Source organism: Arvicanthis niloticus, chromosome 8 (assembly GCF_011762505.2).
Source record: "Arvicanthis niloticus isolate mArvNil1 chromosome 8, mArvNil1.pat.X, whole genome shotgun sequence".
NCBI lineage: Eukaryota > Metazoa > Chordata > Mammalia > Rodentia > Muridae > Arvicanthis > Arvicanthis niloticus.
The window spans coordinates 19645956-19718044 of NC_047665.1; the positions used below are offsets into that span (position 1 = coordinate 19645956).

At 44.4% G+C, this 72089-nt stretch overlaps 1 protein-coding gene, 2 long non-coding RNA genes and 1 pseudogene across 3 annotated transcripts in view; 2 read left to right on the forward strand and 2 right to left on the reverse strand.

Moving 5' to 3' along the window:
- The first annotated feature begins 12573 nt into the window (after positions 1-12573).
- On the forward strand, positions 12574-31980 carry LOC143443294 (uncharacterized). Its single transcript, XR_013112138.1, has 3 exons — positions 12574-12850; positions 29423-29606; positions 31455-31980. It is a non-coding gene; the product is annotated as an uncharacterized LOC143443294 (long non-coding RNA).
- A 3493-nt stretch (positions 31981-35473) lies between these two features.
- LOC117714240 (large ribosomal subunit protein eL31 pseudogene) lies at positions 35474-36949 on the forward strand (annotated as a pseudogene).
- Positions 36950-51188: 14239 nt separating this feature from the next.
- LOC143443295 (uncharacterized) lies at positions 51189-53515 on the reverse strand. Its single transcript, XR_013112139.1, has 3 exons — positions 53000-53515; positions 52542-52704; positions 51189-51819 (listed from the first exon to the last, which is right to left on the reverse strand). It is a non-coding gene; the product is annotated as an uncharacterized LOC143443295 (long non-coding RNA).
- A 17176-nt stretch (positions 53516-70691) lies between these two features.
- Rnf182 (ring finger protein 182) overlaps positions 70692-72089 on the reverse strand; it is a 2919-nt gene continuing 1521 nt past the window's right edge. Inside the window, exon 1 of the mRNA XM_034509641.2 lies at positions 70692-72089. This exon is cut by the window's right edge and continues 1521 nt beyond it. The gene's annotated coding sequence lies outside the window, so the exon portion shown is untranslated.

Sequence of the window (72089 nt, forward strand, 5' to 3'; positions counted from 1 at the left end):
TGCTGCGATAATAAAGCAGCGGTGCTGGGATAGTCAACAAGAGAATGACTTTCCTCTTATAGTTTGGAGGCTTGCAAGTCCATGTGAAGGTGTGAGGCAGCCATTGGGGGACTTTCTGTTGTGTTCTCGTTCTCGAAGGGGCCGGAGTGAGACAGAAAGCAGGACAAAGAGGAAGAGTAGGAGGGAAATAGCCCCAGAGTATTCCTTAAGCCCACCCTCCTCTAGGATCTTGCTATCCAACCCACCATCCCACTTCAGCCTTGCAAATACGAGACTGCTGGCACAGGCTGCCACACCCAGCCTTCTCTACTTTTCATATGAACATTAATCTATTATCGAGGCAAGTCTACAAAGTAATTGCCTGGCAGGGGCCCCACCCCTTGATGCCATCATATTGGTGACTAAGGTTCAATATAGGAATTTTTGGAGGCCATATTTAAACCAGAGCAATGCCCAGTATCACTTATAAACTATTTTAAAGATCAAATTCATATGAATATCACCAGCTTGAGCCTTAAATATTCTTGCTGCATTCTTATGGCATGTAACACAAGACTGTTCCTTAAGGAATATAGTTGATTAAGTCAACCAACACACCATGATTCCCAAAGTTATAAAAATAAAGGAAAATTAATCAGATTTTCATCTTGACCTTTAAACAATAGAAATATCTTTAAACCAAATTTGAAGCTAACCTGCCGTATTCTGAGAATAACAGGTGCTGTGTGCTAGAATACAGGAGAGTTCAAAAATCATCAAGCCAATAGAATTAGCAGAAATAGCTCTGCTTGGTGATGCATTGTCTGCGTGCTGACCTGGAAATCACTCAGCTCTAACTAGAGATTCACTGTCAAGGTCACTAGCTTTGTCTTCTACTACAGAAAATAACACCTAGTCACGACAACAAGCTCCTGCTTTGTAAGTTGTGGCTAGCCATCTCAGGGGCTTAGGCTCACATCGGAACATGCTTTAGGGCTAGGGCCACAGCTTAGTGGTAAAGCACTTGTCTAGCACATGTGAGGCCTTGAGTTCAGTTCCTGCTATTGCAAGGGAAAAAAATGTACTTTAAAATAGATGTGCATGTTTCAAAGGTAGAGAGAAGATCGTTTTTAAGTGTTGATCTTCAAATGTAAGTCTGCTCTTGGATTCTAAAATTGTGTGTTTTACATATACAATACTACATGTATGTTTCTGGAGGAAGAAGAAGAAGAAGAAGAGGAGGAGGAGGAAGAGGAGGAGGAGGAAGAGGAGGAAGAGGAAGAGGAGGAAGAGGAAGAAAGAGGGGGAGGACAAGGGGGAGGAGGAGGAGGAGGAAGAGGAGGAAGAGGAAGAAAGAGGGGGAGGACAATGGGGAGGAGGAGGGGGAGGACGAGGGGGAAGAAGACAGTACCATTGGCCAAACACTAACAGGACATGCATGTGTCTTTTAGTTATGCCCTTAAGATCTGTGGGTGAACCAAAGGGGGAGAGGCACAGCAGTTGAGCGTAATATCCAGCTCCTATATCATCCGTTGGACTTCTTAACTGATGAGGATGATTTTAGGAAACTCTACAACTAGTTACTCACCTAGTGAGTCTAGATATAAAGGAACTGTATTAATTTCTCACCCAAGTTCCATTGGGTCCCAAACTCAGGAAACAATGCACAGATTTCTTATTTAAGTAGTGTGTAACTTTAATTTTTTTATCTTATTTTTAATGATGGTTCTTAAGTGCTGTAACCTTCCTTGTAACCTATCACCCACCAGAGGTAGTGTAAAAGAAAGAATAAGGGGGAAGTGGACCTGTTTAAAAAGATTCTTTGGAGCAGCCCAGTCTGTGTTGCCTGGAAATCGGCAGTTCAGTTCACAGGTTAGCAGGCAGCGGCAGCTCAATCCACTCGCAAACACTTCATGGATACACCAGCAATCCGGTTTGGTAGAGTCAGGTTGGCAACAATGGTGACAGGACCTAGCAGAGACAGCCAGGCCTCAGCCTTGGGACACCAGCAGGTCCCAAGGACAGTCAGCAGGAGGGACCTGGAGGGACACCAGGAGAAGCTCTCAGCTATGCTGTCTCGGGGAAGCAAAGATCAGTGAAGATGGGAGACCCACAGCTAGCTGTACCAGCCAGCCGAGCTCTGAGTCCCATTTGTACCCTCCAAACATCACGTGTCCTCCATGTGTTTTGCCTCAGCACGTGCATCCAATCAGCCCGAGTTCTTGGAAGCAGCGACAAACTGCAGCACACCACTAGAAGTTTTTGGTGCACTGCTCTCTATGGAGTAGTGCAGCTCAACTATGCAATGTAAGGCCAGCCAATACATGCCTGCCATTAGCAAAGAATCCTTTATCATGTGTCCTTTCACGTGCTTGCTTTAGCAGAACATCCTCTCTCCTGTATCTCCTTCAGTGAAACGTTCGTTACCTTTTCACACCTGTGTCCACTTTAATGTTCCTTCATGTGTTTGCCCCAGCAAAACACCATCCAAACAACTTTGCAAAGAACCCTCAAGTTTCCACTTCAGTAGTGTTATGGTTTGAATGTGCCCCCCCCCCTGCCCCCCGGACCACCAAAGTTAAAACTTGAATCCCCAGTATAACAGTGTTGGGTAAGGGCTGAAGGTCTAGAAAACAAGGCCCCCGCTTCATGAATACACAAGTATCCGTAGTAAAAAGGCTTCAGAGTTGGGAAGACGACTCAGTTGGGGAAATGCTTGCTGTGTACACAATAAGGACCTGAGTTCAGATCTTCAGAACTTAGGAAGGAAGGGAGGGAGGGAGGGAGGGAGGGAGGGAGGGAGGGAGGGAGGGAGGGAGGGAGGAAGCTAGCTGAGCCCACTTGTGATCCCAGAGGTGGATGTGGAGACAGAAGTTTCCCTGGAGCTTTCTGGCCAGCCAATCTAACCAACCAGTGACTCTAGATTGCATGAGAGACATTCCTTGTGTGTAGAAAAGCATGGTAGAAAACCAACTAAGGAAGACACCTGTCTTAGTCAGTGTTCCATTGCTATAAAGAGATTCCTTAACCATAGCAGCTCTTATAAAGAAGAGCATTTAAGAAGGGCCGGCCTACAGTTCATAACTTTAGTCCATTGTTGCCATGGTGGGGAGAATAGCAGCACACAGGCAGAGATGGTGCTGGTGAAGTAGCTGAGAGTTCTACATCTGGACCAGCAGGCAGCAGGCAGAGACAGACAATGGGGCTGGCTTTGACTTTTGAAACCTCTGAGTCCACCTCCAGTGACACACTTGCTCCAACAAGGCCACACCTCCCAATTCCTCCCAAGCATTGCCACTCTGTAATGACCAAGAATTCAAATATGGGAGCCATTGTTATTCAAACCACCACAAAATCTGATGTCAATCTCTGGCCTCCAGGTACAAACACACACACAGAGAGAGAGAGAGAGAGAGAGAGAGAGAGAGAGAGAGAGAGAGAGAGAGAGAGAGAGAGAGAGAGGTTTAAGGCTGAGGGTTTTATCATGGGATGAAAGATACAAAGTCAGAGTCCTCAAATCTGAGGCCCAAGACCTTAAGACTCCCCAGTATGCTGAACAGAATAAAATACCTTCTGTCTACACATTTCCAAGCCTATGGTATCCTGCTTGACTAACACAGAAGAGCTTAGCATGTGGGGGAGGGGGGCAATGAAAGCCTGAGATCCAGTCTCTGGGGTCTGGAAGATGCAGTCTGCACAGGTTAAGTGTTCATAGTTGCCAGGAAGCCCCAGTTGACAAGGCATGGTCTGATGGTTACAGTATTTCTCTCTAAACTTGTCTTCGTTTTTCTATGATGGTTAATTTAAAACGACACTTTAACACTTGTGCCAAATAATGGGGAAATGAGATTTAAAATGTGAGCAGCTGGCTTTTCAACCTTCCCAGCACATCATGATCAGAAGCGAAGTGCCCTTTGGCAACCATCCTCAATGCTGGACACGCCTTGGCAGGTCTCCAAAGGCAACCAGCATGGAATCCCGAGCAGTCAGATGGTATTCCTGCCGCCGGGGCTGAGCTAGCTCTGCCAACACTCTGTACGTGTAGGCTGACTGACCTTCTGAGAGGTTTCTGCAGCCCAGTTATCGATTAGAGAGAGAAACATTTCCATGGATCCTCAGCAGCCCCCTTGCTTCCTCTCTGTAGTCTATTCCCCCATGCAGGTGCTGGAGAGGTCCTTGTAAAACTCGGGATGGGTTATAGTCCTCTTCTGCATCAATCCTTGCTTGGCTTCTGACTTTCTGAAACTTTCCAAGCACGTGGTTTCTTCTTGGCATTTGTGCATTCTGTTCCACCCGTCTGGTATATTCTTTTTCCAATGATATCCTCCTTTCCTTTATTCAAGTCTCTGGTCACATGATACTTAATTAGTGGAACTGTCAGCATCCCACCATCCTCTCTCCTTCCCACCTCTCTCTTTCTCTCTTTCCTATCACTTCTCTTTGTTGTTTGAAAGAATCTCGAAGTTAATGAAAAGTTGTTGGGGGGTGGGGGGCAGAGTCACAACAGACTTTTTTTTCCTGAACTATTGGGCAGGAAGCTGCCAATATAATGCCCTCATTATTCCTAGATATCTAAGGTTGAAAGACGTTCAAACAAGAACATTCTCCTGTACAACCAGTATGTACCCACGAAGGTGAAAAAAATTAATGATCAACACTGACTTATTATTGCCACCTAGTCGCTGGAACCCACCCAAGGCTCACTGAGTGTCATATCGATGCCTTTTGTAGCCAAGACTATTTACCTTGTTACTGGCCATGAGTTTTTGCTCTCTTTCAACACAAAATCGTTCCTGGGCCTCCTGTTGATTTTTGTGACATTGACTGTTAAAAAAAAAGTGTTGTCAGATAGAGCTGAAGAAATGGCTCAGTGATTAAGAGCACTGGCTGCTCTTCCAGAGGACCCGAGGTCAATTCTCAGCATCCACATGGTGGCTCACAACCACCTGTAAGTCTAGCTCTAGCTTCAGGAGGTCTCATGCTTTCTTCCTACCTCCATGGGCTCTGTATCCAGTGAAGCACACACACACATACATATATACACATATGCAAGCAAAATACCCATACACATAAAATTTAAGAAAGAAAATGACATAGCCAGCTAATACTGTCGAATACCCGGCCATTAAATTGGTCTGATGATCAAATTCAGCATGTACAACTTAGATGACAGTCACCGAAGTCACGCCAAGACCACCCAAGTCATAGGCAAGAACTGCTGCAAAAGGAAATGTACACTTTCAGGTCGATGCCTTGCTTTAAAAAGAACTGAGAATTTCAGAGATGTGGCAGCAGAGCATGACACCAGCCACGGGGCTTTCAGGCCTGGAACCCTGAGGGTATGTTACTGTCACTGGCCTGTGAAGATGGCCATCTGTGATCTCTCTGCACCTTGGCAGATGGAAAGGGATTCCGCTTGGGACATTACTGATGATGTTAGGGGTAATCACTTCATTAAAGTGGATGCATTAGTTACACTGTCCATGGCCATGATCAAAATACTTGTGGAGAAGCATCAGAAGGGAGGAAGGCTTCATTACAGCTTATAGTTAGGGGACAGGGAAGGCATGGCAGCGGGAGCATGAGGCAGTTGGTCATATAACACAGTCAGGAAGGAAAAAAAGGGACAGGGGCAGAGCTATAAAACCTCAAGGCCTGTCCCCAGTGACCCACTTCTTCCAGAAAAGCTATAATGCCAGAAGATTCTCCAACTTTCCACAACAGTGCCACTATCTAGGAATCACGATGTTCAAGAGCACGAGCCTGTGAGGGACATTTGACACTTCAGCCACCACAATGGTCTTCCAGGCTAGACTGTTCTTGTCTGCTGCCCTGTGCACATTAGTGTTTGAAGGAAGACTGTTTATATTTGCATACTTGTTATTAATAGGAATGTATAGTTCTGGCTTTTAAGCAGTGTTTTGTGCCTTGTGATGTGTGAGTGTGTGCGCGCGTGTGAGTGCGTGCGTGCATGCCCTATTTGGCCTTCTGGATGTGTAATTCTTTGAGTTTAGCATATGTATAAAAGTGTGTCAGTCCTAATAAGGAAGACATAGGATACCTTCAATTCACTCAGAATTCTCTTATATTGTCCCTTTGTCTGCAAATCCTTTTCCTCTTTCTCCTTCTCCTCCTCCTGAGCACCCAACAGCCAATGAAATCTGTCCCTATGGCTTTGTCCCCTCCCAGACATCATACTCATGCAGCTGAACTGTGTGTAGCTGGTTGTTTGAGACCTCCCTATATTTCTTAGCAAAATGGCTTTGTGAGCCACTCCTGATGTTCCCTGGATAGCTTTCCATTGCATGACTGGATACAATTTCTCTCTCTAGTCACCCATTTGTCATATTCAATTTTCTTTACTCAAACTAATGAGGCTTCCCATCTTCAGGCTAGACCCTGACTGCTAGTGGACAAGGGAGCTATGAATTCCCATTTCTGACAAGCTTCCTGCTAATGCTGATGCAAGTGGACTGGGGACATGTGGAGGTACGAGGCTGCAGAGAGATGCAGAGGAAGACGGTGACTGGAGGGAGCAGGCTGAGGCAGAGTACTGTTTGCTTAGGAGAGCACTAGTTCAAGGCAGGTGAGAAATAAAGAGATTCTAAATCAAGCCGGGCGTCAGACACAGGAAACAAAGTGTAGGGACAGGGAACAGAGGGGACCAGTGGACTTGAGGGGGAAGAACACAGCTCCCAGAGGATGTTCAGAAGGAGGTGGCATTTTTCTTCTAGAGATTCATGGTTGTGAGGCTGATGGGACCAGAGAAGAATTTTCCAAAAGGAAGTTGTCCGTGTGTGTCCATGTGTGTCCGTGTGTGTGTGTGTGTGTGTGTGTGTGTGTGAGAGAGAGAGAGAGAGAGAGAGAGAGAGAGAGAGAGAGAGACCTGAGCTAGAGTCCATGGTACATGTGGACTGACACCTCCTTCCGGTGCTAACGGCTTTGTCTGTCTGTCTCTAACATCAGTGCGGAGCCCCACCCACCAGCACCTCATATGTTTGGGAGCAGCTGGGTTCAGAACCATGACATAGCATCTCTTAGAACTGTTGAGGAACGGAAGGAAGTGACTGTAACAGGGGAATGAAGAATCCAACTATGGCTGCCCCAACTGGCTGGAACCCAGCAAGCGGCTTTTTTGAATAATGCAGGAGGGACGCCACAGGGCTCACATTCTTTTCTAGACTTTTTTTTTTTTTTAAACACAGGTGACTCCGATTTGTACTTAAAAGATATTGCTATTCATCATCAAGTAGGCTAAAGGAAATGATTACAGAAATATGCACTAATAATACTTGAAATTCTAAAATAAAGATTTCCACTCAAAGGACACCACACACAAATATGCACATGGAGGAAACGCCCTACACAATCCAGCAACAAGGTTCCAAGGCTCAAGACTTGTCTTGAGCCGGGCGGTGGTGGTGCACGCCTTTAATCCCAGCACTTGGGAGGCAGAGACAGGTGGATTTCTGAGTTCGAGGCCAGCCTGGTCTACAGAGTGAGTTCCAGGACAGCCAGGGCTACACAGAGAAACCCTGTCTCGAAAAGAACAAAAAAAAAAAAAAAAAAAAAAAGACTTGTCTTGCTATAAGTGAGAAAAGCACAGAGAATGACTTGTCCCCATTGTACAGTACTAAATTCCAGAGCAGACAAGAAACCAAATGGCATAATTGTAATTCTCTTCGAGATAACAAGGCCCATTAAAAGGAAATATTATTTTTCTATATAGAATTTTAAGCAAAAAGAAAACCCAGCATTACAGTAAGTCAGATATCAGTCTATAATGTATACACTAAACAGTCTGGAAAAGTTGGTAACTATCTCTGAATTATGAGTGAATTACGGACATTTCGCTTTTTTTCTCTGTGTTTCATTGTCTCCCACAATAATTCTGCCTTCCCTCTGTAAGAAAAAGTCAATGATGTTTCTAAAGTGGTCAATAGATTTCACTGCTCAGATTCCAAGGAGGGCCCAAGGACTGGACTCTCAGAAACAGAACTCTCAGAGAACGAATGCTTGACAGGAAGAGTCTCCTGGGTGGTCCATGGCTTCCTTCATCTGTGCTTGCAAAGCAGTGACTTCAATACACCTAGAGAATCACCCCCTCTTGTCACCTTCTGAGCCCACAGACAGATCACTCCATGAAGACATAGTCTTGGAAAGGAGTGGACAAGAGAGAGAAGCTACTTGGTGTCTGTTACTCAAACAGGAGAATGTGGCTTCCTATTGCTAATTGCAAGAATAAAGGTGAATGTCTCATGATGTAAACAAACTCCCTGCTGAGACAAACGCCCAACATCCAGCTCACTGCCAGCTAGTTCATAGATGGTCCTCAAAGAACACCACGTTCCGGCACCTGTCAGTGTTGGAATGTCTGTTTGCTTGTTTGGTTGGTTTTTTTTTTTTTTTTTTTTTTTTTTTTTTTTTTTTTTTTTTTAGACAGGGTTTCTCTGTGTAGCCCTGGCTATCCTGGAACTCACTCTGTAGACCAGGCTGACCTTGAACTCAGAAATCCGCCTGCCTCTGCCTCCCAAGTGCTGGGATTAAAGGCGTGCGCCACCACTGCCCAGTGGAAATACATTTTTCTATACAATTATTCTGATCGCAGTTTCTCTTCCCCCAACTCCTTCCAGATCCTTCCCACCTCCCCATTCAACCCACCCAAGTCAAATTTTAATTAGCATCATTGTGGGCTGTTCCTATAACTTAAAAGAGGCGTGATCAAACTGTGGGGCCTTAGTGTGACAACTCAAGCTGCGACACTAGAGGAAGGTTGGGAATAGAACAGTAGAAAAGATAAGGCAGTGATGACATCGTGTATGATGTATGTGAGAAAACAAGAACATGCAATGTTGAAGGCCAATAGCAACTCATGGGGGCTAATTTATTACGCTTTTTCAGAATTTTGTGTTAAATAGAGCCATTATTAAAATTTTAGATTAAGATATATTAAAATTACTAAAATACTAATTTAGTAAAATAAATTACTAAAGTATTAAGTATTAAGATATATTAAAATTACTAAAGTATTAAAACTGTTAAAGCATTAAATAAAGTATTAAAACTGTTAAAGCATTAAAAACATCAAATTATTGCTAGGTTATACTAAAGACAGAGGTGGATGGCATCAAAATATCTCTTCTTACTTACTTTCTGGCATTTCAATGCTCTCTGCACTGGCTGGTTTTCTGTGTCAACTTGACACAAGCTAGAGTTATCACAGAGAAAGGAGCTTCCGTTGAGGAAATGCCTCCATGAGATCCTGCTGTAAGGCATTTTCTCAATCAGTGATTGGTGGGAGAGGGTTCATTGTGAGTTGTGCCATCCCTGGGCTGGTGGTCCTGGATTCTATAAGAAAGCAAGCTGAGCAAGTCAGAAGAAGCAATCCAGTAAACAGCACCTCTCCATGGCCCCTGCATCAGCTCCTGCCTCCAAGTTCCTGCCCTGTGTGAGTTCCAGTCCTGACTTCCTTTGGTGATGAACTGCAATGTGGAAGTGTAAGCTGAATAGACCCTTTCCTCCCTTACTTGCTTCTTGGTCATGATGCTTTATGCAGGAATAGAAACCTGACTAAGACAGTCTCTATGTCTTTAAGTGTAGTTGATCCTGTTGTACTTGTTCTATGGAGACAGCACATAGCGGTAGGTACCGCACATCTCTTCCTGTCTGATATTCACTGATGCCTCAGGGGTAGCATGAAGTCAGTCCTTGCAGGACTGGGAAAAGTACAAACATGGGCCCAATTTTTTCTATTATTCTTGTCTAGACTTAATGTGATGGAGAAAATGTTGATGGGGCTGATTCAAGTTAACAGTGTGTCAAAAGAATTCAAAGTATATCACAAAACTTAAAAGTATATCTATGGCTGTCAAGTTATGAATTGCACCAAACGCTGAGAAGTAGTCACTCAAGATGAACACCCACTGTCTGATTGGGTGACAAAATCACTCCATGGAGAAATGAATGAAACCCTCACATTCATCACCGTGTTTTCCTCTTTAGTTCAACCTAAATGGAGAATTATCCACACATGCTGTGCTGGAGGTCCATGTATTCATGCCTTGAGCAATTGTACTGAGTTAGAAAGAATGCAACGTTTGTGTATGGTCTGCTTTTGTCAAGTCAGTTGAGCAGAGACCAACAAACCCATGCTGTATTAGTTGGTTCTGTGGCATTTGTGATAAAGGGTGTTGCCCAGTACTCTATAGTTATATGTAAAGCCATACAGTGTTTATGTAGGTAAAATTGACACATTTATGTGTGTGCATATGTGCACCGATGTTTTCCCTGGACAGCTGGTTGCTGAATACTTACTTATCAGTGTTCCACTTTCCATGGGCTCCAGTGAAAGCATCATTAGCCAGCCGTGTTGAATGGATCTACTGCTCAACCATCAAAATAAAGATGATGGGTTCTCAAAAAACAAGTAAGTTTTCACAACCATGGACAATGCCACAGGTAGAACAGGCTGTAGTGGCTCACAGTGAGGTGGCTTAAGCTGGTCATTGTGAAGGCTTCTCAATTAGTTGGGTTTAACAGGAAATGCTCCTTGGTCCCCAAAATGGCCTCTTCTGCTCCCATCCACCATCTTTCTGGAATCTGCCCTCTTTCCACGGCCAAAGTTTCACATATCTACACGTCTAGTGACAACATGTGTACTTGGGCAAAAAACTCCCTCCAGGGGCCCCAGTGTTGGATGCTCGTGCTCAACTGACAGCTGTTCTGGAAGGTTGGAACCTTTAGAAGGTGGAACCTCCCTGGAGGAAGCTGGTCACTCACTATAAGGGACTCTGGGGTCTTATCATCTGACCATTCTTCTTGTCCACTCTCTGCTTCCAGAATGCAGATATAAGGTGACCTGCCTCGTGTTCCTCCTGCCATGTCTTTCTCACCATGGTGGACAGGATCTCCTCAAACGCTGAGCCAAATGAACCCTGTCTCCCTTAAGTTGCTTCTCATCAGGGATTTGATCACAGCACAAATAAAGTAACTCAGACACATCTTGGTGTTAGCACTGTTGCCAACTGAAGTTACTGAGCTAACCCAAGGGATGCTGAGAAAGAACCAAAAACATGTGCTCACCGTTGGGTGGTATCCCTCAGGGTGGAAAAGTGATTTCACACCAGACGCCATGCTAGCTCACTAACTACTTCCATGGTCACACCCAGTGTGGTACTTAGTTTTAAATGCCAACATGCTTAGTTAAGGAAATGCTTAAAGCATTAGCGAAGCACATCTTTGAGGGCATCCATGAGGATATTTCCATAGAGTGCTAACTGATGAGGAAAAGCTTTAAAGTGGGCAGCACCATCCCTTTGGCTGGGGTCTCAATCTGAACACAAAGTGAAACAGGAAACGGCCAACTGCCTTTCTCGTTGGCTTCCTGATCCACTGAGCTGTGAACAAGCATCCCCTGGTGCCATGCCTTTTATACCAGAAGGAATACACACCCTGCACTGGGAGCTGAAATAAACCTTTCCCCAATCAATCTGCTTCTTGGTCACAGCAACGTGAAAAATCATGAGTCTAGCAAGAAAAGATAGCTAACCCGCTACTCAGAGGCAAGGTGCCCATAGCAGAGCCTGGGTCTATTCACTGTTCAGAGGTGAGAGTAGTGCCAGCAAAGCATATGTGTTTAATGTATGCTAAACACACTGTAGGACAGATAATAAGTAGTCTTTAAATGTATGTATTGTTTTGCAAACTCAAGGTTTTCAAATTTATGACTTCATTAATTACATTCAATAAAGAACATATTGTTTGGGACTCAACTTTTCATTCCTCTTTCAATTTTCTCTAACCAGGAGCATCTCTGCAGACGTGAGCTGTCTACACACCCACAAGAGCAAGAGCAGGCCTTGGCCACGGAACCCTGTACTCTTTCAGAAGTGCTGGCTCAGTATACAGGACCCCTGGTCTCTGTGTCTCAGCATCCTCACCTTGAAACACAGTGGCTGGTGGCTGGGACAGAATGTATGCTCAGAGAAAACACAGGGACGTTTTCCAACCGTTTCTTCAAGCGTTTAAAAACAACTCAGGAGAACAACACTGCCTGTTCTATTTTAAAACGAAACCAGAGATGGATCTCTAATCCTAGCATTTGGGAAGTTGATGCAGGAATATTACTGCATGCCCCAGGCCAGCCTGGGCTACATAGTAAGTTCAGGGTCAACATGGGCTACATAGCAAAATCCTGACTCAAAATCGAGGAAGGAAAGAAAGAAGGAAGGAAGGAAGGGAGGGAGGGAGGGAAGGAGGGAGGGAGGGAAGAAAGGAAGAAAGGAAAGCCCATTCAATTAGCTAAGTCACCTATGCCATGGTGAATACTGGTCAGCCTTCAGTGATTCAAATCCTGCTCTACTTGTCTACGTTTACTTCCCAATGTGTTGAAGTCTTTGTTGAATTAACCAAAGAATACAGCATAAAAAAATTAATTTGAGTCCCTGTCACCACCCACAGGCCTGCTAATAAACATACTTCTGGGCTCTGTCTATTTCCAGGCAGGAGGGCCACAAGGGAGTGATCCACGTGGCCCTGCCCAGAGGCCATGTGATGTTTTCTCCAGGCTCAGTCCCACCCTCTGCTTCTCCTCTACTCTGTTGCTGGCAGCTCCCCATGCTCTCTCCCACTGAAGTGTCCCCTATGCGTTAAAGACACTCTTGGCAGGGCCCCCAACCAGAGGAAAGGTTAGCCTTTGTGAAATGTCTGTATTAGCTTCCCAGAGCAACAGAGATGTCTGCCCGATGGAGAGACCACAGAGACAGAGCCAGTAATTAATCTTCACAGAGCTTCGGATTCTTGGCAAGCTTCATGAGCTGGCGTTCGGCTTGCATGTTGACATGACTCCCTGATTCCACACATTGGATAAAAGGTAGGCGACCCTAAGGTGAGAGCAATTAGCACGGTCTACAGCCCAGATCTTCGAAATCCTGAACACAAGACTTCAAAAGGCCCCAGGTTCCCCAGAGCAGGTGCTGAACAGCAGAAAGGATAGTGCCTGAGCAGACATGGGGATGTCTCTTTAATCAGGCGGCAGAGCCGTCCCCCAGCTGACTGGGTAGGGAAAGAGCTGCCGCCATTTGGCTCTAGCATAATAAAGTCCCTTGGCTCCTACATTTTGTGTGCAGTCTTTCGTGGGGAAGGCAGCCAGTGATCAGGGTTCACATCCATTTCTCTAACTCTGTTCCCTGTCCTAGACTTAGGAAATAGAACTGACAGGAGACAGGGCATCTGATCTTTACAGGTGACCCTTATGTCCTAGGCCTATCTGCAAGGGAAGTACTTCACAGTAGAATAGGCAGGCTCTGAGATCTCTCAGAGAACACAGGATGCTGGGAATATGGATCCAGAACAGGAATAGGGTTGCATGTGAGCCAAAGATGGCACCCAAGTCTCCAAAGCATTGCTTCCCAATCACATATTAGATTAGCGTGTTTCTTAGGGGTCACCTTAGGCTCAAAGGATTTATCCATTTCATGTGTATGCATGTGAATGAGTGTGCGCCACATGCCTGCACGACCGAGGCCTTAAAGGTCAGTCAGAAGAGGGCATCATTGGATACCCTGGAATTGGAGTAGAGATGACTGTCAGCCACCACCTGGATTCTGGGAACTGAACATAAGTCTCCTGGAAGGCTGCTCCTGGAAGACAGCAAGCATTTTTACCTGCTGAGTCATCTCCTTGGCCACTAAAATTTAAAATAATAAAAAAAAAAAAGCTACCTGTTTCATCTTTTCATCCATTTTTCTAAAAATAAATAAAATTTTCTAGTGTGATGTGAGCATTGTGTACCCACTATCTATGAATGTGGGTCATGATTTTGTTATTTCTTCAGGGAAGTTATTGGGGGAAGGGTCTGCATTCTGACCACTAGAGGGCAGCTGAGAGCAAGACACAATTCTGAGAAGCAGGGTTTAGGAGGAATTACCTCAGGGAGAACAGAAACAACCCAACCATTGTCAGGTGAGCGAACCACTCACTTCTCCACACACTTCTAAGTAGCTTTTTGTGACTAAGTTGACATTATGCCGTAAGAACCCTATGTGCTAACATAAGAACACTACGTGAGAACAGGATTCTGGGTAGAGACTTGGTAGTCAAGCTGAACAGAGAATAAAGGTCAGTATTGAAACAAAACCAAAACAATGTTCTCAGGACTTATCTGTGAAGCTGAAGAAATCATCTCCCTGCAGAAATCAGAATTCAGTTGTTTCTCACAACCTGAAGAGAGTTCATTTTGAGCGTTTTCCCGGCTGACCCATCTTACTGAACCGCCTGGCGGTTTAACACATGAAGCCTTCGGTTGTTCTTGATGCACTGTGGTTGTAGTTCGACAAGCTGATTTTTCACAGGCAGGGAAACTGTTTTTTTAAGCACCTCCATTCTTCCAGCACTTAGCCTATGTTGGCCATTTTTGTGTTGCTATTAACACACACCCTAGGACAGTGGTTCTCAACCTTCCTAATGCTGTGATCCCTTAACACAGTTCCTCATGTTGTGGTGACCATCCTCCAATTATAAAATTAGTTTTGTTGCTACTTCATAACTGTAATTTTGCTACTGTTATGAATCATATGTAAATATCTGTTTTCCAATGGTCTTCGGAGGCCCCTTTTGAAAGGATCATTCGACCCCTCCCCCCAAAAGGAGGCCCCGACCCACAGGTTGAGAACTCCTGGTCTGAGATGTCCTCTCTTCCTTGTTTAAATGTCCCTGTAGTGACTGAGGAGCCTGAGTAGCTTCCCAGGCATCTTCACTGACCTGCCTTTTTCTTTGGGCAAACTGGATAAAGCCCTCAATGGTGGGCACCACCAACTGTTTCCCAGGGTTTCTGCTAGGGCTTTATGGGAGCACAGATACTGAAAATTAAAAACAAAAACAACACATCCTACATCCACACCAGCGATGATTTCAGGTATTTAAGTACTTTCTATTGTCCCTGGACAATGTTCAGACAATAGAATTTAAGCATCTTAATTGGCTCTGAGTTTAGTTTCAAAATAAAAAAAAAAAAAAATAGGATGGGTGTTTCAACAGCCTGAGAAGAGGTTGGCTTGATAGACATAAAGAACCAGAAAAAGAGCCAGCCAATCATTTCAAAGTCACCGTCCTTTGTAAGGTGGGACAGGGGGACAGAATAACAGGAACAGAGAGACTGGATAACAGGGTTACTTCAGGCCACTCCTTTGTGTATGGATTAAAATTAAAACCAATGAAAATTCATTAGCATGTGGGTTGAAACTGACCTGTTTCAGGTAGTTGGCTCTTATCTCTCATTTTTCTTGGTTTCTTGAGAGGTCAGATAAACAGCTTAGTTTCAGCTTGAAGACGAGGGCCTTGGGCATAAGTGACTCCATTTTAATTTATAAACCGGTATGCAGGGAGGGAAGGAGCTAAGCTCAAAGCAATGGCCTCCTGTGATTTCTACTTGGCATTCTGTGCTATGCTGTAGTATCTGCACATTCCCTTGTTTAAGTTTCCCTTCCACATCCTAGTTTATAATATGAGAATTCATACCCATACCCACTTTAATATGATATAAAGACTTAGAGAGAGAACTCAAGAGAAAGCTTGGGCCTGCACAGATAGCTCAGCCAGGAAAACCCTGGCCACAGAAGCTTGGTGACCTAAGCTAGAGCTCCAGAACTGGCATTAACAAGCTAGGTGTGTTTGGGAGGCAGAGGTAGGCAGAGCTCTACAGGTTCAAGGCCAGCCTGATCTACATAGTGAGTTCCAGGATGGCCAGAGCTAAAAAATAAATGAAAAGCTGGGTGTGGTGGCCTATGCTCATAATCCCAAATCTTTGAGGCAGAGATGGAAGGATCCTGGGAGCATGCTGGCCAGCCTGGGCTACATGGTGAGTTCCAGCCTTGGCTCTTCTTGGTTCTTTTTAGCTCCACCTGAAGAACCAAGGTGAATGGTTCCCGAGGAACCTCTGGTCTGCACACATGCCTTCTCTCTGTCTCTCTGTCTCTCTGTCTCTGTCTCTCTCTGTCTCTCTCTGTCTCTCTCTGTCTCTCTCTCTCTCTCTCTCTCTCTCTCTCTCTCTCTCTCTCCTTCCCTCCCCCACCCTTATCCCCCTCTCTGTCTCCCTTTCTCTGTCTTTGTCTCTCTGTCTCTTTGTCTCTCTGTCTCTCTCTCACACACACAGCAAGAGAAAGAAGGGGGAGGGAGAAGCTGTTAAGTCCTCCAGCTTTGTTGGCCTTCATCACTAGCTTCAGAAATGATACAAACAAGACGCTCCTGCTAGCATTGCCGTAGACATCCCCAACGTATTGAGTACAAAGGCAACAGCTGACTAAGTTGGCTTTTCAGGAGGACAGAAGGAGCTCAAACCAATTAAAACAACCAACTACCTACTTAGGCCTGTGCCAATTATCAAATGACTGACAGAATTCTACCATCAGGGAAGACCTTTTTAGACACGGGTCCTATGAAAGGCCACAGTATATACTTAACACGTGCTTAGGCTAGCCTCAGACTCACAATGTAGCCCAACCTGGCTTTGAGTTCATGCCAATCTTCTTGCCTCAGCCTCTGTGAGTATTGGGATTACAGATGTGAGCTATGCTACCTGACGTGGTGTTGTTGTTGATGCTGTTGCTGGTGTAGTTGTTGTTGTTGATGCTGTTGCTGGTGTAGTTGTTGTTGTTGATGCTGTTGCTGGTGTAGTTGTTGTTGTTGATGCTGTTGCTGGTGTAGTTGTTGTTGTTGATGCTGTTGCTGGTGTAGTTGTTGTTGCTGCTGCTGTGGTTGTTTTATTGTTGTTGCTGCTGCTGCTAGTATTGTTGTTAGAAGCATGTATTTGTCATTTTGTATACCTGTTACTAAACCAAGCACCACAAAAGACACTGGTGCTCTGTATAACTGCAGGTCGTTTCTTATTCTTTTTCTTTCAGGGCATGAAGTATCTATTTATGATTGATGTTTGACTTGTTTTTTCTCCAACTGGTCGGGAAAATATCAAAGACCCCCAGGATACATGGCCATGTTGTCAGTTAGGAGCATGTGTTTATGAAGCAGAAAACTGGCCTGGCTTCCACAGTGCCCCACTGTCTCCTTTGACCTATATATACTTTAGACGTCCATTTTGATAGACAGAAGCCTCTTCTGTCCCCCAGGGAATTTTCCAGTTCTTAAAGTAGGGTCCCTCTGGAAGATGCCGGGAAGATCTCTTGAGAGGTAACTCAGTGGCACTCCCTCCACTGGCTGGTCAACACTCCTTCCTTAAAAAAAGATTCATTAAGTGTAGAATCTATTCTCCACGGTGTGCACAAAACCTTCTCCACCTTCCAGGCCAACAACACTTGAATGTGTTATTGTTGTTCACCATGTTAAAGAAAGCAGCCGTTCCTCTACGGCTGTAGCCTCAACGCCACACACGCTTTCTCATCCAGTACTGTCTCCAGTTGTTGCAAATGAACACAGTCCAATGGCACACAACAACCCTTCTCTTAGAGAAAAATGTGATCTATTCATACAGATGCTGCTGCACTGCTTGGTCACACTTCTGTCATTAATGCCATCTCTGCTACCAGCTTCTTAGGGTCTTTGTGATTCCCTAGAGAGAAAGCCAACTTCACAGAAAACCAACCTGGAGAATTGAGCCTGGCTTACTGTCACGGGCTCTGCTGTGACTCAGATCCTGGTAGATAGGCACATTTCTCTGCATCTGTCCATACCTCAGCATCAGCAGAACACTCTTTCCTTGTCTCAGTGGCCCAACTCAGATGGAAACTACATCACAATTAAAGCACCAAGACTTCTAAACAGAGAAGCTACTTATGTGCCCTGTTGCCTTTATGGGAATCAGTGGTGATTATTAAATACGTATAGGGATTAACCATTTAACAAGGGTACATGCAGTTCAGGGGCAGAGCATTGGACTGCAGAGATCAGGCATAAACATGTGCTTTCACAAGCATTATTGAACTCTTTAGAAAACAACTGAATTCTTTTGATCACGAATGTTCTGTTAACGGTCACCTCATTAGTTAGGCCTCTTGTCCATTTCAAGAAGAAAGATCAAATCAGGTAAAAGCAATATTGGAAGGAAAAAAAAAAAAAGTAGTCTGGAAGCACATACAGCCAGAATGTTGACCTGACAGTCAGGATGACAGTCAGGACACAGCCAAGATTATCATTCCAAGTTCATCACTAGAGACTACAGAGTGTTTCTCATCAAACCCTAAAGAATAAAATCAGCAAGCATCGGCAAGATGGCTCAGCAGATAAAGGCACTCGCTGCCAATCCTCATGAGCTGAGTTCAATCCCAGGAAACCACATGGTGGAAGGAAAGAACAGATTCCCGTTGTCTTCTGACAGCATGCATGCACCATGCCATGCACACACCACCACGCCTCTGCACATATTCAAAACATTAAAATGATTTTAAAGGATATGGTGGAAATCAGAGAATGAGTTACAGGGAGCTGCCAGGAATGTAGGAGCAGAGGCAAGCATGAATTTTAAAAGAGAGTGAGAGATCAAGATTAGCGATGGATTGACTGTACTAGAATAGGGGCTCAGAGGAGGGTGCCCAGTGAATGACATCTGGTAGATAAAATACAAAGGGACACTCTGATAGAGACTGAGCCTCAGGGAGCATGTGACCTTCTTCTCTGCAGACCTGACACCATTTGCTTTTTAATCCCATGAAGGACTTTAAGATATGACGGAGAGCTATGTAAACATTCACTGGAAGGTTGTGTGTTTGCTACTGTTCAATAATTCCACCAAGCAAGAACTGTTTTGTAGCAGACACAATGGAAACTTTATAGAAGACAGGCAGCAGGCAGGACTCCCTAAACAGTTCAGGAAACAAACAGCTCACCAGCCACTGAGATGGGAGCTTATTATATGTAAGGTATCTTGTCAGGGTTTGCACACCATCCTTTTATTGGTCAAGACTGGATATCTCCCCAAAACACCTGCCTTCACTAGATAATCCCATTGCTCTTCTCTGTTCTGTTTGTGTGGATACAATTCTTTCTTCATAGAAAAGAGACCTGCCCATTATAGCAGCCAACTCCAGTGAGGTCTACCGCAGCTGCTGGGTCTTCTGAAATACGATCCTCAGTCACCTCTGGCAGTTGGTTTGAGGTCTCCAGCTCCTTATCTTTGTCCCTCAGGAGGCAGCTAAACTTACTTGCAAGCCCCGGAGAAGAACTGTTAATCAGAAAAGTCCCTACGTGCCTCTTCAGGTGCGGAATCCTAAACTGCTTCTGTTGGCAGAGCCCTATGATTTCAACAGAGGAGAAGATGACAGAATCCGGGCTCCCACCTTGACCACTCAAGCCTGGGAGCCCAGACATGCTCCAGTAATTGGTTTCTACATGACCTGCTTAGGGGTGGGGGGGCACATGACAAACCTCTCAAAGGTCAGTGGAAACAGACACAATCTGCCTTAAACTCTCAGCAAAGAGAAAACCCCTCAGAGTGAGGGGACATACGAGATTAACGGTCTCCATGCCCTGCAGGAGAAGTCAATGGCTAGAGACAGAGGTATCGGTGAAGACCAGCACAGTGCAATGTATGATCCGAGCGTTCACACACCAAGCATCAGAGAATTCTAATGCTTTGAAGAGAATTAGTCTCCAGTAGATACAGAGTCCAGCTATCCAGCTGTGGAGTTAACAAACTCTCTCGCTCCTCTCTCTCTTCCAATCTTTTGCTTTCCTATTTTATCCTGACTCTGCACCCTTAATGCAGGTCACAGAAATGGTAGGGCATCAAGGTGAAAATTTACAGATAATATTTATAAAGAGATAATAGAGTGAAAGTAGCTGCAAGATTTATGTTCATGAGGAAACAACTCAAGAATTCAGTCTTATGTATAATATGTTTTATATGTGTGTGGATGGACCCTTGTTTATTAATGTATTTCAGGGGCATAAATATGTCAAGTGTACATTATTTCCACGTAGCACATAATATTCAGAATGTATTACAACTGAGGCTGGCAGGGACTCTACTTAGGGTTCCCCTGTTGTGTAGGATGGCATGTGACCCAGCTTCCCACGTCCATGTTGAAAGAATGATTACAGCCGGGCAGTGGTGGCGCACGCCTTTAATCCCAGCACTTGGGAGGCAGAGGCAGGCGGATTTCTGAGTTCGAGGCCAGCCTGGTCTACAGAGTGAGTTCCAGGACAGCCAGGGCTATACAGAGAAACCCTGTCTCAAAAAACCAAACCAAAGAGAGAGAGAGAGAGAGAGAGAGAGAGAGAGAGAGAGAGAGAGAGAGAGAAAGATTACACATAAGATAAAATCAGATGTACCTGCTTTTCCAAATACTTTTACTAGACCTGATTTTCAAAATTTAAGTCCCCCAATAACCTTAAAGCAGTAAGGCTTGGATCTATCAGTCAACGTGGTAGGACAGGCAGATGTCTAACGTGTGTCTCTCAGGGTTCATGTTTAATCCCTATTTTGAAGAATTAAGACAGTGTAAACTTAATGCAATACGTGGAGATGAGTTTGGGGTGATTAGGATTAAACTCTTCATGGCTGAATTCTGGTGGCTTTCTTAGAGGAAGACAGACCTGCATGTCCTTGCCTCCTCACTGTGTGATATATGCACGACTTTGGGACTTCACCACCATGAAGGCCATATATCACAAGAATGAGGTCCTTAGACTTTCACAACTCTAAGTAACCTAAATAAACTATATGTGCTTATAAAGTTGCCAGCCTCGGGTGTTTCATTACAGTGATGTAAACCTACATCTAGGTAGTGTCAGGCTTATTTGCACATGCATTTTACCCAAGCCCATCCCCATTAGGACAACACTAGGCTTTCTTTGTTTCTAGATATCTTCTGCTGAAGGCAGCCAAAATCAAAATCAAGTAGCAGAGGGACCACCATATATATATATATATATATATATATATATATATATATATATATATATATATATATATATGACAGTCCCAGCTGAGAGTGGCACCCTGCACTGGCCCTGGCTAAATTCTATGTCGTATGAGAGCATAAACCCAGATGTGTAGGGAGGTATCAGGAGCAATAAGCAAATGGATCAAAGTATCATGAGAAGTTTAAATCCACACACACACACACAAAACATGGCCTTACAGTTAGAAGAAAGGCACGCCTGTCACAGCTCACTGAAGATTACAGGTCGAGGGAGATATGCATAGCTGTGTGTGCTTGGCCTGAAGTTTCCATCAGAAAACAAGAAAAGGGACTTGCCTAGATCACCCTGGTTTCCAGATTGGAGGTAGAAAGTGAAGCATTTTAGCGTGGATTTGAATAACATTTTCTCAGTTTGAGACAGGAGTTACATACGGAGCTGGAAAGATGGCTTAGTGAGAGAGCCTGCCATCCTGAGTCTGGATCCCTGAAATGCACATAAAAGCCAGGCACAGTAGCATGTAACTATGATGCCAGTTCAGGGGGGACAGAGATCCTGGGGGCTCACTGGCCAGCCAGTGGCTTCAGGTTCAGTGAGGGACCCTGTCTCAAAAACCAAGGTGGAGAAGCATTTGAGGCCAACACACCAATATCAACCACAGGCATCCACTCATGCCCATGTAGGCGAGCAGACCCTCCCAACACATAGTTGGAGATAAAACATAAATAACATCAGGGATAGCCTTGTGGCTTTGTGTGGTGTGGTGGCTCAGGGGACACCTTGTTGCTTTTCCCTCCTGTTTCTGCATCGATCTGCCCAGCCACTGTGCCCCTCTTCAGATCACTCAGCGTCATCTCTACTTCCCTCAGAACTGTGGGTCACAAACTGCCAGATGAGTTCGGATAATTGAATGACATTTTTAAAAAGAGTCCTGTTGTCCCTGGTTTTTTTTTTCCTTCTGAGACTGTGGTGGCTCCTCCCAGACATTGGCTCGCCTCCCTACATTCTGCTCCTCACAGAATGAAAGCTCCAGGGAAGAAGGACATCACGAGCCTCTTCCCCTTCTGCTCCTGTTCCCGGGCACAGTGGCTCGGCTTTCTCCAGAGCTCCTTCTCAACTCAAAGGCATCCTGAGGTTTGAATGCCCTCCGCCTACAGGGTGGCTCTTGATCTGGAGAGGGAAAGTACTCAGCTGTCCCCTTGGAGATGGCAATGAACTCGAGGTATAACAAAAGGTGCTCTCCAGGGAAACGAGCGTTAAGATGGGAATGGGGTTAGCCTGAGGACACACTCCATGAAGCACCACATTATATTCCAATTCAAGTAAACAACCTTGATTGGAAGCACAAAGAATTCTGTCTTTATATGATCTCTCTCTCTCTCTCTCTCTCTCTCTCTCTCTCTCTCTCCCTCTCTCTCTCTCATTTGTCTATTTCTTTTCTTCTCTCTCTCTTCATTCTTCCTCTCTTCTATTTTATATTTTTCTTTTGAGACAGTGTCTTAATGTGTGGCCCACACTATCCTCAAACATGGAAATCTTCCTGCCTCAGCCTCCCAAGTGCATGAGCCACCATACCCAAGTCTACTTCAATTTTCTCGACTAGGATTTAGAAAATATGACTTCCTCGCCACCAAAGAATGTATTTGTGTTTCTCAGCTAAGGCTTCAAGGTTTATCCATGAAAGTATGTATGTGAAAGTATGTACGTGTGTGTGTGTGTGTGTCCAATCAAAAATCCATAGTCTGTTTTCAAATACTATAATGAGAAGCAGGCGAGTTTACCATAGACTATTGTGCTGTCTGATGTCTCATGACAATGCGGGGACCCAGTCAGTGAGCACCAATGTTGAAAGCCAGTGGCAGAGAGGCTTGACTGGTCCAAAAGAAAAGCCTTGTTTTACAGCTAACCAAGTGCCTTAGCTTGGATAACAAACTCTCCATACATAACCCCCAGCACCATAGGCCTGAGATGCTTTAGACTTACTACTTGCTCAAGTCATTACCAAGGCAGATTAGTGGCTCTCCTCTAAGAAGTCGCTCAGAAATCTACACCACTTCCATCTTGGATTGCCACCATTTTACACATGTAGCTTTCGATGTTACCAGAGAAGGAGGAGAGAGGGCATCAGCCATTGAGCACAGGGCTTTGTACCAGGTCCAGAAGTCACTCGACATCATTTCTAGCCATGTAACATTGGCCAAACCCAGTCTGTGGCCTCAGTCTAATTCTACTGGTATTTGGGAAATGCACTTTCCCATCTTGCTAGAATGGGATAGTAGGACTGCTATTTAGCCAGCTCTGTCATTGGTGATATTTGCATTGGCCTGTTAGATCATTAAACTTTGGGTGTTCTAAACAGGCAAAGAGCAAAGAAGAAAGAAAAACTAAGCAAGATCTGTATTGGTCCATTACAATGAGATATTTGTTGGGTTAATATCATCAAACAGTACAGCAAATAAGGGAAAATCAAGGTGGAAAGATATAAATTTTACTTTATGTTCCAAACTGTGCAGAAGCCACAGCTTATAGGAACTGTTTGCCCATAGAACATGACAAGAGATGACGTCACCCTGCAATACTGCGATGCTTAGGTTCCGGGGTAGATGTAGCCACTGGACTCTAAGAAAGAAGGGTCAATGGGTCTTGAGAACTATCTGACAAGCATGCTGTTCCCAGGAAAGCAAGGCCAGAGGGTTTTTCTTTCCAAGAATAGGGGAAGCCATAGTCTTTCGGGACAGTGTGATGGGCTATGTCCTTCTTGTCCTCCAAAAGCCGTACAATGCCACCACACATTGGTTCAAGCCAGATTCATCTCTCTCCTACCTTCTGCTTCCACAGAAGCCCCTGGCTGACTCATCTCCTGCCTCTCTAAGGCCTCCCACTCATGTCCTCAGTCCAGGCTCATCAACTCTCCCTGGACTTCAGCCATAGCCTCCTACCTGATCTCCTTGCTTGGAGTGAGTCTGGACCCATTACATCTTTGTTCTGGGAGGCAATCAGAGCCCTTGTTCTAAAACATTGAACCAATGATGCTGTTAATTGCCAGCCTTAAATCCAGTCATCATTCTCGTTGCCTTAAGAATAAACCTCAGACTCTTTGGCAGGACCAACAGGCTCAGACATAGTGGGTTACTGGCTTGGTCCTTCACTCTCTCCCCTTGCACCAATCCCTCCCCCAAGTGTCTCATCTGCATGCTATACTCTGCTTAAACCTAACCAAGTGCTCCCAGAGGAACATGTATTCCCTGACCCTGCCAAGAAGGGCTGAAACTCCTCCCTCTGTTTCAAACTCTTGCCTCTTCTCATTTTTCCTTCTCTCGTGACTTCCCTCTTAGGTGGGATACAGCAATGCTCCTCTGTTGGAAATCAGGAAGAAATTGCCTGAACGTAGTGTCGTCCACCTTGAAGTGAGAATCCGACCAAATTAAGCATTTAGACTCATCATGTTGGACCAAAATGTTATTATGTAGGTTCAAGATTTAAAGATTTGATATCTAGCTGTTGGATTCCTGAAAGATGATTGGAACAAGCAAGCTCTGGCTTCACCAGTTTATTAACTAATTGATGAAGTCACAAATCAATGGGCTACTAGGAGGTGAGGCTTGGCTGGAAGGAGTAGTTTTCCAGAGGTATGCCTCTCTCTCTCTCTCTCTCTCTCTCTCTCTCTCTCTCTCTCTCCCTCTCTCTCTCTCTCTCTCTTTCTATCTATCTCTTTGTCTCTCTCTCTTTCTCTGTGTGTATGTGTGTATATACATATTTTCTTCAAAAATGCATATATCTATCTATATCTACATCTGCAGATAGATACATAGATAGATGTTAGAAAGAAAAATACATAGATAGATAGATAGATAGATAGATAGATAGATAGATAGATAGATAGAGAGATAGCTTCTTCAAATTCAATCTGGGGAGAGTACCTCTGATTTGCTACCTTCTCTCTGCCATGATGTCTGGCTCATCACAAGCTCAAAGCAATGGAGCCAAGCAGCCACAGTCCGAAACTGTGAGCCAAGAGAAGTCTTACCTCAAGCTGAATTTCCAAAATTCTTTTGTTACTGAAAGGAAAGGTGAGCCCAGCCCCAGGACATTTGACGGGGGTCAAAATATTATTCCTAGGGAGAGTAAACCTTGCTTTATATGGACCTGACAGCATGGCTCCTCAGTGTGCCCCCAACATCTTCAATGGAGGAGCACATTCGTCCCACTTCACTGGTGAAGAGAGCTCAGCTTTATTCCCCTTGCCAAAGATCTGACCCTTTCTAAGCCCTTCTCCTCAGAAGCCAGTACCAGCCAGAGTGGATGGAGACATTATTGATACAGACTTGGTAGAGCTGACAAGGTTCACACCACCCCTAAGCCTAGAGATCAAATATTCCCTCAGGCAAACTTGTCATGCCCTGTAGAAAACCACATGGGTGCCAGGGAACAAATGCTTAAAGTGGCTACAGGTCAAGGAGTAGACAAGGGATAGAGAACTTGAGAACTCTAGAGGCATGTGCAGTGAGTGAGTCCTCTTCGAACAGTGCAGCACACTCTACGGAAGGAACCTCCCCATCTTTAGAGGACTCTGTAGAGGAGCCCTGAAGCAAGCATGTGACCTATCACTAACACTGCCTGCAGGGTATTCACACAGAGTGGAAGCAATTAAAACTACAGGTCCAAATAGAAACTTCTGGTGATCTGAAGGGTTGGGTGACTCCTCTTCCATCAGGACAAAGAGGACATGCCTAAAAGAAGTCAAGAGGACCTTCCAGGAGCTTCTTTAAGAATGGGGTCACTCCGGGGTTTCTGGAAAACCTATGCAGAAACAGGCATGTGACCTGGCCTAGACTCTCTGAGAACAAAAGTCACAGGGGCTTCATCAGCTTAGTCTAGACTTCGTAAACCTAAGCAAGACTAATTGTGACGATTTAAAATAGACAATCTGTGGGATTGGACAGAACTACAAAGTGAAGAGGGGAACATGTAGAACACTTGGTTCTGCGCTCCCCTGTACCCCATCCAGCTCATGCGACACACAAGTGACCCCAGATGCACTGAGACAGCTTTCCCAGATTCCCTCACCCGAATTGTGCCACCATGTACAAGAGGGACAGGCTGAGCTGAACCCCAAGGAAATAAACACATGGTTCACTAGGGATCTAATATACCCTTCCTCCTCCTCAGACAGTCAATTGTTAGGATTGCAGGCATCCCCCCACCACACCCATCCCATCCCATATACTTTAATTCAGTTCTGGATTACCGTAGTGTCTAATACAACATAAGTGGCTACAAGAACAGTTGTTGCACTGGCTGGCTTAGGGGCTGATAACAAGAACAAGGCCTGTATACATTTGGCTCAGGTGAATTTTTAAACTATTTTTGGTCTGTCTCTGGTTAAATTCAAAGATGCAGATGCTGAGGGTATGAAGGGATAGCTGTATTTACCATTCTGCTCTGGGACCACCCTTTAGTCAACATTGGAGTCTTGAGAGATCGACACCAGCTTCAGGGCAGGGAAGGGGAAGCCACAGCCGGCAGGCCAGCCAGAGGAATTCTGCTCTGAGGTCTTGGGGATTTGTTCATTCTTTCTGGTGAGGGTTGTTGATTCTGGGCACAGACTCAAGAACTGGAAAATGTCAAGCTTTGCTCTGCAAGTCTCTCTGTGATGGGGAGATGCATGTGGAGAGAATACAAATGGGGGAACGTTCCAGGCAACTGAATGAAGCCACCAGCCACTCTCCAAGCCTTTAGGGAGACAGAGAAAGAGCCACAGGGACACATTAGTTCTGGTGATTTCCCTCTCAAGGAGAGAACACATGGCCTCTCTGTGCACATGGATGCTGTACTGGTTCCCTTTCCCACAGCTGTTCTGTTACCATTTTTATTGATAGATGTGTGTATGTATGTATGTGTCTACATGTATAGCATGTGTGTGTGTGTGTGTAGTGTGTATTTGTGTGTGGTGTGTATGTCTCTTTGTATGTGTATCTGTGTGTGTGTGTGTGCGTGAGCTCTGGAGAACAGAACTCCCCAGTCACAGTTGTCATACTCTCAAAGGCTCCAAGGCAGGATCAATTGTTGCTCCTCCACAGGCTCTGGACTGTGGCTGGATCACTGTAATGATCACTGTAGTGGTCTCTGCCTTTCTGTCTACACAGCCTTCTCCTCTGTGTGCCTATACCTTCTCTTCTGCCGCGTGTAAGAACATTTACCTACCGTTGGATTTAGAGATTACTAGACTAATCAAGAATTATGTCACCATGAGATTCTTAACTTAAATCTGAAGGACCCTTTATTAAAAAAAAAAAAAAAAAAAAAAAAAAAAAAAAAAAAAAAAAAAAGCCTTATAGACTCATTGTCTATAAGGATACATCTTTGCAGGGAGGTTGCCATTCAGAAAGCAAAACATACATGACAGCATGGTGAACTGTCCAGAGTCAGGAAAACCAAACCAAACTTTATGGGAAAATCCTCTCTTAGAAGGCCAAGTCCAGTGCCTTCCCCTCCGCACAAGATGACCTGGTAACGGCATGCACTGCCGCTGTCTGGGTTTTGGGCAGGGGTCAGCTGCAGACTGTAGATGAGGAGAACAGAGTTCATGCTCTCCCGAGGCTTTGTAGCAATGCTGTGACAGAAGCATCGATGTTTGCAGAGACAGCCAGCCCTTCTCCTTATAATGAGAAAATCAATTGTAAGGAACTCATGACCCGTGTTTCCTGGAGCAGTTCCTTGAGTGAGCACCACTCTCTGGAGAGCAGTTGAAAGTACTGTAGACGTTTAGAAAGGCTTCATAACCGCTAAGCCTTCTTACTATCGATGCTGCCACTGAGAAGAGGTGAACTCTAACAGTGCTTGGATTCCCTTGCATGGATGGTCATGGTTGTAACCCTATCATGGTGTCTCTACTGTACACCAAACATGAACTCCCTCCCAAACTAGGAGATGCCACTGTGCTAATACTCTCATTCCTACAGTTTCTGCAAGACTCATTTTTCTGTTACTGTATTTGTTTTTAAGTTATGTTTTATTTATGTATTACTTTTGGGGAGGGGGCATGCATGCAGGTAGAGGGCAGAGGGCAACCTAAAGGAGTTGGTTTTCAACTTCTTCCATGTGGGTCCCCCGAATCAAACCTGGGTTGTTGGACAGTGGGTGTCTTTACCCACTGGGCAATCTTGCTAGTCTGTCCTTCATTTTGTTTATACAGAACAAGGTTTATTCTTTTGCAGTTCTAAGAGTCCATGGAGATACAGCCTCGGCCCTTACTTTTCTTTATTTTAAATGGAAACTCTGACACCCCTCCCCCTACTTGTCCAGAAAATTATCCAAATACAACAGCATTCTCAATGTCACATGACCAGGGATGGATATACTTTAGGGCTCAAACCCTGAGTCTTACAATTCTAAAACCAGTGAGCTTAATTGACCTATGTATTTTCCCACTGGTGTAACAAGGGACAATTTCTACCAGTGAGAGACTTTTGCTCTCTCGGGTGTGAGCTTCTTGTGCTTCAGAGTCTTCGCCTGTGCGTACTTAATAGACCTTTCAGAAAAAGAAGAAACAAATGGATGCTCGGGGCTTGGAGTTAGAGAGGTGTGACCAGTATCAGCTAATCAATCTGGCACTCAGTTTTCAGAATCCCAAGTTTCAGAGCCAAGGTGAGGTGGTGCCTCCTCTCAGCCTTAGATACATGAAGGCAGGATGTTAGGCATCAGGCTGGTCTTCCTCAGGTATTTATGGAAACCCTGCTAGGGAAGGGGCAACTCCAGGGAGGTTTAAACTCAGAAGGTGTGAGCATAAACAAAGGAATCTAAAAATCAAGTGTTAGCTGAAGTGCAAACCATTAATAGGGTATCCTGAGAAGTCAAAAGCCAGGGGATATGACTGTTCAAATCCCAACTCAGGGCCACCCTGGTCAGAGTGGATGCTCAGCTGACCTTAAAAGAGCTAGCCATTTCGCTGAAGGCTGGGGTTGAGCTGACATCTTATTTTCTTTAGCCAAGAATCTGAGCCAGTACCTCCCAAGGTATGTGATAAAACACTTGGCTTGTAAGCATGAGGAAGACCTGAGTTCATCTCTGAAATCCACAAAGAGAAGGAAACAGAGGGCATGGTAGTTAGGTGTTTGCAAGCTCAGCTCTGGGGAGAAGGAAACAGGCAGATCCCTGGGGTTTACTGGCTCTCCACCCTAAAACTTAACTTGTCCACTTGACAAGTTAAGGCAAATAAAAGAGCCGGTATCCTCCACAAAAAGTAGACTGGCACCCAAGAAACAGTGACTCCTGAGGGCAGTCTCTTGCCTTCACACACATGTGCACACATGAATATCACACAATAACATGTTCAGGAGATACTTAGAAAGCCGAGGAAGTCCTGTGTGAATGTGCAGTGCAAACAGGTACCTCCTACTTGTCTGCCCTCCAATGGGTATGGGCTCAACGGTACACTAAAGTCAGTGGTCCAAGCTTGTCCTGTACTCCTGGGACTCCCTGGTGCTGTTGTCACTGTGAATCCACCTCATCCGCCATCTGGCTCTTTATCACAGGGTGATTTCTCAACCACCCACTAATTCCAACTCCACTTTAGTGTCTTAGAAAGCTCTGGTGAAGACCTGAGAGAAACAGTGGTGCTCAGATGCTCTGGGGCCGTGGATAAACTTTCTGCACATCTCAACTGGCTGTGCCTCTTCATAGACCTGCCATACATCACAAAGTTGGGAAGAACATACATGTCAAAAGAACCATGTCTCTTCAACCTCGAGTCCAGGAAGGTATGTTCCTTCTGAGGCTTCCACAAAAAGAAAAACCAAATAACAATTAAAAAAAAAAAAAAAAACCAAAAACCCTCTCTAGGAGATAATCATCTGAGATTTACAAATCCACCCTGCACGAGAACACTGAAAACATTTTAACTATGTAAAATATTTAGAAGCTTGAAGTCGTAAACCATTCTACTCCAGAAGGTGGTCTGGGATTTATGAGTCTCATAACCAAAATGCTATTAGAGAGTTATTCTACAATGAATGGAGATGCCTTCCGCCATCCCCAGAGAAGCAGATGTGCTAATAGAGGCACTTGAAGAGAAAAACAATCCTTTTCTGTGTTTGTGGGCCTTAGGTGAAGAGGAGAGGAAAGAGGAAGAAGGGGAAGGAGGTTCCAAGCTCTACTAGGGCACCCTGATGGGTGGAGAAAAACAGAGAGGGGAAGGCAGGAGAGAAGGAAGTGGCGATGACTTTGCAAATGCTGGTCACTTACCTTGCTCAGGAGGCCAATTCCTCAGGGACCCAGGTCCTTCAATGGCTTAGAGTATGATAGAAAAATTTGACCCCAGAGAAGAACAAATCTTTTGAGGCCTTTGAGGCATTTTTATCATGTTGAAAACCAGTCACTCACCTAAAGCATCTTCAGTTCTTCAAAGGGGCGAATGTAGTTTATACTACACCCACTGGCAGTGGGTATAGTATAGACTACATTCAACACACATGATAACAAGAAAATAAAGTAAAACACGTCTCTTTAAAATGATCGACCTTAAACTGCTGTTACTAATTAGGGAAACTCCTAATGATGTCAGTCACGACACCCATAAAGTCTCACCAATGTGATGGCCTAAACATGAGTTAAACACAGACGATGCCAATAGACATGCCAAAGTGGACAGGGGAAACCCATAAGACCTCAACCCTTCCCAAGGAACTACAGGCAGCTAAGGAATGCTGGGAACAGGAAAAAATCATCCTCCCCTGGGAAGAACATACCAGCTGATTATCCAAATGACCAGGCCTGGAAACATGCATTCAAGAAACTTTATACAGACAGAGCAGGCTGAAATTAAGAATATACATGCATATACATATATGCATGTAATAACAATTAATGCAAAAAAGGCCATTTCAGAGAGAGAAAAGAGAGTTATAGGGAAAGATTTGGAGGGAGGAAAGGGGGGAGAGAAATGATGTAATTATATTATAATATCAAAAATAAAAAATATATACATAAAAATATATGGAAGGAAACATTTTTTAGTATATTATGCTACTGTAAGAAATATTTGAGCCATAGCTGAAATTATGTGAATTATGTGAAGGAGGCTCTCATGGTCTGCTTTAACATAAAAACAATCAATTTCTACTGGAAACACCTATGAAAATGTTAAAACAAAATAAACAAGTTAGGAATGCAGTTTGTAACGAGACTTTAAAAACCAAAGTCCTCCAAAGCTGGTGTCTCCTTCCGTTATATTTCCAGCTTAATTATGGCTCACTCACTCAGAAGCACTTTCTCTGTGCCAGCATTGCTCTGAGGTTACACAGAGGGATGTGGGTGTGGAAGAAGATGAAGAGAAGAGGGGAAAGAGAAGAAGGGATGGAAGAAGGGAAGGAAGGGATGAGAGGAAAACAGAGGAGAGGAGAGGAGAGGAGAGGAGAGGAGAGGAGAGGAGAGGAGAGGAGAGGAGAGGAGAGGAGAGGAGAGGAGAGGAGAGGAGAGGAGAGGAGAGGAGAGGAGAGGAGAGGAGAGGAGAGGAGAGGGTGGAGCCCACCTTTGGTTTAGCAGGCTGCTTTGTTGCTTCCACTTTCAAGTTCTACCAATTAACTCTAGCACATGGTTTCTCTTGGCAGCTCTCTGCTTCCATCACAGATGGGATGGAAAAGTCTGGCTGCTGACTTTCTGGCTCCTCTTTCCCATTTCCTCTCCTCACAGCTAATTTAAGAAAGTCTACATGATACCAGAACAACTGTTGGCCATGCCTCTCGCTTCCCTTGCCTGTCCTCTCCAGCCACCCACAGCCCCTTCTCCTCCAAGTCTCCTCCAGAATCTGAGCCTGGCCTGGTTGGACTACAGTATCCTTAGCAAAAGTAACCAGTATGGCATGGAAGAAAGCCATGCCACCCAGGAGGGGATCCTGTACCTGTGTCTACTTCTTTTTCCTGCAGACTTCAATGCCTCTGGGTATTCTCTCTGCTGCCAGCCATATCTGGGGGTGGTAATTCAGGTACAAACTGTAAGCCAACAGAGACTTAACTTTGAGCATGCCCTACCCTTCCAGGCTAGATCCATTCCATGGATGTAGGCTACTGCTTGGCCTTGCTTGTCTCTCTGATGTGCCAGCCCTTCACCTGATGGGGCAATCCTAGCATCTGCAGTTCATAGCCATGCCTGGGCTCTCCCCCTCCCTATGGAGAAGCCACACCTTTCTTGGTGCTTATCAATAAGTAGATAAAATTTACCAGACCCACCTGTGCATCAGTATAGACCATGCCAGGGCCAGGGTGATGGCTAATCTTGAAGTAAGCATACTCTGAGTGTATTTGTGTTCCAGAGATGATTAGGTTGGATCCTGAGGGCTCTGATCTCATTCGTGGATTGACCATGTGATGAATTCATAATATAATGGCTGGCAAATAATAGCACCATTGAGAGATGGTGACAGGACATGGGGTCTTCTTAAAGAGGTAGTCACTGGGGCATGTCACTGGAGGCCATATCTTGCCTTGGCCCCTTTCTTTATCCCCTATCAGTTTCCTGTCTAGCACTGAACTGTCCCTGCTTGGCCAAACCCTCCCTGCTGTGATGGGTTGAGCCATGCTGAGAACAGCCCACCTCTCTGCCACACACTCAGCTTCTGTACGTCACTTCCAGAACACATGCAAGGGTAATGGTTGGAAGCTTCTGAGGTGGCTGGTGCAACAGAAAGCCATTAAAGCCAGAGAAGACACGAGAACCTGAGATTTCTGGGTATGGATAGCATCACATCTATGCACATAGAGATAGCACTAAGTGAATTCAGGTTTTGGGCTTTTGGGGATATGTGGGTTGTCCTTGTTTTGTTTTGTTTTAAGAGCATGAATCTGGGAGGCAAAGTTATGGGCAAAGAACCCGGACAGGAGGGAATGGGGACAGATTTGATCAAAGCACATTTTATGCTTATATAAAATTCTCTATACAAAATAAGATATTCACTATCCTAAAAACATTAATACTTACTGGGCCAGGACTAGAAAGTGCTCAGGTCAATTCAGACTGCATTAAGTACAGATCCCACCCAAGGTTCTATGACATTGTAATGTCTCAGGATTTCCCGCTGTCTGCAAAGTATTGTGGCCCATGAGTCACTTTACTGTCCAGGATCAGTAATGATTGGCAGCTTGTTTGGTGCCCCGGCATAGCTCTGCACGGGCCTTCCTCTGACCATCCCTTGGACACAACAGGCACTCAAGCAACCCTGGAACATGCCCACCTGCACAGTTCCAGGGTCCTGTTCGTGTGCCACTCACATCTCACTCTAGTTATGCAGTTACATTTGAACCTTGACTTTTTGATGTGCTAAAGCATATTACCTCTCTCTCTCTCTCTCTCTCTCTCTCTCTCTCTCTCTCTCTCTCTCCTCTCTCTCTCTTTTTCTCTCTCTCTTCCCTCCCCCTCCCTCTATCTCTTGTGCATAAGCATAATTTATTTATTATGTATACAGCAATCTGCCTTCATGTATGCCTACAGGCCAGAAGAGGTCACCAGATCTCATTATTAATGGTTGTGAGCCACCATGGGTTGCTGTGAATTAAACTCAGGAGCTCTGGAAAAGCAGACTATGCTCTTAACCTCTGAGCCATCTCTCCTGACTATATACAGTCTCTTATTCATTCATATATGCGCAGAATATGTCACAGTGATCAGACTCTTATGTTGTAGACTCTCATGGTTGAACAAACATTGCCCCACAGAGTTGATAAGTATATTCACTATGGTCAGGAATGGACAAGAAGCCAAGGGCTGAGAAATCCCTGGCTAACCCAGAATCATGTCTAACTCCAGTCGGGGTGAGGGCTTCACTGAGACAAAAGTGTCTGTTTTGCGACTTAGAGAAAAATGGAATTTCAATAGGTAGAGATGGAACAGTGCAGTGGAGAGAACATCTTGAGTAAGACCAGAGAGTGGGGGCCAGCAAGATGGCTCAGTGGAGTAAGGCATTTACTGCCAAGCCCGATGGCCGATGGCCTGAGTTCAGTCCCCAAGGACTGCATGGTGGAAGGAGAAACCTGATTCCTAAACTCATACAGAGAGAGAGAGAGAGAGAGAGAGAGAGAGAGAGAGAGAGAGAGAGAAAGGTAATTTTAAAATTTTAAATCAGAGAATAGAATGCTGCAGAGAATATTCTGGAAGAAGCAACTAGGTTTCCTAAACTATAAGCTCCATGAAGGCAGGTTGGAGTGCAGTGAGTCTGGAAGAACAGAAGCTGTGTTACTGCTGGTGGCAGTGCCAGGCTAAGTACCACAGGCATTTGCAGTGGTAAACAGTGGGTGGCTGTCCACCTAGGCTAGTTACAAATGACAGGGTGGGTGATTCAGGCTAAGCTGTCATTGCTGCCTTTGCCAATGAAAGTTATTAACATAAGGTTGCTAATGCGCTGGTCATGACGAGTGAGCTCACTGACGGTGACAGTGAATTAAGAGCCCTAAGTGGGCCGGGGAAGACACTGCTGCATCATTCTTTGGCAAACTGTGGTTGGGGCCAAAGATCCAATAGCTTGTGTACCACTTACTGCTGTCACTTAGACTTATCCAAAGGAAGCAAAGGGAAAATGTCTAAGGCCATGAAAGGCATAAACAATGGCTATGCTGTCATCCTGGTTTCTAAGGCAGGTGGAAGAGCACCCCACAATTAGTCCCCAGCATGGAGAGACTTCAGGGTTGTTTCAGTCCACACAGAGCAGGGCTCTCAGAACTAAGCTATAAAAGATCCCTCTTCTGGAAGCTCAGGATGGTGTGTGATTCTTCCAGCAGCTCTGGCCTCAGTGCCACCCCCGTGGCATCTTCAGTCGTCTTCAGGGCAAGATGAACCTGGGCTCTGCAGAAATCAGAGACCAAGAGAAGCCACACAAAAGGGCTGCAGGCTACTGTGGAGTTCTCAAGCCTTTCCCAATGCTCACAGACCTTTTTTTCCTTAGTTGGTCTCAAATATCAGTGTGGACCCAGAGCTCCCAAGCCCACCATTTGCAAGGGACTGCCCTTGGCTTTTAGTGTCCAGGTTAGACAGGGGTCCCTGTCAAGATACTCAGTAGTTCCCTGTGCCCGGCAAGCCTCACTCCGCTGCCTTCTGTGTGGCATCCTCTTGGAAGACTGTCCCCACCCCCACCCTCAAACTTGCAGCCTGAGGGATCCCTGGAGCTTGGTGCTGGGCCCACTGTTTTCTGCATTCCCAGCTCCTATCAGCATGACACCCCCCCCCCATGATCCTAGGCCCTCCAACAATGACACTCTAGTTTCTGTTGCCAGAAAGAGATAAGAAACATGTGGGCTCTTGACATAAAAATTCTGTCCATAAAACACCAATACCAGCGTTTGGGGATCTAGGACAAAGCCTGCATTGCTGTGTGCAGCCATGGGCCATGAAATGGCAGCTGGGCATTGGACACCACCCATTCTATCCCTTGCTCTCTTGTAAAGGGCCGACTGCAGCAGGTTTGATATGATTGAAGAGAGCTTTTGGAGGAGAGAAAAGGGTGAGGACCAAGTATTCTAGAAATTTTATTCCATTGAAATCTTTTCAGAAGGCAAACAAAAACACAAACAAAAAAAATTTCAATTAAAAAGGAAGATGAAGAAAAGAAAAACCTAGCAGATTAAAAAAAATGAACAAAAGTCTTATTAAGCTGGGAGGTATTCAGCTTACTCCCTGAAGCCCTGACTCCACAATTATTACCTTTCTTCCTTTAACAACAACGAACAAACAATTGGTCAAGCAGGAGGATACATTGTCTACCTGTGGCATTATAAAGATTTGCTGAAGCAAAACCTTCTAAGACAGACTTTCCGGATGTTCGGCTTCCTTAGGTAGAACTGCAGGTGGCAGGCAATGCCAGGGGCTGGGTTGATCTCACACTCTCAACACACACGCATGCACACACGTACACACACACTCACGCACGCACACACACCTAATAAAGGAAGCAGGGTATGGTGGCATGCACCTATAATCTGAGCATTTGGGAGATGGAGACAGGAGGATTAGGCATTCAGTATCAGGTCAGGTTTTGTTACAGCCACAGAAAATTGAATTAGCCGGGTGAGAAATGGCAGGATCAAAGTCAGTGGGGAAGAGCGGCATCTTCTAATACGTGATTGCTTTTTAAAAATCAGTTCAAAGTTCAGGATTCTGTAGGCTTGGGCTCCACTATACCTGGGACCCTCTATCATAAAGACCAACATAGCTTGGTCTTGCCTTCACTGAGAGGCTCCAAATCCAGAGTTAAGGTACTTGGCATTTCTGTTTCCATCAGCTGCAGGAATTCCTTCGTTTATATGATTAAACCTCGTTAAAAGAGCTGATGGATCGTGTCCTGAATCACTCAGCTTCCAGACAGTTACCAAGCCGGTCAGAGGCCGAGGGGAAAGGAAGGTGGGCTGTGGTACCTGACAAGCTTCATTCAGCAGGGATGGGAAGACAGAGTGGCTTCTCATAACTGGGAGCAGTGGGTTCTCAGGGTGGCTCAGCAGCTGGCAGTACTTCAACCAAAGACTGAAGAAGAAGAAAAAAATATCTTTCCTCAGTGTGCCATTAATCCCTAATGAGAAAAATGTTTCCTTAGCCACACAAATGTTGGAGACCTCGTTAGAAAATCCTTTCAAGGCCGCCCAGTGACCCGGAAGTTGTAGGCATATTTTCCATCCCACAATCCCTCACGCCCGTCCTTTCCAACTTGGGCTCGGCAGAATGGCTCCCGCAAAGAAAGGTGGCAAGAAGAAGAAGGGCCGTTCTGCCATCAACGAGGTGGTGACCCGAGAATACACCATCAACATTCACAGGCACATTCCTGGAGTGGGCTTCAAGAAGTGTGCTCCTTGGACACTCAAAGAAATTCGGAAGTTTGCCATGGAGGAAATGGGGACTCCAGATGTGCACATTGACGCCAGGCTCAATAAAGCCGTCTGGGCCAAGGGAATAAGGAATGTTCCATATCACATCCAAGTACGTTTGTCCAGAAAACATAATGAAGATAAAGATTCACCAAACAAGCTCTGCACATTGGTAACGTATGTGCCTGTTACCACATTCAAAAATCTTCAGATGGTCAATGTGGATGAGAACTAACCTGCTGAATGTCAAATAAAGTTGCAGTACTGCCAAAAAAGGAGGAGGAGGAGGAGGAGGAGGAGGAGGAGGAGGAGGAGGAGGAGGAGGAGGAGGAGGAGGAGGAGGAGGAGGAGGAGGAGGAGGAGGAGGAAAGAAAAAAGAAAATCCTTTCAAGTGTAGACAAAATACTTAATAAAATATTTATTTATTTATTTATTTACTTACTTATTTAACGTTTACCCTCATGTATGTCTATGCACAGTGTGCATGCCTGGTGCCCACAGAGGCCAGAGAAGGGCATCAGATTCCCGGACACTGTTGTGATCCACCATGTCACCGCATTGAAACCAGGTCCTCTGGAAGGAGTAGCCAGGGCACTTAACTGCTGAGCCATCTCTCCAGCCCCAGCTGGAGCTCCAGTTACTTTTCCAGCTACTTTTGAGCAGGGCATGTAATGTCAACACTCAAGAAGCTGAGACAGGAGGATTGCTACTAGTTCAAGACTAGCCTGTAATGCATAATGGACTACAGAATGAGACTGTGTCTCAGCAAACAAACGATACCTACTTTAGAGTAGCCATCATTCATCCTGGCATAGGGTCTGTGAGGTTGGACTACCCCTTCTTTCTAGATCTTCAGTAATTCTGCTCTTGTGTTCCTTCCCAGAAGAATTATATCTGGACATAGCTTATCCTGTGCTCCTGCTATAAATTCAAAAACTTCACAAAGAATAGCAAAGGAAGGAGAGGTTTGGAGCAACTCTAAGTGGCAGTCTCACATGATTTATAGGAGACAGACACTCAAATATTGGTCTCCTCCCAAGATCTCCAAAACCTAACTGTAAATCCACAGTCGAACTGCTTGTGGAAACCCGTTCTCAGAATGCTGCACAGAGACATCATTCCACAGAAGATAGGGTACTTAGAGGACAAATGATGAGCCCACACAGAAATCAACCAGTGTTTCCTTTACTGGAACTTGCCCAGTGCTCCCTAGAGTGAGTCACATATTGTATTTCACTTCAATGCTCACTTGGGGTAGACATCTACTTTCCTTTTGGGAAATATGCCTCCCACCGTCTGTGACTTCCGGAGTTGCAGCTCCTATTGTCTGTGCATTGCAAGGAACAAGGTCTAGTCTTTATTGTCTTAGAGAGGCAGCTGCAGAGATGTCCCAGGGGCTCTGCCTTTTCACAAAGCTCCTGCCTGAAGTGTACCAGAGCAGGTCTGAGCCACCAGGGGACTAGGACAGCAAGAGTGGCATGTCACTCTGAGACCAGAATGGTTAAACAAGACTAGAGTTTCTATTTGGGGTTCCCCTCATCCCTCCTCTCCTTTTCCCTTCTCTTTTCAATTTTGGGTGTGTCGTTCTGGAGAAACCCAGCCACCTATAAAGAGGTCACATGGCAAGCTGCCCAGCAGCCAGTAAAGAACTGAAATCAGCCGCCATGTTAGCGTGGAAGCACAACGTCCACTCTGGAGGTGACTGCCCTAATCTGTAACTTGCCTACAACCTTAGGAGAAGTCCTGAGCCAGAGCCATATGCTGCTATGTATTTGCACCCCACAGAAGCTTTAGATCAGTATTTCTCAACCTATGGGTCGTAACCCCTTAGGGGTCAAATGACCCTTTCACAGGGGTCACTAAGACCATCTGCATATCAGGTTTTTACATTACTATTCATAACAGGAGCAAAACTGAAGTTCTGAAGTAGCAACAAAAATAATTTTATGGTGGGGGGACCACTACAGCATGAGGAACTGTAATAAAGTCCAGCACTAGGAAGGCAGAGAACCACCACTTTAGATAAATGCTTTCAGTGGCCAGGTTTGGGGGATCATTTGTTATGCATCAGTAAATGATCTACATTGACCAATAAGGTGATGCAAAGCCCTTAACCACACGAACACCATGACTGGTCCAGGACTGGAGGAACAACCCATGCAGAGCCAAACAGAATCTTTCCAGATGAGGAGACTAAGCAACAGAGTGAGAACCAGGCCATTTCTGCCTGGATCCCAACTGTTTGACCCCTGAGTCAGCCATGCCTGAGAGTAACTGTACAACTTAGAACTTCTGGGTAGCATGAAGCAATATGTTTTAGCTTAAAACAAGTTAATTTGGCACAACAGCCTGTAGCTTCTCTTTGCTTCTTTGTGGGTTCTTCTTTTTCCCACCCTTTATCCCCCCCCCCACCCCTGTTTTATCCTCTACCACTAGATAGGAGAGAAAGACAGATAGAGGAGAGAGAGATCTGAATCTAATTTTTTTCTTTCTTCCTTGAATATGAATACTGACGAACCACAACCAACCTCCCTAAATGACCAACAACCACTAACCCCACCTATCAGACACTAGCATTCATATACTCTCTGAAAGATTCCCAGAATTCCAAAGCCACACAATCCGCAGAACTATCAGCAGCTGGCAAAACCCACACCTCTGCTAGGGCACGAGGCAAAGCATAGCTGCTATGAAGCAGCCCCATATCCACATACCTAGGATTAAAACAAAAACATATCCTTATAATAATATTTCCATGTTTTTTAAAAAGAAACCAAAATTTCAGAATTCTCATTACAACAGACTAAATGTTTATGTCCCACTGCAAACCTAACCCCCTTGAAAGTGATGTTAAAGGTTAGAGACTTTGGGAGGAAATGGGGTCATAAGGATGGGACCTCAGGAATGGGATGGGTATCTTTATAAAAGATCCCACCACCACCCCAAGGTTCCCCATGCTTCTTCTGTCATACAAAAATATGTTGAGGACTGTCCTGCTGATGAACCAGGAAATGGATCTTCTCCAGACACCTTGACTTTGAACTCTTCAGCTTCAGCACTGGGAGAAATAAGTCTTTACTGCTTATCAATTGTGTGCTCTATGCTGTGGCAGTCAGTTCTCGAAGCCTAAGATAACTCAGCCATTGATGTCCGTCACCTACTCACTTAAATAACATTTATGCAGTCCTACATACATGCACATCGTTTTTTGGAGTCTTGGGATACGTAGTTCAACACGGAACATTCTAAATGACATTGAGTTAGCTGCGGAGGAAACACAAAAGAGCTAAACATCAGTACAGTCCGTGGAGGTGGGGGGACACAGGAAGCATCTTGCCCAGATAAAAACGGAAATGGGTGGCTTTTTAAAGAGCTGCCAAGCACTGAGCAGCATCAGCACAGAGGGAAAAGGACCTTGTTTGATAAACAACAGCAGCTTAGGGCCTGGGCCAAAGTTTTTAATATGTCCCAGTTCTAGCTATTGAGCCTGACATCACAGAGGCTGAAGAATCACTTACAGGCCATTTGGGGAAACACAGCGTAATAAGACAAAGAGGCGCTGATCCAATAAACTGCCCTTTAGAAAGCACTCGGGTTATTTCCGTTCTCCACATTTTTATGCTCTCTAGTATTTCATCCTGAGAAATGACTCTATTATGAAAGCAACTCTGCTTTTTAAAAGGGATCAAGGAAAGAAGATATCCCTTCCCAGCCAGGCTCGGGTCAGAGCAGGCAACATCGTTTCCATTTATCCCTGGTGCTCTTAGATCGCTTTCATCCAGTACCCGGAATTACAGAAGAGACTTCCATGCTATAATGGATAGCTCTGTGGTGTCACTAGTTCAAGGGACCAGGAGGGGACCAGGAAGTATGCTATGTCAAGATGATTCTTGATCTGTAGTGAGCACTCATTCACACTGGGGCTTGACAGAACATGGAACAGTCACTTGATTATTCTTCCAGGGACATCCTACCATTCCCAACTACCTCCCTCACCTCAAGAACTCTCAGGCTGTCAATCACCTCCCATCACCAATAAGGAAAATCTACGGAGACAAGGTATTTATTACTCAGGGGCCATTGGAGAACACAGCAGATGAACCCTCATCCCGGAAGAGTTTATTCAGAAAGACAACCGTGAAGCCCTCAAAATTTGATGTCCTATTGCTGACTGCATTGGGAAAGAACGCTAATCAGAAAGTGGTTCATGGTTGTGTGCCAGGGTCTTGCACTGAGACTACAGAATCAACAGCATTTGATCAAAAAGGAAGGAATGAATAGTCACTTCCACAGAGTGGCTATGATCTAAGCCCAGAGAGACAAACCAGAGCATGTGTTCTGGGACATAGCCTGAGAGACACCCAGGAGCAAGATGGAGGGGCAAGAAAAGGCCAGTGCCCAGCCATTTGTATACTGACTCTCACCTCCAAAGCCTTCTCACTCGCAGTGTGATCAGGGAGCCTCAGGCCTTCTCCTTTGTAGCCCAATAGCATAGGAAGCCTGTCAGCAGAGCTGTGCGTGGGAGGAAAGCACTGCTCTTCCTGACTCTGCTTGGCTGCTGTCCTCGCTCACCTTGAGCTCCGTGATTCCTGGTGGCTTTCCCCATCTGTGCAACTGGAAAATGCCATCCTTATGCTCATGGCCAGCCCTGACTTGCAACCACCCTGGTTACTACTCTATGTGCACCCCACTTCTTGTACTGCCTTGCTGGAGAGTAGGTCCCTGAGACCCCCTTCTCTTTTTCTGCACTCTTTTACCAGACTTGGTCCCTGGACAGTTTTCCCCTCCTTGCCTAGCAGCCATGAGTGTCTTAGACTATTCAGGCTGCTTTGATGAAGTACCCGAGGCTGGTGATTTAAGAATAGTACAGATATATTTCTCTGCTCTAAAGCTTGAGACACCAGAGGTACTAACAGGGAAAAGCTCAAACTTTATATCTTAAGTATGACCTTATTGCTTCCTTCAGGGGAAACAGATGAAATGAACTTATATCCTCAAGTCCTTTTAAACACTGCCCCTGCCATGAGTATCAACCACAGGGTAGACCACCTTCTAGAGCCCCCTGTAATTTAAGTTTCAACATGAGTATTTAAGAGAATGCAAAAATGCAAGCCACAGCAATGAATAATTCAGAAGGCTCCTCTGCCACCCTGTGAGCTTCACCTACACCTCCAACAAGGCCTGGATCCAGACATGGAGAGGACCCTACTTCTGAACTCTCCTCATTACTCTCATAAGCCTTCGGGCCATCTTCAACTTTTCTTTCTTTCTTTCTTTCTTTCTTTCTTTCTTTCTTTCTTTCTTTCTTTCCTTGTATTTAACATCTTTATCCTTAGTCCTCTGTAGCAGACAATAAATATTTACATTAAAATGCCTACATTCAGATTGCTGTTCCTGGACTGGATGCTGACTGACAGCCACACAGAGGCGCCATGATGTGGTACAGGGCTGGGGAGTGGGGATAAGGATGTGTGTGCCAGACTGCAGGGGGGCCATTGAGCTGGAAGAGAGTCTGGATAAAAGCTGTTCCGTTCCTGATCTCTCATAATCTAAAGAAAAATGGGGGGAGTGGTAGAAGAATAAAAAGAAGAAAAGAAGAAGCAAGAAAGTAGAAAGGGAGAGGAGGAAGAGAGAGGAGGGAGAGGAGAAAGGGGAGGAGAGGAAGGAGGAGGGGAGATAGTGCAATACTACAGACTTATGGACCTATTTCATCCACCTTGCCTTCCTGGCTTCTCATCCCTCCCACCAAGGTTCCAAGGAGATGCCTCTGGCCCTGCTGACCTCCAGTCTGGAAAGCCTACCCCTATGATGCTAATATGTTTGAGACTGATGAGCCTGGAAAACATTTGAGGGAATGCTCAAGTGGCTCCAGTGGTTTGAATATATTAAATTCACCCCAAACCTTTGTTGCAAACAGTTCTCAATGCAACAGTGTTGCGAGGTGGAGCCTAATGAGGGATATTTAGGTCAAGAGGGTAAGGGTTCTTGCTTGGATTGATGCCCAAAGGGGGACATTGGGACCAACTTGCTCCCTGTCATGTCTCTGCCTTTTGAAGACACACACTCCTCTCCTCTTACCTCCACTTGCCATGAAACAAGCGAAGGCAGGTGTTGTCCTTCTCAGGAAACTTTCTTTCAGAGAACTACATAAGGAGTTCGAGGCCGATTGGGCAGCCTGAGATTTTGTCCCAAAAGGTGAGAAGAAAGGAGGAGAAAGTAAGAGGAAAGAAGAGAGAAGGGGAAGAGGAGAGGGGAAAATAGAGGGGAGGGAAGAGGAGGAGAAGAAGAAGAGGGGTGAGGGGAGAGGAGAGCGGGAGGAAAGTAGAAAGGGGAGGGGGAGAGGAGAGAAGATCAAAGGAGAGGAGAGGGCAGGGCAGGGCAAAGCAGAGCATAAAGGAAGGAAGGAAGGAAGGGAGGGAGGGAGGGAGGGAGGGATCAGCCTCCCCCCCCCCCCCCCCCCCCGTGAGCCCTGCTTTGTGGAGTGCCACAAACTGCCAGGTTCCCAGTGCCTCCTGCAGAGGGTGACTTTGGGGATTTAGGGGACTACATCTGGTACAATGTCCAGCTTTCAGAAATGTTCCTTGTGCAAGATAAGAGCAGTGGCTGAGAGTCCCAGTGGGTAAGCTGAGCCCTGGGTGAGAAGCTAGGCAGTGGGAGGGGCTCTGCAGAAACAAGGCCTCTTGCATGCTGGGAAATGGGCCCAGCAGGCGATCCCTGGTTCCCGGGATAAAGAAGGGACCAGAAAAAAAGACGTGGACAGTCCTACATCTTCACTAATGAGCTTTACGTTTGCTTCTTAAGATGCGGTTTTATTATTTCTTTGAGAATTTCATGCAGTATTATATCTTGTTCCAACCCCTAGTCATCGCTTTAACTCCCCCCAGAACCACCCTCACCTCTCTAATCCTCCAACTTTGTGGCTTTAAAAAAAAGACTCATTTGTTTCATTAGTCTACATGTGTGCCTACACGTATGCCTCTGTGTAGCAAGTGAGTACTTGGTGCCAATGGAGGTCAGAAAAGGGCATTGGATCCCCTGGGACCAGAGTTAACAGATGGGAGGTGCCAAGTGGGTGCTCTATTGAGCCTGGGTCCTCTAAAGAGTAACAAGTGTCCTTAGTCACTGAGCCAGTTTTGCAGCCCTGTGGCTTCTTTTGTTTTAAACAACCCACCAAGTCCCATATTTGTGATACCCATATACTCCAAGGTGGAGGACCATACGCTGCAGGGTGGTTGACTTATGAATTTATTGATGACCCACACTTGTTTCAATAGGATAGGTGCATCTCAGGCTAGTCAACATGCACTGATGTATTTTTTTTAATAACCTACTATACCATGTTTGTAGGTCAGAGGTCACCCTTGCTCTGTGGTCATGCACAGAAGTCAGGAGACAAGGCATGGTCTTTTGCCAGGGAACTCCCCACCTCTGGCTTCTTTGTAGACCTATGATCTTAGAAATTCCCCAGAAGGCCAATTAAAAGCTTGACTTTCCAGCCTCTGGTGAATCGTGCTAAATATATTTGTTGGTTTGGATGTCAACGGCAACCGGTATTTGTGAACAGCCTATGCAACATCAAGGAGCTGAGGAAAAGAGGAAAACCCATACTGTGCACCACAGATGAGGCCCTCTCGGTGCTCACTAAACTGACTGAATTCCATAGAGCACTTCATCAAAGGGCCAACAGTAAATAAATGTATTTGAATAATGAAAAATGTTAATTTAAGGCATACCAATCCCGACGTGCATTTATTAGACTTTTCCACATACAGGTTGGGTCAGGAGTAATTGATAAATGTAATGTGATAAAAAATAGTTATATCATAAAGGCTCTCCTGCTCCCCTCCCTCCCTCCCTCCCTCCCTCCCTCCCTCCCTCCCTCTCTCTTTTTTGCTCTCATGCATTACCAGCAGATGGGAAGCTGAGCAGACCCATTTGTTACAGTCTGTTATACACAACAAAAAGGAAGAATCAGGGCTAGTGTTATAACTCAGTGAGAGAGTGTTTGCCTAGCATGCTTGATGCCTTCTTGGGTTTGGTCCCAGGAAACACACACACACACACAGAGAGAGAGAGAGAGAGAGAGAGAGAGAGAGAGAGAGAGAGAGAGAGAGAGAGAGGAAGACATACACACACAGAGAGAGACTGACACACATACACACATACACACACACAAACACACACACCAGTCAACCTCCTGAGCCAGATCGGGCCTTTTCTCAGTTCTAATGAAGATTAACAGGACAGGGAGGCCAATGATGGCCATGATAATAGTCATTTATCAAGAGCTTATGTACAAAAACCAGGAATCTTTGTAAAGATGCATTTTAAAATGCTTCTCCTTTGAGAGATATCCAATTCAAATTTATTCTGAAACAAGCACCCAATTCTTCAGAAAGAGGTTTATGCTAATTAAAGTTAATTCCCTTGGTTTATCAATAATGAGTTACCATTAAAAACAAATTTCATTAAGTCCTACTTCAAAGTTCAGAGCTCTCAGCTTGTATTAATCACTTAACGGTTGTGCTGTGGATTTGGGACCAGCTTAGAAAAAGCCAGAGGAATGTGGGAGTCATTTAGCACTTGATTACTTGGCTTCTGTCGAATAGGCACAAAGGGGAACAGAATTCAGCTCAGGTAGTTGCTACGGTATGGGACCTTGAGCATCCCACAAAGGCCTGTGGTTTTAACTTAGGCCTAGCCTCTAGTGTATGCTACTGGGAAGTGGTAGAACCTTCAAGAAGAAGGGTCTAATGGGAGGTTTCCAGTCATTAATGTGATGACTTGAAGGGGATCATGTGACTCTGGTCTAGCTTCATTTTCCAGCCACCAGGAGGCAAGCATTCTTTCCACCATGTGCTTTGCCATGTGCCTCAAAAGCAAAGGGGCCAGCCAGTCCCGTTTTCCATGGTTCCATAGATTGGAAACTCTAAACTGTAAGTCAGGGAAAGGGGGCTAATGGTGATAATGTGATAAATTTAGTGATAATGCTACTCTTAGTGATAAATGCTACCATCCCTGACTAAGTTCTGTTGCCCCAATTCTACCTATAACCATCATCTCCTGAGGCCGACTCACTCTTGTTTCTCAACCAAGCTTTATTTCAGATACTCAATCTATTCTTAGGTCCACATCTAAGGCAATATTCCCAAGTGCGTGCTTTTATTCAAGCTACACAATAGTTCATTGTATATGTCACCTTGAGTGTGCTAAGAGACACCGAAATACTTGTTAAACATTATCTCCGGTAGATGGATAAAAGAAGACCACCTTCCTCAGTGGGATTGGCTAATCCTTTGAGGCTCTGGCTAGAATGACAAAGGGTGTGTGTGTGCGTGTGTGTGTGTGTGTGTGTGTGTGTGTGTGTGTGTGTGAAGTTCATCCTTGTTTTATGCTGGGACTTGTATCTTCAGCTCTTGCTTCTGAGACTTTCAGACTCTGGGAAGCACACCACCAGGCTTGTCACCCTGCCATCTCTCAGCTCCTGGATGGCAAGCAAGACTTACTTCTATATTGCCCCTCCCTCCCTCCTCAGTTAGCAGAGCTGTGGACCAGGACTGAATTATACCATCAGCTCTTCTGGTTCTCTGTCTTGCTGATGCCAGACGATGGAGCTTCTCATCCCCTATGTCCGAGTGAGGCAGTTCTCTTAGTACATTTCTCTTGAGGGAAGAAACAACTCAGTCAGTAAAGTGCTTGCAAGAACATGGACTTGATCCACAGAACTCGGGCATCGTAGCACATGAGTCTAATCCCAGGCCTTCGGGAGGAGAGATGGGTGGAGCCCTAGGACTTTCTGGCTAGTACTTGGTTAGTGCCAGGCAAGAGACAGATCCTGTCTTGAAACCACAAAGCAACAACAAAAATGGTGGACCGTGTCTGACAATCAACACCCAAGGTTGTCCTCTGACAGACTCCTGCTTCAGTTTCCTTTCTATTGCTGTGATCAACACCATGACCAAAAGCATCCTGGGGAGGAAAAGGGTTATTTTACCTTACAGTTGATAATCCACCATGATGAGAAGTTGGGGCAGGAACTCAGGGAAGGAACCTGGAGGTAAGACCTGATGCAGAGGCCACAGAGGAGTGGTGTCTACTGGCTTGCTCAGCCTATTTTCTTATAGAACCCAGGACCACTTGCCCTAGGATGGTATTGCCCACAGTGAGCTGGACCTTCCCACGTTAAACATGTGAACTAATACCATGTGAATACCAATTACATGTGAAATAATACCATGTGAATACCAACAACTACATGTGAAATAATACCATGTGAATACCAACTACATGTGAAATAATGCCAAACCCTGGGAGAATAAGAATATAGACTTCTGGATGACCAAAAAATCAGAATAGATATAGTGTTAATCAAGAAAATGCACTACACATATGCCTATAAGCAATCCAGTGGGGGCATTTTCTCATCTGAGGTTCCTCTTCCCAGATAATTCTAACTTGTGTCAAGTTGCCAAAAATCTAAGCAGCACACACTAAACACCCACCCCCAACACACACACACACACACACACACACACACACAAATACACAAACACAGAGAAACAGGATGTATGGACATGTATGTGCACAAATATACATGCACAAAATAAATTAATAGAAAATAAACTATGGAAATCCTGCTAAAAAATAAAGGGGAAGAAACCCTAAAGGAATCTATTATAAATATTGAGAAAGTCACAAATAATCAAAACTGAGACCTATCCCGTAAGATTTTGCAATCTAAGTACCTCAGTACTGAATGGAGCCTCAAAGGTTATTTATTGTATTACACAAGGTAGCCACTAGCTGCCAAAACAAATAACCCCCTAAAAAATCTCAATGACTTAAAATAAAATTTTCAGACAGCAAAAGACACTGGGACAAGTAAATTGTGTCACTGTCTAGGAAGAAAAAAATGTAAAGGTTTGCCATTAAGTTAAAACTAAGAGCGTAGAGCAAGCAGCCATGTAGAAAGAGACTTTCATGATTAATTTACAGAAAAGGCAACAGAGCCAGGGGAGGACAATGGCTTCCCTGAACACAGAAGTAACAGAGGCCAGAGACAGAGAAGCTCATGGGCCTCTAATTCCTCTAGCACAGTCTGCCTACACCGAGAACTGGATTAACCACTTTTGAGCCACCCCACCCCCCACCCCTTGCCCTGCAATAGAATACAGTCAGGTAAGAAAGTGATCCAGCGCTTCCGTGAGAGCAGCTCACCGGTGTTTTGATTTCTAATGTGTCAAAACATGTGAAGAATCCTAGAGTTACAAGTGGATCTCCGAGGGACTGGGGGAAATTGTCGAATTTTCAAAACAAGGGACTTTAAAAGCCAAACCACTTAGTCTCTCACGTTTAACGGTAGGAAGCAGAGGCAATGATTTGCTGTTTTCTGTGACAAGATGAAGGCTGCCACGGTGAAAAGTCCCCCTGCTGGCTCTCCAGCCACCAGGGCAAGGTAGGAATGCAATAGGGTACACTGCAAAAGGTAGGCAGCCCTGCCAGGACGCTGGCATGAAAGGAGACTGTTGGAGAGTCAAAGGAGCGTGTAAGCATGAGACTACCCACAGAAACTCATTCCCTCTGAGGTAAAGAATCTGTGAAGTCAAGCTGAGCCTTTTCTTCTGGGAATTAAGGAAGCTACTGGAAGAGACATGGAGAGGAAACAAGAAGAGGGAAGGGGAAGGAGAAAGGAGAGAGATCGACTCACCCTAAACTATAACCACTGCCCAGAAGTGCCATCCCAAGTCACCTGACACACCTGACACACCCGGCACACCTGACACACCTGCTGCACCTGCCAGGCACACCTGTTTTGTCTTCTAGGTATGATTTAGATACAAAAACTGATACAACAACTAATCAGCGCATCTGTTTGTATCAACAGCTAGCAAGATGAAGGGTGTAACTTAGTCCGAAACATACTTGATTGGCATGCAGGAAGTTCTGGGTTCAATCCTCTGCACCACATAAACCAGCTGTGGCGGTCTATGCCTACAGACTCAGCACCCTGGAGATGGAGGCACAGGGAATGGAAGAGCTTCACGGAGAGATTGATGCCAGACCCTGCCTGTACGTATGTGCGTACATACTAGCAAAAATGAATTTTGACTGTTACTGTGTGAGTCTCACACTTGGTTTCAGTGAAAAAGGAAAACATCTTCGCTGTGCAAAAGCACACATAAGGTAGATGAGGCTGTGAAACTGTTGTCAAGTCGACAGTAGACATAGCCAATGGGGTAAGGAAACATCGGTGGGCTCCCCGAGTCTGTGTGTGTTGGGAGGAGGGGGTCAGACAGAGGCAACCCCTCTCCTAAAACTCAAACAAAACCAGGGCAGACTGAAGACAGAAAAGGATAGTTCCTCGTCTGAGAAAAATAATATTAGTGAATTAATATTCACTAATTAATTAATGAATGAATATTAATTAATATTCTCAACTAAACACAGAGCTTCAAGCAGATAGAGGGTCCCAATTCTAAGGTGCAAATTACCACCCTTGATCTGGGTAGTACACATACACAAAGGACCCCAGGTGGGAGTCTGCCTCTTATATGTCAGAGCAAATCCAGCAATGGTCTGTGTTCAAGGAGTCTTGAAATCCCACCAATGAGTCTGCACTGGAACAACTCTGGAGAAGAGGCCTCCATCTGCTCAAGCGCTGAAGGCCAGCGGAAAGTGGCGGGCCCTCCCTGCAGCAGAACGGTGTGTGTGTGTTGGGGGGGGGGGGATGTGTGGTCAGGTCCTCAAGCAGAGCAAGTGGCTGTATGTCTATTATCAAGTATGGAAACTCCGGTCATTCTCTCCTTGTGGCCTGGAGAAGTCACCACGAAAAGCTCTGAGTTCTTCGTTACACCTGTTCTCTTTGCTTTTCCATTTGTTTGTTTATTATGTGTATATGGTGGGGGTGGCACGCATGCTACAGCACATATATAGAGGTGTTTATTGTGTGTGTGGGTCACATGTTAGACCACATATGTGGAGGTATTTATTGTGAGTGTATGGGGGTGACACACATGCTACATCACACATGTGAAAGTGTTTGTTGTATGTGTATGGGGGGCACATGTTATGTCACATATGTGGAGGTATTTATTGTGTGTGTATGGGGCATGGTGCACATGTTATATCACATATGTGGAGGTATGTATTGTATGTCTGGGTGATGCACATGCTACATTATATATGTGAGGGTCAGAAGGTGATTTGCAGATACCTGTTCTCTCCTACCACGTGGGTCTCAGGGATTGAACCCCCATGGTCAGGCTCATGTCACCAGACTTGCTCACACTCACTCCTGAAAACACTCGGGGTCCTCTGTTTATGCCACAAAGCAAAAGTTTTGATGAGAGAGACTTAGATTTTATTTGTGTTCAGATGGATGACCACAGGTTACCCACAAGAATAGATGGTTTTGCTGAAAAGGTGTGCGGCTCTGAGTGAATGGTGTCTCTCTTCTTTTTTTTTACATTTATATTTTGTATTACATTCATATTGTTTTACAGAAAATGTGAATAAATTACAAATTAAATTATTTCCAGGGTTTAATTTTTACTGTCTGGTTTAGGTTGTACTGGGTGTTGTTGTTGCTGTTGTGTTTTTCTTTGCAGTACTAGGAATTGAATGAAGGGCTTCACATATAGGAAACATGTGTGTAACACTGAGCCACATTCCAGGATTTATTTTTACATAACTTAACTCTCATAAACTTTATAATTGTCTATTATAATTTAGAAACAATCCATTTATAAATCATAAGTAATAATAACATCTTTAAATTATACTGGAAAAACAAAAGTTTTATATTTTAATTTCTTAAAAATTCAATAAAATCTTATTAAGTATCTTCATGAGGCACCAGGTATGGTGCCATGTGCCTTTAATCTCAGCACTCAGAAGACAGAGGATGGTGGATCTCTGTGAGCTCCAGGCCACTCTGTTTTACATAGGGCATTCCAGGCTAGCCGAAGCTACACAGCAAGACGCCGTCTCCAAAACCAAAACAAAACAAAAAAAGTTTTCAGTCACCATGTTCAACTACTTTAAATTTTACCATTTTTTAATACTTTTTAAAATTTATATTTATGTGTACAGTATGTGTGTACCACCTTTGTAGGCAGGAGCCTATGGAGGTCAGAAGGCAGCATCAAATCCCCTGGAGTTGCATTTACAGAGATCGTGAGCTTCCAAGCCGGTGCTGAAAACCAAACCCCAGTCCTCTGCAAAAGCAATACTCTCTCTTCACAGCTGAGCCATCTCTCCAGACCCTCAAATTTTATATTAATAGAAGAGTTCTGTGTGTCTCAAAGGAAGCAAGACAGCAGATACCAGGAAAAGATGTCTTATAGGCCCAACTTACGCATGGTGTCTTTTTTTCTTTCTTTCTTCTTCTTCTTCTTTTTTTTTTTTTTTTTTTTTTTTTTGGTTTTTCGAGACAGGGTTTCTCTGTATAGCCCTGGCTGTCCTGGAACTCACTCTGTAGACCAGGCTGGCCTTGAACTCAGAAATCCGCCTGCCTCTGCCTCCCAAGTGCTGGGATTAAAGGGATTAAAGGCGTGGGCCACCACTGCCGGCATGTGTCTTTCTTAAGGCTGTCAGGAGCTCACCATCACTCCACTTGTTGCCATGACGATTTGGAAGCAGTTGAATAGAGTCCTTCCCTTTGTTTTTATGCTGGAACTGGAAATAAGAAAAGGTTTTCTGACCCGGCTTTGGTGTCACATGGTGTAGGAGCTCTGACATTGGACCAGGCTGGCTCCCACATCTCATCTCCTCTGCCCACATTCCTCCAGCACATGGTATGGAGAAGCAGAGTCCATACAGTTCTTTTATCAGGATAATTTGAAATATAGCAGCCCATGCAATTGGCCGACATCAGCAGCTTCCCCGCCCGCGGTCGGTCAAGCCTCCCGTTTTCATCTAAAGTTACATTTCTGAGCATAACCATCATCACACCACAGCCCAAATCTTCCTTCCATAGCTAAGTAACATCTTCAACAGCAGGAGAGCAGAGGCTGGGAGATTTGAGATGCGCAGATACTGCAGATACTGAGAACAGAAACCAGCATGTGGTGCCTTCACACAAATGCCTGGAGGACAAAAGGAGTCTCCTCGGAAAGCACATGGAACCTAGCGGCTGATACAAAGAAAAAACGATCCAAATCACCTCCGATGCTCCAGTGACAGCCAACCACAGCTAACAGTTGCCTAGACCATTCCAGACCTTTTTCTATGGGTTTTTCTCCCTACTGAAGAATTGTACCAAGTATATAAATTAATTTCCTGATTGTTTTCCTTGTAATATTATTTTCTTAAATGCCCATGAGTACCAGAGAAGCCCCACAGAGAAGATCCGCTCCTGATTAGTTGTTTCGTCTTTGTCTCTCTGAGATAGATGCCTCTGTCTCCAAGTCTCATTGCATCCTGATGAGGTAGGGATTGTCAAGCAATGTCCTGGTTTGCTGAGCTTTGCCTGGCTAGTTTTAAATCTCTCTCGAAGGACCATCCAGGGACATAGTGATGGTTCAGAAAGCAAAAAACTTCCATGGATGGGAAAGCATTCTCAGGGGTGGGGCTGGGACTGGGGCTGGGGTGCTGCCAGCTGGCAAATGCAGAGAGAGAGAGACAGAGACACAGAGAGACAGAGACAGACAGAGACAGAGAGACAGAGAGACAGAGAGAGAGAGAACAGAAAGATTACTGAGACAATCAAATTAACTGCTGGTCTAAAAGCCAGATTACACTCCTATTATCTACAAGCCAAGCAAAGAATCTCTTACAGAGATAAGCAAAGGCTAGAGCCAGCTGGTTCTCTGAGGTACTAAAGAAACAAAGGGTAGGGAGAGATAGAAGAGATACCTGATTTTAAGAGTGACTGGAGAGGGTCTAGGTTTGGTTGCCTGCACCCACAGTAGGTGACTCGCAGTTCTAGGAGATCCAGTGTCCTCTTTCTGTCCTCTGAAGGCAACTGCACATACATTAGAATAGTAACACATGGAAGCATGTGCACACACGGGCATGCCTGTTCAAGAAATAAAAAAATAAATCTTGAAAAGTAGAAGTGACTTCAAATTAACAAAGGAGGAGGGAATGTGATGACAAAATGGCTCAGCAGTTCAGAGTGGTGACTGCTCATGCAAACAACCCTTGTTTGGGTCCTAGCACCCACATGCGGCTCACAATCATCGAACCATTTGTAATCCTGGTTTCAGGAGATCCAGTGACCTTGTCTGACCTCTGCGGTTTCTTGTGTGCATGGGGGTGGGGTGTACACATCTACAGGTACATACATATAAATAAAAGACATGTAAGCAAACCTTTTAAAAGGAGACAGACAGTAGGACGTGAAGAACTTCTGGAAGGCATTCACAGTCAGATAAAAGACGTGTTCACTCTCTTTAAGCCCAGAGAATGTGAGATACCAGAGTTCTGTGAGCAATAAATGAAAGTGACTAAGGAGAGCGTGGACAGGTGTCAACTCTGATTAAACTGTTACAGTTCTCAGATCAACTCAACCACAGCGTTGGAGGGCATTATGGGTTACTTTGTGTCTCCTAAACATTAGTATGTTGAAGCTCTGACTCCTAGAGCCTTAGAGCATAGCTTACTGTGAAGAGGGTTGCTGCCAGTGTAATCAGGATGTGGTGATGCCGGGTTAGGGGGAGCACTAACCCAACAGTTCCCTGTTCTAAAAAGGAAGATTTGGATGGCAGAGTCAGACGCACCAGAATACTGCTGTGAAGATCAATGTCTCCAGCAAGATGCCAGGAGAGGGTCAGTTCAGAGCCTTCAGAGGGAGTTGGACCCTTCCCACAGCTCAATTCTCAAACCTCTACACATGGGAGAGAACAAATGTCCTACTTTATGATAGCAATCACAGGGAACCAGCACAGAAGGGACCCTAGAAGCTATTTTATCCAACCTCCTATGTCACATAGATCTCCATAATGAACAAGAGGGTCATCATGTTTCTAATTGTTTTCTGTTATTATAACAGAATACCTGACACTAGGTAATTTTGAAAGAAAAGAGGGTTTTTTTTGTTTGTTTGTTTTTTTGTTTTTCGAGACAGGGTTTCTCTGTGTAGCCCTGGCTGTCCTGGAACTCACTTGGTAGACCAGGCTGGCCTTGAACTCAGAAATCTGCCTGCCTCTGCCTCCCAAGTGCTGAGATTAAAGGCGTGTGCCACCACCGCCCAGCTAAGAAAAGAGGTCTTAATGTAGCCTATGGGTCGGAACACTGTGAAGTTAACAGTGAGGCAGCCAAGTGGGTAAAGGGTCTCTTCCTGCATCTTAGCATGTTGAGGGTATCACGTGACAGAAGCACCCACGTGAGTGGCCAGCAGGTGCACAGAGAGATGAGGAACAAGGATGCTCACTGCTTGTCTTAGTTAGGGTTTTACTGCTGTGAACAGACACCATGACCAAGGCAAGTCTTATAAAGCACATTTAATTGGGGCTGGCTTACAGGTTCAGAGGTTCAGTTCATTATCATCAAGGTGGGAGCATGGCAGCATCCAAGCAGGCATGGCGCAGGCAGAGCTGAGAGTTCTATATTTTCATCGGAAGGCTGCTATCAGAATACTGACTTTCAGGCAGCTAGAATGAGAGTCTCAAAGCCCACACCCACAGTGATGCACCTACTCCAATAAGGCCACACCTCCAAATAGTGCCACTCTCTGGGCCAAGCATATACAAACCATCACACTGCTTCATACCAACTTGCTCACAAAAGAACTGATTCATTTTCTACTAAACCAGCTCAGTCTTATACAAAATGCATTATTCCCTCCCAAAGACCTTGTCTCCTCTCACCTACTCCACTGACAATTGAATTTTAACATATGTATTGGTGGGAAGAAACTACCTCAGAACTATGGCTGCCTGACTCCAGGGGGCACTTCTAGGGATGGGAGTCAGGGTTGTTATTTGAATTATTTTGTCATGCTTTGGTGGTAGACATGTTACCAAGGCAGGCTGCCATTAGAGGCCACCATTTCCCCTGGAATGTTCTATTTTATGTTTGATAAGGACATGGTGGAAATGAAAGTCTGTGTGCCTCTGTAGTTCAGCCACTAACCAAGATCCCACTAATTACCCAGAGGCAATAGAAAGTGCCAGCTCCCCTCATGGAAACAAATGGCCTGCGAATCCTTGCTCTGTCACCACAAACTCAGGAGGGAGCACGTGCGTCACACCCTCCTAGATAGAGCAGAGCCTTCTGTCCACCACAGGGCCCACCATGAACAAAGCGATGTTAACAGGCTGACCCCTGAGTCATAAGAAGTTCAAGGCCTGAGCCAGAAGCCCAGCTGCTTCCTTTCCTGAGACAATGAATAAATAAATAAATAAATAAATAAATAAATAAATAAATAAATATAAAAAAATAAAAAACCAACCACCAGGAAAGGAGATGGAGCCATGAGTCACATAGTAACACTGGAAATGGCAAAATCCCTTCAGAGTCAGCAGGGGAACCAGAGACATCTTTGTTATGTTCTGTTAGGTTCCATTTATCCCTCCAAGCAATGGTATTTCAAAAGGGACCAAGAGCTAGAAGATTGCCATCTCCCCCACAGGCTGATTCAGTAATCTTCAGTAATCAACTGTTACATAGTCACTGACCATTACCCCAGGGGGGAGTGACTAGTGTGATGGAGCTGGCTAATTTGAAAGAGCCAGCTGCCAGGAGGTGCTTGGGTACTAACTGACTCATGGTCAGGGACCAATGCTTCCCAGAGAGATGGTAAACAGACCTCATTTCCAGAATGCCTGACTTGGGGTGGGGGGAGTGGAGGGAGTGAAAAATTCTGTCCCTGCCCATCCTGTAAGGACAGCCGGCAACCAATCTCCAGGGATGGCAGCAGGCTTAGATCCTGTCTTTTCCCCCAGTGAGTTCCATGTTCTAAGGTGATCAGTTCTCATTAGCACCATTTGCCACTGGCCCCACATGTCCCCTACCGTCCAACTAATGACCAAGAGGGATGGGATTGTACCTCTTCCCTGCATCTGATATTAGAAGTGGTCATATGGCTTGCTTGGGATACTAAAGGAATATGGTCAGAAGAAATATATGTCACCTTTGAGCAAAATAACTACATAACTCCTTCCAAGCAGGCATGTCAACATACCTGTCTCTCATCCAAGTGCTGTCCGGCTGAACCACGCCTACTTTCCAGGATCAGAGAAGATGGGACTCATCCAGGATGGTGTAGCTGTAGCTGATGCCTCTAACAGCCTCCCCTCAACTGGAGCCCTTGGACAACAGTGGTAGGCAGTAATCCATAAACCCACAGTGGTTGAGCAGAGTAAACCAGAAAGGCTCGGGGTTGAACCTCTGAGATTTGCAGTGCTAAATCTCACCAGAATAACTTTATCATACGATATTAAAAAAAAAAAAAAAAATCCCCACACGAACATCAGGACTGAAGACCTCCATGCGGGAACCTGAGGACAACTTACAAGAGTGGATTCACTCCTTCAAAATTAATCTCTTAACTGTAATCCCTTATAAAATCAAAATCATCAGGCTTAATAGCAAGAGCCTTTACCCACTGATCCATCCTTCACCCCACAAATATGAAAGCACATAGCATCCTGATCTCGGAGTATGGCAGGATTTCTTTTTAAAGTTTTTAAGCCTGTAAAGCATAAAGAGAAAGATCAATGTGCTTGATTGCATCAGAATAAAAGTGTTTCCCAATAAATATCACAAATTAGAGTAACAAGCCACAAACTGTATGGTATTTGAACGTGTCTGACAAGATAGAGTTCACATAGCATATTCTGCAGAACAGAGAGTAAGCAAACCAGAAGATGTGGCAGCACAGGTTTTTTTGCTATGCAGAGATACTATGACCATGGCAACTCTTTAAAAGAAAACATTTAATTGGGGCTGGCTTACAGTTTAGAGATTTAGTCCATTATCATCATGGCATGAAGCATGGTGGCATGCAGGTAGACACGGTGTTGGAGAAGGAGCTGCAGGCAGCAGAAGGAGACTATGTGCCACACTGAGACTGTGTGCCACACTGGGCATAGCTTGAGCTATGACCGCAAAGCCTGCCCCCCACAGTGACACACTTCCTCCAAATAGGTCACACCTACTCCAACAAAGCCACATTTTCTAATAGTGCCACTCCCTATGACCCAAGCATTCAAAAACATGAGGCCATGGGGGAGTCGTATTTATTCAAACCATCACAAACACATGCATAGAAAAACTGCTGAAGATATGTCACAGCTGTAGACACACAGACTAGAGCAAGTGTGAAATATCACAGACATCTGAAAAGCAAGTGGGCCAAACTGAGTGAATTTTATAACACGGAAACCTCTCAACTCCAAAATCATTTTTTCTTTACACTGTGCTTCCAAAAGGATCCCCTAGGGCGTGCATAAAGGCCTGCAATCAGGACATTCTTCTTGTCTTTAATGGCAAACCATCAGGAGTAATTTAAATAGCCATCAGCAACATGTACTACAGAATACTACACAACCCCTGGTGTCAACATAGATAAATCTCAAAACAACAGGAAACAACAAAATAATGTCACAGCAAGTCACAGCAGGTATACTATGCCCCATTTACACTTAAGTAGGTACATAGAGATTAATGAGAACTGCATGTACAAAGAAATGATTAGATTCATTCTCCCCGGGGCTCCAGGGAGAAAGGATAACTCAGTCAGGAGTACAATGTTCATTCCCAGGGAAAACTCACATAGCACAACTTAGGTTGGACTGAGGCTGTTCATGGCTGGGAGGTGGAGTCACTATGCTGTTCTTCCCCAGTCATTCATACACATCAGTCTCCTCTGACAAACAGCCGCTGCACCTGCTCAGAAGCACACTTCACTAGTCTTTGACATCTTTTAACCTGGTCAAATCCACAGCTAAGACCAATCATCACAGCAGCCCAAACCTGAGGTTCAGTATAGTACAAAACTGCCTTCTAAGGAGGCACAGACCTGTTTAGATTGAGATTTGTTGATTTGTTTTAAACTTATTATTGGAGGAGGAAAAGTGTGGCTAGTCACACAGCAATCTGGGGTCATCTTGCTATTGGACTTGGGAAGTCATAAGTGGGAAAAAAAAGTCTCAATGGAAAAGTGCAGAGAATAGCACAGGTTCAAACAGACAAATCCTAATAGAGGGTAGCTAAAGGCCTAAGGCTAGTTAGTCACATGCACAAGAACTCTGAGCGTAGCAAGACCATGGTGGGTATGGGAAGGAGACAGACAGGGCAGGGAGCACTACCTTACCTGAGCATTGAAAGATGGGTGGTCTGGCCATTCTTGAAACTCTTTATCACCCCACTCCTCCATCCTCAGACTGCTTCTGCTTGGAGACTGAAGTCCCACAATGAAAAAGAAACCATGTCCACAGCCATCCTGCTGTCTGCGCAAATGATAGACCTGAAGGTCAGATTCCATCAAATACTTCTCTGCCTCTGCCCCGACTCCTTTTCTTTCTTCATTCCTGTCCCAAGAGGACACAACTCTTAAACTGAATCCTGAATCCACTTTCTAGTAAACATGATGGGGGGGGGGGGGATCCAGCACAGAGCCCCTGGGGACACTGCAGAGCCCTCTGTCAACCACATGACTGCCCACCCTGAAATGTTCTGTTACAAGAAAGAACCATGAACTGACCAGTTGATTACTTAATATGTCTACCCTGTCACTGATACAATGATTCAAGGAAGGTTGCAGGAGACTCTCTCATGCTTGGGGGATATGGAACAGAGAAACATGACAGGGATGGTGTGGAGGGCTTGCGGGAGGAAACGCACTGAGGTCTCATGAATCCAACCCTGGCTATCCACTATCCGTGTGACTATCAGTAGATAATTCCACTTCTGGGCACCACACCTTGCATCTATAAAGTAAACTACTCAAACCTAGCCTGTAGTGTTACTGTAGTGTCCCTAAATGAGAGGTGCTCAGTAAATACCGGCCCCTTCATGAGCTGAGTGGAGTGGTTGGGTGAAGCCTCTGCTTATTGGGATAAAGAACTCAAATTTAATCTCATTGCTAGGATTGAACGTTTTTATTTTTTAGCTCTTAATACCATGTATTAAAATGTTACTGTGGGGCTGGAGAGAAGGCGGCTCAGCAGGTAAAGGGGCTGGCCACCAAGCCTGAGGACTTGACTTTTATACCCTGAAAGCTCATGGAGGAAGGACAGGAGTGACTCTGCAGTTTGCCCTTTGACCTCCACACATGCACTGTGCATGTTACATGGACAGGCCACCCCCCACAAAAAATAATAAATGCAAATTTTTTAGTTATTAATGCATTAGCCAAATTACATCCACACACTGCAGGCCTGTTTATCTAAGACCTTTGTGTGAAGTACATAATCTCAAGATTTCAACAGTACCTGAGGAGACTCAGGTAACCTGGATAACTGATAGTGTTTAGAAAAATGGAATCAATAACGAATAGTCCCCCCCCCCACACACACACACACAAAACAAAGCACCAGATCGGATGGTTTTCTTCTAAATTCAATCAAACATTCTTTTAAAATATTATTTTTAAAACTCTTGCAAATAAATAAAAACATCACATACTAAAGTAGCCCGACCCAAAGTCCATACAACCCAGTGAGCTTCTGTATATTTACTCTACGCGTTCAGAATGGAAGCTGTGAAGGTTCTCACTACTTTTGCTATCAAGTATATGTTACGCACTCCAGCTACACTGGACACTTTTTAAAATAGCTGTTGACGATTTGCATTTCTCCTTTTAACACCATCCATTCAGTTCACTTGCCCATTTGTTGACTGGCAGTTTAACTTTCTCAGTAATTTAAAGTCTGCAGTTCTTTGTAAATTTTAGATATCAGCCCCCACTCCAGCCGGAGGAAAAGCTGCTAAAGATTTTATCCCATGCTGCAGGCTCTGTTAACTCTGCTGGTTGTTTTCTTCGCTGAATAGAAACGTGATTTTCACGTGGTTCTGTATGTTGATACTTGAGCTGTTGGTGTTTCCCTTAAAATCTTCTTGTCGAGCCCAATATCCTGAAGGGTACCCTCCTGGACTTTATTTTGAAAGTTCCCATGTTTCAGGTTTTAAACTGAGGCAGTTGATAGATTTTTGAATTGATTGTTTTTATAAGTTTGAAAGATACAAACGTAGCTTCATCTTCTGCAGGTAGAAATGCAATTTGTCCAGCACCATTTGTTATAGGCTAACTCTCTCGTAAAGCACGTTTTTGCTTCCCTTGTCAAAAATCAAGTGGGTATGCCTTTGCCATTTTGTCTCTGGGTCCTCTATTCCGTTGGTCCGCCCATCTCTTTTTATTCCTACACTAGCTGTCATCATCACTATAGCTGCACAGGATAATTTGAGTTCTAGTGTTACAACTCTGTAAGATTGATTGTTTGGGTCATTCGTGGTCTTTTGTGGTACCATACAAATTCTTGTGTTATATTTTCTAAGCCTGTGAGTCATGATGTAGATATTTTGATAGGCATTGCATTGATTCTGTATATTAATTTTGGTAGGAAAGACATTTTCATAACATTAATTCTGCCTACCCAGAAACATAGAATATTCTGCCATTGTCTAGTATTTTCTGTGATTTCCTTCTTCAGTATCTTGAAATTTTCATTATAGAGGTTTATGGTAGTTTAAGTGAGACTGTCCCCCAGAGGCTCATATATTTGCATGCTTATTATTGACACACTAGTCAGGGACGATTAGGTGTGGCCTTGTTGCAATAAGTGTGTCCTTATTGGAGGAAGTACATCACTAGGAATGGGCTTTGAGGTTTCAAAAGCTTATGTAAGGCCCAGGGTCTCTGTCTGTCTGTCTGTCTGTCTGTCAACTGCAGATCAGAATATAACTCTCAGATACCTCTCCAGCACTATGTCTGCCTGTGAACCACTATGCTCCCCACCATGATGATAACAGACTAAACCCTTGAAATTGTATGCAATTCTCTAATTAAATGCTAAACCCTTGTATACGGGTTACCTTGATCATGGTGTTGCTTTACTTCTTTGTGTGTGTGCGTACACACACACACACACACACACACACACACACTCCCAAATACTTGGTGGAGGTATTCTGGTGGAAAGTATATTTTGAAATATACTTTCTATCAATCAAACATTCAAAGAAACAAATCAAACCTCTAAAGAAGAAATCACAACATTTCCATCTCTTAGCAGAAGCAGAGGCCATTTCCTAAATCATCCTCAGAGGACAGCATTGCCCTACACACAAACCAGACACAGTGCAAGTAAGAAAACTGCACGTGACTATTGCTCAGGAACACAGATGCAAAGAGGCAAAACAGCATATCAACAGAGCAACTCACGGATGTATAAGGCAGCATACAGCCTGCCAGGTAGGACTCATGCTAGGTACAGAAGAGGGGAATCAGCATTTGAAAGTCACTTGATGCTCTTCATTTCACTGACAGACTAAAGAAGAAAGTTTGTATGAACTCACAACAGTAATAACACTTCCTCTCTGAAAAACACTCTTAAAGGAAAAGCTGCCTCCACACAAAGAAAAGGAATAAGCATGGCAGTCAGAATGTATCAGAAGAAAACACAAGCCAGCTGAACCAACTCTCAGTGGCCAGAGGTAAATAACTGTTGAGTAGCAAATTAAGTAAAGTTCTATTGGCTGATACCCAAAGATATAAGATGTATATCCATGAGTCCATATGAAAACGAATACTGACTCTGTAGACAAGTAAAGGAACAAAGACACATCTTCTATACCAAAATATTCTAAAACTTGATGTAGATATTTCACTCTCAGGGAAATGAAATGTAAGTCCCCACCGCCGCACAGTTCTTCCTTCCAAAGAGTAGAGAGTGGAAAGGAAGAACATGTCATTTTCAGAAGGAGGGAAGTGGCAGTCACCAGGACAGCCAAGAGATCAAGACCAACACCAGTTACGAGACAATGTAGCATGACAGGATGTTATAGAAATAGCGCTCTAACCACAAGGAGAGCACCCAACAAATCCCAACCAGTAAATGTTTCATACCATACCTGACCTGTCTCTTCCAAACCATCAAGGTCCTCAGACCCTTGAGAAGTTCAAGAAACTGCCACAATTAACAGACTCTTAATGACACAGGAAAACAGAGGGTCATGAGATACCCTGGGCTGATCTTGGATGAAAAAAAGAAGCTATAACCAAACCAAAGAAAGTCAAAATATGGGAGAAATGGGGCGTGAGATATACAACATCTGTCCAATACCTCCTGGATTTTTCTAAAAATCAAAAGCCTTAGAAAGACAGGAACATACTTTTATAATATTTAATAATCTGATTTCTAAGATTGCATTAAGTTGTCCCAGAGTCTTCAACAGATACCAAAGAAAGTGAGTAACTCAAAACCAGAGTTTAAAGAACACAAAGTCAGCCAGCTGTGAAGAAATGAGATTGTGCCCTGATATATCTAAAGTTTAACACAATCAATGCAAACGTCAGAAACAACAGAACCCATACCCTTGAGTGTAGGAAGACATGGATACCAAATACCTCCTCTTTCAGAAAAAAAAAGTAAATCATATTGTGTAAAGTAGACAGGTACACACATGCTACACAGAGGTACACACACATGCACATGACTATGCTTACACATTCACAGTTGGTGGTGGGGCGTAGATAGAGTTAGTATGGAAAAGAAATCATTTCTTTCTCATCTGGTAGCAGCCTGAATTTAACTACCATATTAGAAAAACTGCGGTTGCCATGGCAACTGACTGAGACACTACACTTAAGGCAGTTAATGTAGACTCTGGAACATAGTAACTGCTCAGTTAATCTCTGTGTTATTTCAGGGCCTCCAGAAATGAGATGCTGCAGAAAGGAGAACAGGGCCTCCGATTCCCCAGAGCCTTACAACTCATAAACATGCATAACTTAAAAAATGTAGGAAGTAACCATTGCTGAGCAGAGTGTACCACGTGGGGCTTATCGCTGCTCAGTGTATACAGCATTCATCATTCTGCAACATGATGCTCTGATAATTATCTCATGTACCAGTGCCAGACACTTGTACAGACAACAGTCTCACATTTACCTGCATAATTAAAAACAATACAGCTTGACAGATGTCTAGCCACTTCTGAATTTCCTATCAGAACAAAGCTAGCGTCTTACAAAATAGATCTTGAAGAATAACCTGGCCACAATGAACCTTTTAAGAGAAAAATACTGGCTTTGACAGCCTGAGGTTTTCAGATTATGACATCATTAATCATCTTTAGCATCATGTCTCACGTTGGCTAGAGGGCGGCCTTATACCCCAGAGGCTGTGGCACTTCATTCCACTTAAAGTGGAAGACACTTCCTGTTCATGGCTGATCAAATGCTACTTTAGATAACTTCTAAATCAGAAACCATTTCTCTATTAAGTGTAGAACATTAGGGTGAATTTGAAACAGTTACCAGGCTCTTGGGCACATGTCTCACATGTGTGTGTGAAATTAATCAACAGTCATTAGTAAAGACGCTTCCTCTTAAGCAAAATTGCTGCTGAAAAGGGTCCACTTCCAGTTCTGACCTCAGCCGCATACACCCATGCTTCAGGGGACACTGGCAGTAACCCTGCACACATTAAAGTGCCCTGCTCCAGCTGTGCTGTATCTACACATTAGCTATATTCTTCATAAGGTTCTAACATGTCTGAACCCACAGGAGCTCACTGGGAATCACTGCAGCTGAGAAACACAGTCAGCGTAGGCTTTATCCACAGTTGCTGCTAGGCCAGTGATAGGAGTGGTGGGCCGGAGGATGCCTGAGTTCTCTTGCTGGGAAGAGACACCACAACCATGGCAGCTCTTATAAAAGAAAGCATTTAACTGTGGGGGGGGGGGGGGGGGGGCGGGGATTACTTATAGGTCTGGAGGCTTATAGTCTATTATCATCATGATGGTTTGTATAGCAGCACATAGTGGTGCTGGGGCAGTAGCTGAGAGCTACATCCTGATCTGAAGGCAACTGGCAGAGAGAGTCGCTGGGCCTGGCATGGGCCTTTAAAATGCTCACTCTCAGTGACACACTTCCTCCAACAAGGCCACACCTCCTAGTCCTTCTAATCTTTTCAAAGAGTTCCACTTCCTGGTGACTGAGCACTCAAATGTACGCGTCTAAGAGGGCCGGCCATACTTACTCAACCCAACACAGAGGTGAACACAAGGTGAGGGCCATACTTACTCAACCCAACACAGAGATGAAGGGCTGCCCAAAACAAGCAAGATAATTCACACAGAGTTTTGGAAAGCTGGGTAGTTAGATGTACTAGCCAACTATGAATCTGGGGTGGACAATGTCACCCAGGACACGAGTCTCTAAGATACTCTTTTCTACTGCATGCAGACAGACAACTGCTGTTCCCCTGCCCTTTCATGCTGAAACTGGGAAAAGGACTGTCCTCAGAGATGTCAGGCACACTTGATGGGGGATATGAGCAGCCCTGCTATAAACAGGTATTAAATGATAGTCTGTACAGTGAAGTGTCAGATATCCCCCGCCCACCCACACACTCCCAGTCTCCTACTTGTCCTCCTCGTGCTCCTCCTCCCCTTCCTTCTTTTCTCAGCCCGTATTCAGGATTATCCTCTAAGGAGAAACTCACAAAGATAAAAGACATTTAGAACAAGAATTGAGTCCCTGCTAATAAAACCGGAATCCTACACACACACCAGGAGAAGTCCCCGGGGGACAAGCCCATACACATACAGTGTTTCCCTCATGTTTGTTTAGCTCCTCACTATAAGAAAAAGACTGTTAAAACTAGAGGCCCAGGAGATGGTTCTCTGTAAAAGACAGAGACCAAGACAGACCAATGAACTCAGGGGACAGACAAAGAAGGGAGTGAATGAACAGAGGAAAGATCTGGAATTAGTGTTCTCACCAAAACTCAATATAATGAACATTCATGAAAAGGAGAAAAGAAGGTAAAGGAGGGGGGAGAAGAAGGGGAGAGGGGGGAAGAGAGGAAGGGAGGGGAGGGAAGAGAAAGGAGGAGAGAGGACTTCAGAGAACAATAAAACACTATGGTTAAAAATAACAAAAAAACAAACAAATAAGCATCAACAACAACAACAACAAAAACACCAATCAGGCCTGAGAAAGAAGAAAGGTATTTTTAAATCACAAAGACTTACCTTTTATACTTTTTGAAAATACCCATCAAGTTGTTGGAGAATGTGCTTTGTGCACCTCTCTTTCCAAGGGGGGGCGGGAGGAGAGGAAGAAGGAGAGGGAGAGGGGGAGGAGGAAGGGAGAGAGAGAGAGAGAGAGAGAGAGAGAGAGAGAGAGAGAGAGAGAGAGAGAAATAGAGGGAATTGGGAAGATGGCTCAGTAGTTAAGAACACTGGCCTTTCATCTGATAGATGTGGGTTCAATTCCCAGTATTCACATGGCTTCACATGGCAGCTTATAACCATCTGATTCTGGTCTCAGGGGATCTTACCCCCTCTTCTGACCTCCTCAGGCACTGTACACATATAGCGTGCCAATACACATGCAGACAAAACACCCAAACACATAAACTAAAATAAATAAAATGTCAAAAAAAAAAAAAAAGCTTAAAAAAAATAATGGAAGCTGTGGAGCTGACTGGGTAAAAAGCTTACTCTGCAAGCTGGAGGATCCGAGTTCAGATCCTCAGTACACACATAAAGGAGCCAGGCATGGCACCTTGTGTCTGTAATCCCAGCTCTAGACGGTAGAGACAGCTGGTCCTGGAGGTTCATTGGCCAGTAGGTGTTATGGGTAATATTTATAACAGCATTTCATTGGGCAGACTATCTAAGCTGCAGCGGCTCTGCTTAGCTCTGCCGCCATGTTCTGCAGTCAGAGGCCATGCGCCCACCATGGCTAGAAACGGCCAGCCAGAAACACCAACCCTGCCTCACTGTCTCCACAAGGCTGGGCTGAGCCCAGACCATCCCACCATCCACACCGTACCCGGTAGAAATGAGACTCTAATGCTTAAAGGTAATCCAAAGGCTTTATATGTTTGGTAATGTTCAATTAACAAGGTGAACATTATTAGAGGTGTGTCCCAATATCTAACACAATTAGAGGTGTGTCCCAATATCTAACCTTATGATATAAATTGTTACCCAGGACTGCTCTCGATATATGTGTGATCTTCCATGACTCCTACATCTCTCCTCCCTCACTCCTCGCTCCTCCTCTTCCTCCTCCTTCTTGACTCCTCACCCCGCCTACCTCTCATACAGCCCAATCACTGAGCTTTGTACAAATGCAGTGGGAAGATATCCCACTACAAGTAGGTCTAACAGAAGCAATGAGGTCTATGGTCAGTGAAACACTGTCTCAGAAAATAAAGTGGAACGATGATTGAACAGGGCATGATGGTGTCAGCCTCTGGCCTTTATGTGTGCCCTCATGGGTGAGCAGACCTGCACGAAAACATGTACATGCATGTACCCAACATGCATATGCACACATGTGTGCACACACAAGCAAGGGGATCAGAGAATCCCCTGATGGCAGGTGTATGGAATGACTAACGTGTTTTGTGTGAGGACTGTGAGAGTTGAAGAAGGTTGGCTGCAAGGGACAAGCTGGTATATTATTGTATGATTGTCACATTAGGCTGGAAAGGGTGAGATTTTAGTTGTGAGATACTGGTGTTTAGTTAAAGAAACAAAGATATGTAAGAAAATTTTAGAATAGAGAGCTAATTACAAAGAAAGCAAACAGTTATATCAAAAAAGACACACTGAGAACACACCCTAAGCAGGCCAAGCCCCCCACGAGGACTGTTTGTAGTCCTCGCTTGTGACTCCTTTGGACATTTCTACATGTTGATGTCTCCTTTGTTAAATGAGGCTGCCACACTCTGAACCATTTAAGTCTTCCAAGCATTAACACGATCACGATTTTGCATTTAGTTCGTGTTTTCCAAAAGCTGGGAGACTGGGTTCCACTCTGAGAACTTCACAGCGCAAGTTTCTCAGGCAAAGCAAATAACCAGCGTAATTGCTCCACCTGAGACTTCCTTCTGCATATATTTAGAGATTTCTTTGTGCAGAGTGACTCAGAAGGCTGGTGCTGATGCTGATGCAGATGTTAGGGCCAACGCTGTAAAATCTGGACAAGGAGGCCAATCAAGTTGGAAGTGAGTGGGAATCTCAATCGCCCACTACAGTACATGCTCTTGGCAGCCTGCTTCCTCTCTCCTTCACACTTCCCATGTTGCCGTTCTACTTGGAATCACCTAGAAACCACTACTCTGATTTGGCCGTCTATTAAATTCATGTGCTGCCTCAGTGACTTACATTCCATTTCAGATTCTATACTGTAGCAGGGTTTGTTTGTTTGCTTGCTTGTTTGTTAGGTTTTGTTTTACCCATTCTCTAAGGCAGATTTCACAACGTGTCTTCCATCAAACTAATCCCATTACTAATGGGTATGGTAAGATAGCTATGTTGGAGAACTCAGTACTAAACTGGTCTGTCTAAGCCTTAGACTTCAAGGGACTGACTGTCAGACACTGCCCAATGCAGACGCTCACTCAGTGAGTCTCCAAGAAGACCATGGCTTTTCATCTCCTCTACACATGGCCAGGAAGCCTTCCCTTCAGGGACCAGCCATTTGGACACATCCAAAGACATATGTTATGGAGCAATTTCCATCATAAGATCCTGCTTTTAAAAACAGTAAACTAGAATTGTCTTCATATTCACCCAATGCACTATGAAAGGCACAGGTATCCTATCAAAAAGTCAAGGAATTTTTGCACTGTAAGTTGTGAGTCAAAACATCTGGTGAGGTTCTCATCTGGGACATGAAGCTGTGGGTAGGGAACAGGAGGGGTAATTAGTAGCACTTCCCTCCCCATTCCAAAGCCAGACTCTAGCATTCCCTGGTCTCCCAGGATCACACTGCACCCCACCCTCTACTCTGGCAACTGAAAGGCCCACAAACTCAGGTTGTCATCTGTCTCATTTTAAGCGGTGGTTTTCAGCTACTCAGACCACAGGAAGCTGGAATTAATTGTATAATTTGAAGATCTAGCCAAAGAAAATGTATGGCCGTCAATTTAATCATTAACTGTACAGTTAGTTCTGGGTTAAATGTTGAGAAAAAGCACATCAGACAGAAGCAATGTCAGTGAATAAGCTCATTGTTTGGCTAGGATAATTTCCATTGCTCAATGATGTTGAACACAGGAAAAGAGGCAGGAATTGTCTCTGAGGCAAGCAGCTGAGAACATCGCTCGTTGGGCAGGAAAAAGGGTAGTTAGTGGTAACAATAATAATAATGTTTTCAACATTACTTACCTGGATAAATAAAAGCAGTTGGTAGACTAACATGGTTCTCCCTCATAGCTGTTTCCTAAAATGCATAAGAATGTATGTGTGTACATATGTATTTGTGTAGATACACATGTGTGTTGTGTGTGTGTGCATATGTATGCAGGAGGATGGTAACGGGTATGTGAGCTTCCTCCATAAATGACATTAAAAGAAATCAGGAAATGGGGAGGGATTAAAAGGAAGAGTGTGGGGAGTTTCGGTTTAACACATATCAAAAATAGATGTTCATTTATTGGCTAATAGAGTTCCTTAGCATTCAAAACAACATCTCAAGCAAATGTGTTGCTAAAATAACAAATTCATTAAAAATTCTGTGAGAAGACAAGCTTTTTAATCTGGAGACTGACAATAAAAGTTTAATGCATTAACTATCCAGACAGAACTAACATGAAGCCAACTCCCAGAATTACCTTATCTTGGTCCAAAATATATCTAATGAACCCCCCAAAAGATGATTTTTTTTATTGGCTCAGGTACAGTGAGATTGTGTTGGGAGGAATTAGGGGAAGGGTTAAGCTGGAAATTATACGTCATACATTTACCCAACAAAGAAAACAAACCCAGCTAGTTTAGATGCTAACCCTGAGTGCTAAGGGAACCAGCAATAATTGCTCTGTTTCATACAACTTCATTCCATCCATTTGCAAGTTTCCATGGGAAAAGCTTATCTAAGTTTTTTTTTGTTGTTGTTGTTGGGTTGGGTTTGTTTTTGTTTGGTTTGGTTTAATCGGTTTGTTTGGTTTTTGTTATAAACCAATCTGAAACCTCTTTCTATGTGTGTTGACCTAATGATTCTAATTTCACCTTATTCCTCTTGGGTCTGATGAACATACAGTCTCTGGCTTCCATCCTTCCCCCTGGCTTTTCCAGAATCTTCTCTCCAGCACCCTCCCCTGAGTCTTCAGAGTTCCAGCCTTGGGGAGTTCAGGCTTGGTGCTTTTCTTACTCTGCCTCAGCATCTCTCCGATCCCACAGCACCGGCTGCTTTGTAAAGTCAGGACTTCAGGCCAGGGCTCTTCCCAGAGGGGCATAGACACAAACATACAAAACAACTTTCTTTACCTTGTGTGAGAACAACAAGGTCACAGACAACCTGCACATCCAGGATGCTTTCCCCTGAAGTTCCTAATACAAACAGTACAGTCAATAAACACCTGACTGATGAAAATGCTAGCCAGGCAATTGTCTTGTTATACTGACTATTTGAATTAAATCAAGGCCCAACCACTTTTAAAAGTAAGTTATCACATACTCCAAGCTAGTATTATAGTACTGAGGCTATAGTTTAATTTCTGACCATATATAGTGACTGCAATTAGGTTTGGATTATTTAACTCACATAAGAAACTGGGGTCAGTCAGTGTGTCTGAGACTCCTTTAGAATTTATTCGTGTTTCAACCTTTATCCTCCACATTTCAAATCAGCATTTTTAGGTGCTGTTGAAATGGTTCAGTGGTTAAAAATACTTGTTGATCTTGGAACAGCCATCTGTAACTCCAGTCCCAGAGGATGCAACACTCTCTTCTGACCTCAGGCACCAGGCATACACAGGGTTTCCAGACATACTCGCAGGTGAAACATCCAGACACATAAAATCATAAATCATTTTTTTTTCTAAAAGGAAACAGGTTTTAAACAAAAGTATATTTACAAGGAAAGACCCAGTACTAAGCCTACAGGAGTAAAACTTCACAATAGGTATTGAAATAAAGATAATTATGTAAGAAGAGGGCAGAGATGTGGAAAACACATAAAATACAAGCTGAAAGAACAAATGGTTAAACTCGGGGATTTTACCTGAATCCAAGGTTGCCACTATTGGTTTTGAAGAAAGTTCTAGAATAATATGTAGTCTGACTGAAGTATTCCAACAAGTCAAGGCAACCTTTGAGACTATGTCAGCAAGAAAAGAATAAAAACACACACACACACACACACACCTGCCTCCGCTGTAGTCTCCCAAGCTCCCTCGAGGCCCCTTCCTCTGAGTCCCCTCTTCACTCCATCTGCTCGTCTAGCAACGTCAGGATTCCTCTGCCTTTGCATCTGTCAGGTTAATACACTGAGAAGTTTCATCATGGTTTCCACAATGCCCGAAGCCCTGCAAATGTGCGCTGCTCCCTGGTCTCTCAGCAGCTACATCCGAGTTCCCGGTATAATCACACGAGACCAGGGAATCCTCTTCCTCAACCTCCTTCTTGGCTCACTTGTGTGAAGATTTCTGAAGCACATTAGACTGTTGCTCTTGACGGATGTGTAGTGCTAAATTGCTAATATGAACACAGAACTGCTGCATACTCTCAAATTACTCAACGGCGATCATGACTAGTAGTTTTAGTGGGGTTTTTTTTTTTCTAGTTTGTCTGGACTATACAAGTACGAGATTTCTTTACTTCACTGGATTCTCTTTTGTTATTCTACTTTGAATGTTAATCAAATCACAGCAAATAAAACATTTCACATATAAAGATAATATTCTTATTTCATCTTCTACTCCACTTAAAAAAGATGAGGGCCTTTGTAGAAGTGAGATAGGTGAGGTTACCTTTGTGGGAAGCTTCTAAAACCTCCATGTGGATGATAAAGGCCTTGACTTAATGAAAGTTCACATTGGCAACTATCTAAAGTGATGGCGGCATCTTGGTCATAAATCAGAGAAACCACACATCTCATTTAGAAATAATAAAATTTAATAGACAAGAAAACATTAGCATAGAGATTACAACATTTAAGGATCACCCTTTCCATTCAACAGCGTGGAGAGTTATGTTGTTTTATGTTGTTGTTATTGTTGTTGTCATACATTTAAAACTCTTTAAGAACCAAATCAACACACTGGCATTAAGGAAAACATTGCCACAGTGCCTACAGAAACAACTTCAAGCGCTGCAGACACCACACAGAGTAGCAGAACACAGAGTTGGTCCGGAGCCTTCTGGAAATATCTTCCTGTGGTCACTCAGTGTTACAGTTCAGACAAAGTGAGCATCTCTAAAAAGGAAACCTTATAAATATATAAACCCAAACCACAAAACCTCTTAAATATTGTATTTACTCAAAGTGCAAATGGAATTCTGGAAACCGCATTCACAACACTACCTAAAACTAGGGTTTCTGGAATCATAAATGTATTTAGCTCTAAGTTGGGGTTGAAATTTCATTGGACCACACCCCACGTATACTTTCTCATTACATGTACCTTGGGCATACACGTTCTCAAAGTCAGTAGTTATACAACTAAAACAAAACTCCTATTCTAGGTAAGTACCCATTTTCCCCCACTGGGGAGGTTAGGACTGGCCCCCCTGCAACTACATCACACAACAAATATTTCACCACAAACAAGTGAACAAAATCTTGGTAAAGCCCTTTGCTAAGCATAATGGGTATTGTATTAAGTCATCAATAATAGGTCTCAGAGACTAAGAAGCACTCTTTCCTCCTTTTGCCTAGTGAACATTCTATTCCCCCACCTAAAACCTGCTAGGCAACTTATTCCCATAACTATATACATTCAACATCACCCCGCCCCACCCCCACTTCATGAAAAGGAGTCCACCCCAAGCCACGAAGCATATGCCTTTACAGAAAATAAAGGACTCAAATCTATCCCCAAACTGACTGAATAGCAAGCAGCCATGAGTAAGCTGTTCTTAGCCACCTCCACTCCACTTGAAGCAGGGTATCAGCTTGGCGTGGCTTCCCCTTTTCCTTCCATCGGACATAATCTTGAACTCTGGGACCGCTCAGCCAAACACTTGGGTTCCCAGTACCTGGCGCCAGGGCAGCTGGTGGCCTGTTGCTGGGCTTTCTCTATCACAGGTTCCCCCAGAGCAACGCAGGAGTCAGCAAAGTCAGCCTTAAGCAAACTTCTAAAACAAGGGGGAGAGGACGGAACCTTCATAAACCGATAGCAACTAATTTAAATGGAACTTCGTTCAGGATAAGGGGCAAGGTTAGTTGAGGACCGTGCTTAGAAATCAAACAAAACATTTTCATCAAGCTGAAGCATTTTCACGCTTTAAGGAATTATTCCAGAGAATATTTATTTCCACATGTAAAAACTG